Below are 72,089 nucleotides of genomic sequence, written 5' to 3'. Positions count from 1 at the left end.
CGAGTTGTTTTTCGGCTTTCGCTGCCCGCTTGCGCACATACTTCGGCCACATGGGGACCCTGTCGATCTATTTTCGTCCATGAGGGCAGTTAGAAGAGCGTGCTGGTATAGGTTGGTTTTTAATTCGTTGTACGTAGCATAGCCGCAACAACACAAGCACAGCAGGCCGATGAGACAGAACACACTGCGGCGTGCTGAGTGTTGTTGGAGCTCAGTTGCTGCTCCCCGGTTCAGTAACGAAATGAAACATAATTATGTGTCTAACAAAGAAATTTAGTTTCGAAATGTGCAGATGCATCATCGAAGGCTTGTAAAAGGAGACGCACTTTCGATATTGGCGCCATTGCTCGTCGCCATTGCTAATGGCGCCATTGCTCGTCGCCGGAAGTGACGCATTGCTCTTTGCCTACTAAGGACATCACTTTTTTTGTCCTTTTTTTTTTCTGACAGCGTGAAGGTGCTGGTTTAATTCAAGAATGCGACGTCAAAAGTGGGTTTGCCTTTTGTCCGACTAGCCCAACTTCGAGCTCCTAACGGTAGTCCGAGTTATAGTGCAGAAGTTGTAGACTTACCTTCCATGAGTGGCATGCCAAGAGGACACAGCAAACGATGTTTGTGGCAGTTATCAAAAAACAGCTTAGAAGCGATTCTTTGCTCAATACGTGACGAACAGTGCTGCGACGAAGCTGCAACAATTCAGACCACTGAGCACGCAAGTCCGTAAATACGCATACAAAACCCCAACTTAAACATAAGCAGACACGAAATGGGAAAAATGAAACGCAGCATAGACATGTAGAAGCTGCACTCGGGATGTAATTGCGATTTTAACAGCCAAGTTGTTTAAGCGGGTCGTAAAGTCTCGACCCTGCCGAAAAACTATCATCATCATGAACGGGTATGTGCCACAGAATTTGGGCAAATCCCACTATTCACCGCTACGGTATGGCCTGTAATAATCCTGAGGACGAGTACAGAGAGAGAGAGAGAGAGAAAGGAAGAAAGAAAGCAAAAGACAGAGAGACGGAAAGAAATATATAAAGCAAGGCAAAGAGGCAAATTCTTGCCGAAAAATAAATTATTCACGAGGCGGGCTTCGAACCCGCGATCCAAAGGCGAGCGTCCTAACCAATCGATTACCCAGTCAAGCTAGCAGAGCATGGTGTAACCTTGTATAGTATAGTGTAGCAAGGGGGTGGGAAAAGGAAAATGAGCTTGAGGAGGAGTGATGTGATGGTAAGGAAGTGGGAAAGGAGGAGGGGATAGAGTAAAGCGTTGCACAGAAAGAATGAGAAAGAGAGAGAGAAAGAAACGCAGAAAGAGAAAGAAAGAGAGTGAGAGAAAGGAATGAAACAGGGAGATAGATAGAAAGAACAGGAAAGAGAAAGAAATTGAGAAAGAGAGGGGTAGAGGGGGGATAAATAAATAAAAATAAAAAGAGAAAAAAAAGACGTAGAAAAAACAGAGAGAAGAGAGGAAGAAAGAAATAGAGGACTAAACAAAGAGAAAACTTGCAAAACTTAGCAAAACAGCAAAAGGCGTGATTACATAGGTGCCCATCAGCTTCGCTATCTCTTTAGCATTACGCCTCCAGTGCAATGATCATCATGAATCAACTTTTATTGAGCCCAAACTATTATGGTAGCGCACGCAGGCACCAGACGAGGTGGTTGCCTTGTTACGGGACCCATATGTGCAAGACACGCTAATGTTTTTTTTTTTTTGTTCGGTCGTGTATATTTATTTTTATTTATTGTCGCACACAAACACGTTCTCCATATTTCATTTCGGCCACTTTGTTATAACACGCCTGCAGGTGCATATCAGTCGTGCTATTCTGTGTATACTTAGTTATTTAGGGTAAGTTTGGGGCCTTTCCCATATAATTTTAGCGTGTTGATGGAGTGTGTATATACAGGGCCGCGATAACGTAACGAGTTTATTTCGATCATATCCCTCATCGTTATTTGTCAGTGCTGCGAGCGGCTCTAAAGCATCGTTATCACGGTTACTCGCTCGCCCGTTAAAGATGGGCGAGAATAATACAATATAATTCTGAAATCAGGATCCGATGCAGATAGCCTGCTTATTCCTTATTTCTTATCTCGCAGTCCTCATTCTTTTCCCATGAGTGTTCACCTCTTTCTCTCTTGCTTGGGACAGTACGATAATCAATCGAAAACATACTTTTGAAATAAGTGAGCCCAGGTATGGCTGTTTACTTCTTCCGTTTTCCTTTTTGTAGTCATTCTCATGCCACGGTTATCATCGTCATGTTATCGCAGTCATGAAGGAAGGAAGCAAACTATGGCGGAAGTATTACCTCCTACACTCAGATTCCGCAGTACAACTCTCCGTTAAGTCATCTGTGTTGCTGTTCTTCACCTGCGGTTCATCTGCGGTGTTCTTCACCAGCATGTGATTCACCTTAGCGCTCACCTTGATCTCCTGCGGCTTTATTTCATTGTGTTACACATTTGCAACATTGCATTACACGGTGTTACACATTTGCAAACCGAAATTTTTCAGTGTGGGGGTGTATAAACACACACACGCACACACACATACAAGCGCTCTCGGCTGCATACATGTAGAGAGTTCTGAAACCCCGCTATTCTCCCCCACCCTTCCCCCGAAATAAATTTCCGGCTGTTTATTCTACCGTTTCACGTTTGCACTTCTTTTACTGGCAACGTATAAAAGTGTAAGCGCTTGAGCGTTTCGTCGGCCCTGCTGCCTTTTCCCAAGGGTTCACGCGTAAGTTAGGGGCAGTATAAATGATGCGCCGAAGGGGTGTCAAATTACAGCAACTCTCTTGAATTCAGTTGTGTAGCTCTGTGCTCCCTCCCTGTTTTTTTCTTCCTTCATGGTCGTAAAATCGCCTAATAGTTCGCACTTCCAACCGCGTCACGAATCGTGCTACAATGTAACCGAACCCTTATAGCCACCGATAGGAATCGAACCTGCACCCTTGTGGTATGATCTATACAGTTGCAAGCTCCCACGTTCCCATGCGCGAAGACATCGCGCAAAACTCGCATTTGACAACTTAGGCGACGTTTGCTACTCAACACACACTCTAATAATCGATGCCATTTTATGCGATCGTATTTCGGAGGCGCACGGCGAGCAAGTTTAATAATAATATCTGGGATTTAACATCCCAAACCCTCGATATGATTATGAGGGACGCCGTAGTGGCGGGCTCCGGAAATTTCGACCACCTGGTGTTCTTTAACGTGCACCTAAATCACGTACACGGGCCTGAAACATTTTCGCCTTCATCGAAGATGCAGCCGCCGCGGCCGGGATTCGATCCCGCGACCTTCGAGTGAGCAGTCGAGCGCCATAACCAATAGACCACCGTGGCGGGGCACGGCGAGCCAAGTTTGTAGCGGGCTGAGGTGACTCCGGGCTCATGCTAAAGACATCTTTTCGTTTTCTTTTTTTTCGTAGTGCCATTATTAGCGGAACGAGCAATATGGTGATGTCTTTGGACAGAGGTTGTTGCTGCTCGCGCAATAAAGGAATTGAGGCAGGAAAATTTCTTAAAATCTGCTTGCTGACGAAATGTAAACAGCTCACGTAAAAACAGAATTAGAGTCCGGAAGCTTTGTATTTGAACAAAGCGCGCCCTTCGCCCGAATTCTTGATTCAGCCTGCTCAATTTTCTCCTCTGTTTCATTCATCGACCATAGCGCTTTCAAATCTTTTTAAAAGAAAAGCACGAGCACGGTAAACCGCGGCATAAACTGCCGCTTCCCTCAAACCTCTAATTAGGAAAGCACCCGCATCATTTCTTTTTTTTTTCTTTTTTTTGCCGAATGAAAATAACTTGATTTCTTTGTCAGGTGCGAACGAGCATGATGGTGAGCTCATTTTGAGCAGTGGTCGCAGTTCTGCGTAAAATATATTAAATGCGAAGCATTTCTTAGCGAACCTCAGGCACTTTGGCCGTTTCTATCTACGTATCTATCTATCTATCTATCTATCTATCTATCTAGCCGCCTACATCTGGACGCTCTCCTGGTCGTCTCCATAACTTGTAATATACCAAAATTGGCCTAGCAGGGGATCAGTGTATGACGAACACGATTCACTGGTCATGACATGAATAACGCAAAATACCTGTCGCGTACGTCATGAAACCCTTTCTCTCAGTCACGTGTGGCACATACCCGCATACCAGAGTTCATGTTATATGGGTATGTGTCACAGGTGATACAGAATCTCAACCAACAGGGTAACGGCGAACACACGCATTGAAACGCAAGAAAAGTGATAATAATAATAATAATAATAACTGTTGGCATTTTATGTCCCAAAACCACGATATGATTATGAGAGACGCGAGCAAAGGGCTTCGGAAATTTCGACCATGTGGTGCTCTTTAACGTGCACCGAGACCGCACAGTACACGAGCATCTAGCATTCTGCCTCCATCGAAATGCGACCGCCGCGGCCGGAATCGAACCCGCGGTCTTCGGATTGGCAGCTGAGCACCGTAACCGCTACACCACAGCGGCCGACGCAAGGTAAGCGAGGGAGCTGAAGACAGAGCACCCCTGGAAGGCGCTCAACTACCATCCACTCGTCCACGTGGACCGCAACATGGACTACGTGGATTAGAAAAAACCGGGGCGAATGCTTTCCTACAATAAATCCGCCGAGAGAACCAGGGCTCTCATCATTACCGGTGACTTCAACATTGACTTATCAAGACCCAACAACGCCTGGTCCTTATACTGTGTGAAAGACGGCTTGTATGTGGACAGGACATCAAAATACCTCGCTGCCACGTCCAGGGCAGGAGGCATCATAGCTCATTTCATCGTAAGAGGCATCCAGGATTTCCATCAGCTGTGTTTTACCTCGCACTACACTGCACCTAGACCTCTCGTAGCCGCTATCGCGAACGGATCCGATAACAAGTCTGGCCCAGCTGCTGGTGCTCACTGATCACGGGGATGATGACCTTGTTCAAAAGCTGTCAAGAACCCCTCCTACACATAAACACAGGTTTGTGAAACGTGCGTGCGTTCTCTGTCATAACGGAAAGTATAAGCATAACAACTGTAACGCAACTGCAACAACTGCAACTGGGTTTGTAACGTACGTGCAGTGCGCCTGCGCGTGCCACTCGACTGCGTACCATATATCTAGGGAAACTTTCCTGAACGAAGCTTAGTTGCGAGTAACGCGTGTCCTGTGCATCTGTGTTCATTATTTGTCCTGTTCGGATTCGCACTATCTAGTATTGAAGTATACAAGCACTACATATCAGCTTACCGCGTCTGGCGTTGGTAAGACCCATGTTGCTGTTGGCATCGTTACGCAACTGTAAAGAATTGGTTATATAATACATATGCGACTATTCAACGTATGAGGGTGCGTATACCACTTCCACATTTCTCTAGCGTCATTCCGTAACGTTTCGCTCAATATGAAAAATTACGCCGCAGTCACCATCCCGCGCATGCTTCGCATAACATCGATTCCCACGGTACGTGGGATCTGCCGAATTTTCTTGCGTAGTAATTAAGCTACAGAAGAACGCGTCGTGTACTTAATCTTCAAACTTCACATTTGGACGGACAAACGTTGCATGTAAGTGCGAGACGTGACAAGAAAATACCATGCATAGCTTTAAAACAATCAGCTCCATCGTTTACTGTAAGAACGCCAGTTTTGAAAATGGGAGCCGATTTCCAGCAGAAAACAATTACAGCAGAAACCATCTCTAGACCCTTGTCGCACTTATTGATGAAGAAGTGTTTGTTGAAATGCTTATCTGCGCCCGCATTCGATTGAACGACGACCCAACGGCACTCCGCCGCCGTTGTGAAGACGCGCCAAGCGTCTCCACCCGCAAAGCATACGCAAAGAAAATTCTTCGGGGAAACATCAGTATCGTGGAAAGTGTGCAGTGAAAGTACGCGCTTGCTTGCACGCCGGACATTCTGAGAAGGAGCATACGCCACTGACGTGATGAATACAAATAGCACGAAAAAACGTACAGGACAAGCGCACATACGCTTGTCCTGTAGCTGTCTAGTCCCACGTTCTTTCGCGCTATTTGTATTCATCACGGATTACCAACTCGCCCAACAGTCTATTCCGCTGACGTAGTGAGATTATTGGGCTTCGATATTAGAGAGGTCCGATTTTATCTTGACGGCGTAGGTTTGTTTCGTGCATGTGACCAATTAAACACTGAACAAGGGCCCCTAATATGCTCTTCTATTGTCAGAATGCGGCCGCTGCAGTCGAGAAACGTTATTGTTATTTTTTAAATGCGAAGCATTTCTTAGCGAACCTCTGGCACTTTGAGCGTTTCTATCTACGTATCTATCTATCTATCTATCTATCTAGCCGCCTACGTCTGGGTGCTCTCATGATCGCCTCCTTAACTTGGTGTAGACCAAAATTGGCATGGGAGGGTAAGAGGATTTGACGAATATGATTGTCGGGACGTGACATGAATAACGTGAAAATCCTGTCGCGTACGTCGTCAAACCCTTTCCACTAGACACGTGTGGCACATACCCGTTTACCACGGGCCGAGGTGTACGGGTATGCGCCACAGGTGATTGACAGTTTATATCTACCCAGGAACGGCGAGAACAGACAATGGTAACTTAAATGCTAGAGCGTTAAGGAAAACGAACATCGGCAGCGTTGACTCAACGAATGGAAAGAATGAAAATTAGGATCCCAGCAGGAATCGAACCCAAGCATTCTGCGTGGCAATCAGGCATTCTACCACTGAGCCACGCCATGTCTACCAACTGGTTTGGAAAAACAGCCTACGCAGGCGTAATATCCGTGCAATGTCAATCGTGGTTGTGGTGCTTGCTATCTAATTTTACAAGAAAGCAATAAACACCACATGATACTCCTACGATGTGTACTCCTACGATACAGGTGTCATATCAGATAAACGTCTGTGGTTCCAGTGTTGGCTCCACTTTTATAGCTGTCTAATAAACATTACGTTTGTATTCCTGATTCAGCAAGCTATATTGAAGCATTGCTCGACCCCGGAGGAATATGTTAGCGAAAGTTGCATATGACATCCACATCACCGCACCGTAAAGTGCACTTCGTCCGCTTGAACGACGCAGTGTCCTCTTCATTTCTTACGAGGCTGGGCGATGGCCTCATGCTGACGGAGGATGATGCCAGATTGATGGACAGCCGCTTTGTAGACTAGGCTACGTAGGCCACATACGCCCAGGTAGTCTACGAATACGACAAGCACCATCCACTGATGTTGGTCTACGTAGCACTCTCCTGGCCTACCAGCCTCGACGGCCTATACCTCACCAACGCGAAGGGTGGCTTCAGGTTCCGACATGTCGCCGGCTCTATCGACAGGCAATTTGTCGACGAAATGACCGAGGCATCCACGATTTCCAACAGCTCTACTATACCACTTACTTCACTACACATGGACCCCTCGTCACCATGGTCACGACCGGATCCTATAACAAGTCATGACCAGCTGCTGGTGCTCATTGATCTTGGTGATGACGCCCTTGTTCAACAACTGTCAAGAACTTCCTCCACACATGCTCACGGGTTCGTGAAACGTGCGTGCGTTCTCGGGACAAGTATAAGCACTACATATCAGCTTACCGCTTCTGGTGTTGGTAATACCCACGTTGCCATTGGCAGCGTTACCCATCCGTACACATCTGGTTATATAACACATATGAGGCTTTTCAACATATATGAGTGCGTATAAAATTTATACAAATCATTAGCGTCATTTTGTGACGTGTCGCTTAGTAAAAACAAATTACGCCACAGTCCCCTTGCCGCCGCATGCTTCGCATAACATGGACTCCCGCGGTACGTGGGATCTGCCCAGTTTTTAAACCTACGATATTTATAATGCACGCACAATACTACTAATAAACTGATCCTTCGGCGCTGCTATTAGTCTATCAGCCTTAATACCTACAGTATCAACGGCCCAGCAGACTTTTTGTATATAAATATTGTTAAACCTCTAAGTCACGAAATGCAGATCCCGGAAATATTTCTCGTCCGTTGACAGAAAACGCACTCAGATGCGATGATACGTGGGCAAACAAAGCCGAATCGGCAGCGGACACGTGACGCCCTTCTCACGGTATGAGCGGTGACGTAGAGCTCCCCGCTGCGCGGCCACTTGCGCACCTGCCGCTTTTGAAAAAGCGCGCATTCCGTTCAGTCTTTCGAAAGTGTACCATGGCTAGGAGACGCATGGTGAGGACAGCCGACGAGCAGAGTGCGTACTACGAGCGGCGACGGGATCATCCAACACTACCTAGAAAAAAGAGGTCTTCTACATGTGGTGTTGGATTATTGCCGGCGAACAACGCGCAGAACATAGCGTTCGCCACTTGCGTTAGCTATGCAACGAACGCTAAGCATTAGTAAACGCGTACGGTAAAGACCATGCACCGCAAATTATCTATCTATCTATCTATCTATCTATCTATCTATCTATCTATCTATCTATCTATCTATCTATCTATCTATCTATCTATCTATCTATCTATCTATCTATCTATCTATCTATCTATCTATCTATTGCGTGTGTGCGTGCGCGCGTGCGCGCGTGCGTGTGTGTGTGTGTGTGTGTGTGTGTGTGTGTGTGTGTGTGTGTGTGTGTGTGTGTGTGTGTGTGTGTGTGTGTGTGTGTGTGTGTGTGTGTGCGTGTGTGTGTGTGTGTGTGTGTGTGTGGAAAATAACTAAAAAGAAAGAAGCCCGCACCACCAGGAGGTACAATAGGCTTGAGCCAATTAAAATACACGAATAGGGCAAATATCCCATACGGATTTCTGAAAAAAAAAAGAATTTGTTCGCAAAAAAAGCATCGGCAGGAAAATCTAGTGTGCGTATTTTTTTTTTTTTTTGGTGGGGGGGGGGGGGGGACAAAATCGACGGCACATAACGTTCAACGAGACGAAGCTACGGCCTCGAACCTCTGCGCTTCAAAGCCCATCTTAACGTCATGCTTGACTTGCTTCATATGCTCTGGTGCGCAGTCTCCGTGGTGATGTTCACGCTTTGTTAGCCTTTGTGCTTCATCGAGAGTTCCTATGCGTCTAGTCGGGCGTTTTCCATTAGTTCCACCTCCGTAGATATTTTCTCAGCTAGCGTTTTAGCAGCGACCTTCTTCATTCTCTATACGTCTTTGTTCATTAACATCGTAGTGTATTCGTTTTGTTTAAGTACGCAAACTGTATTCGTTTCATTCGTTTTCTCAACCGATTCCTTAAGAACGCTTTGTTGCCCGGATTTACAGCTAAAAAAAATATTCGTCCCCGTTGCATAAAAATACGGTAATGACTATGCAATTCTATACCGCACACTATGAAAGAGAAACACGGTAAACTTCTTTTAAAATGTTAATTCCTCAATTTTGCGGGCCAGACGGACGATAGGATTATCAGGCGCACAACCATTCAAAGTGAAAAAGCCCAGAAAACGCTTTGATCATCCTGGCATCTTTTGACGTGCACTTGAATAAAAGCGCTCTGGCGTTTTTTACATTTCTCCCCAGTCGAAATGCGGCCATCTTGGTGAGATGTCGAACCCACGACTAAATATATATCAGCGAAACGTCAGACGACTTCGTGCTGCTATATACGACTAATATAGTCGCTAGGCTATCGCGGCTTGTGTGAAAATATGTCGTTGTCCTCTGCCACGGCGCTTTTTCGTTAGCCTGGTCAACGTATCATACATCCATCAGTCAACAAGATACTTACTGCCACAGCTGCAAGCCCACGACGAGTGAATGTAAAAGTCCTCGCGTGCGAATCTATGCCTGTAGCTTCAAGAACAATACTGCCACAATTTACATGATGAATTCACACTCTGTTAATTCCGAAGGCTGAACTATTATGCGGGCGTTTTCGTTAAATTATTGCTTCCCACTATACGGTAAGCAGCACACCACTCGTGAAAGTTGACAGTGGTCCGCGTGAATTACACTGGAGGTGGACCAGTGACGAGCATCCCATGTCTAAAGGTCACAAAAAAAGATTGGGAGCCGCTTACGCTTTGCCTTTAAGAGTTGAACGCGATAGCGATATCCTGCCCCTAGTGCGCACTTCGAACAATACGAGTGTTTAACAGAATGCGCGCACTAAGGTGTGTGCCTTATGTAATGGGTAGCATGCTTTAAACCAGAAACTTTTTCGAAGTTGCGATGCACCCACTACGTTGTCTTAAGGGAATACGCGCAGTAATGTGTGTGCCTTTTGTAATGGGTGGCTGTCTTTAAACCACCACGTCGTTAGGATATTGACATGGTGTGACGCCCGATGGCAATATACGCTTGTACCAAGCAATATTACTGCGATATTAAATCTCGTACTGTGACCCCTGTATACAGGACGCGTATTTTTGGGAAGCATGAAAGTTACTTTCAGTGCAGCTCCAAGCAGAGGCGTGGCTGTGTTAGCTGACTACATCTTAAAACTTTGGCATGTGTAACTGATGGTGTATCACTGTACTTTTCCCTGGTTTACGATTAGTGTATGAAAATTCTTTGTGAGGCAATAAAGAAAAAAAAAAAAACAGAGGCGTGGCTGTGTGGTAGAACACCTGCTTGCCACGCAGACGGCCTGGGTTCGATTCTCACTCGGACGCAACATTTTTATTATTTATTTTATTTGCAGCTTTTTCGATTTTTCGGTCACGGTCAAGATGATGATTTTTCGCTCACAACCAACGGTGCCGACACCGACACCGACGGCGGAATTTCTGCGATACGAGCTCTTTAATGGATGGAAACAACCTTATTGAACGAGCTCTTTAACGCTATCGCGTTAAAAAGCAGATCAGGAGTTCTTGCCCTACAAAGAAAATGGGAGCAATCGAAGCTTGGTGTGTGCGTGCCTGACGTGTTACTTTTATTTATTTATTTATTTATTTATTTATTTATTTATTTATTTATTTATTTATGTGTTCCGCTTTGCGCAATGATCCCTTCAAAGTTTATGCTTCCTACATGCTGGGAATCGAACCTTCACCCATGTGCTTAGCAGCGAGACACTTCAGAACGGCGCTCATGTCTTCCTATCCAGGTAACGTGGAATGGCAAGTCACCTCGATAAAAGATCACATTGCCGTGTCACAAAACGCTGATCGCTGACACGCCCACGATCAAAAAAGCATCAATTACCGGAAAACGGCGCATGGCAGTACGCATGTGACCGGCGCATCTTCGAGGGCCGCACTTCTGTACGCTCGCCGGCGCCGGGTTTTAGCGCACAACGCCGCCGCAGCCGCCACCTAAATCTGTATCTCATGATAAGATTCGCTTGAAAAATTGTCCGGTGGAGCATATGCGTCGAGCATTTCTTGATACGCTTTTTTACCCGAGGCAGGGGCGTAGCCAAGGGGGGGTGGGTTGGGGGGGTTCAAACCCTCCCCAAAATTTTTCAGTTTTGCTTGCGTGTATATACACGCACACATACAAACGCACGCAAAAACATACATAAAGTATAGTTGAACCCCCCCCCCCCCCCGAAAACAATTTCTGGCTACGCCCCTGACCCTAGGTACTCCCTCGGTTTACTAGTCCGTGACGTAACGCAGCGTCGTCTGCCTCACCGAATAGGAGCACTCGCTTATGTGATGAAAATTGACCTCTCCGATGGCCCGTTTCGAGAACACTTTCGTGCATAGAAGCCGACCGAAACTGTGTTCCCATTAACAACAAACAGCAACCTTGCTCGCAATTTTCCGCCTTTAGGTGCCCTAAAGAGAAACTTACGCAGAATCTTAACAAGTTGTACAAGTTGTCTAACCCCCGTATTCAGGAACGCTCCTTGACTTGAACTTGACTTGCCACCGCCTCAAGGCAGCGCGTTTGAAACGCGTTTGTACTGCCTTGGCACCGCCTAAAGGCAACGCGTTCGAAACGCGTTGAAGGTGGTGGCAAGTCAAGTTCAAGTCAAGGAGCGTTTCTGCATACAGGGGTAAGTGATGCAAAAGCGTCGAGCTTTATTGTAAGAACCTCTATTGTTTCTCCCTTCCTTGGAACGTTGTTTTATGGCGGCCATCGGCAGTAAGTCTGAAAACGGAAAAATCTTAGCGATAATTGCGCAGGTTTGTGCCGTAGAAATTGGAAAAACTCCACTGCCCACCATACGTACACTAAATATGACGCGAACAAAAGGGCGGCAAACAACAACGTATGTACCATGCATATTGGACAAACCCCACAATACTAACCACTGGTCCACTAAATAATCGCGAAACGGAGAATGCGGCAAAAAGAGGCATGCTGCTCAAGTGGATCCAAGATTGTGCATGAAACGCCAAGCGCATGCGGCAGACCAGACCAGACAAGACGACGCATGTCGAGGAAAAACTACTCATGCTGCTCCAACGGAAAACTTTAAGCCAGGAGTTCTTTGTGAGGCTACGGCTCGTTAAGCTACGGCGAGGGCCAACGACACTCAACCCTGGAACGAGCGCCAAAGAGCTGCGCATTAAAACGGAACCCCTTGATTACTTTTCCGACAGAATGTTGAGATACAAGCTTGACTATTCGAGGAGTAACATCTACGTTGCACTTGTAAGACCGAACAGCCAGCGTTGCCGAAGATACCTCAGAAAAATGACGTTGCTCTATCTTGCGATATATACGATCAACCATCCTATTTCTTATCGGGTAACCAGGGTCGACTGTCTTTTGAGACGCACAGTGCTAGCGAGCATGTACCGCTCTAAGCGATTTGCTTGAAGTCGAATGACATATAACAGCCAGGCCTTCTTAACACGTGCATAGCGTTTATTCTTGATGCGAGAGATGTTTTAACTGCTACTCGCTCTACAGTGAATGCGGTGCATATAACGGAAGTGAAACAACATCTTTTGCATTAAAAACTCTGAATGAGCCGAAATAGTAAAGTTCTTGAAAAATACAGCGGCGTTGTTTAAAGCCGCATTGTCTATAAACACAAGCTTCCTGAACACCATATACGAAGAAGACTGCTACAGCTTCTACTGGGCCCTCGTTTTTTTTTTTTTTTTGTGGCATGGCTATCCCTGCGAGGGCACGCCACACAAGCCGCCGACCAAATAGAGCGCCCTTAAGGTGGGGACGTGTCGAGTGGTGCTTCCGCGAACTGGTCCGGCAGCGCGGTGCACTCTATGGTGTCCGGCAGGCACATGGCCAGGTAGGCTGCAGTCACACACATTATCGACACCACGCCCAGTGGCACCGAAGAGACTGGCAGAAGTCCCAAGTAGGCGGCCAGAGGCGTAGCGACACTCGCGACAGCCGAGAAGGACTTGCACAGTGCAAGGCCCGTGCACCGCACCACCGTAGGGTACATCTCGGCCGTGTACAAGGTGCCCACGGTCTGCGACGCATCTACGCTCACACTCGCCACCAACAGAAGAGCCGCGCTGGGAACTACGCTGTCGTCGCCGAGGGTGGCGGCCACGAAGCAGGCGAGGGCGGCAAGGCCCAGCGCCCAGCACTGCGATGCCCGGCGTCCCATACGTGCAGCAGACACGATGGCGACACACTCCGTCGGGAAAGCCAGCAGCGAGGAGAGCGCCAGCAGTGCCGCAGGGTACCAGTCCAGGTAGTGAATCTTCAGCGAGGCTGCTTCCGACGCGACCGTGGTCACCGTCCACAGGTAGTACAGGATTACGCTGTTGTGCCTGCAGCATCGCGCACGTTGCGCGTCGCAGTGAGCATCCTGGGCAGCTGCATCCAAACGACCCGGCTCGAAGTCCCGCCGCGTGCGCGCCCACTGCTGACGCACTTCGAAGAGGCTCTGGCCGTTCAGCGTGGCCGCCTGCAAGATGACTGCCTCTGCCTCTTCTACGTTGCCCCGGGCAAGCAGCCAGCGAGGTGACTCTAGTATGACCGAAAATATGTTGAGCATGAGAAGGCAGGGGAGCATGCTGGTCACCTGCAGCGTGTACCAGCTGAACTTCGCCCACATCATAACGGAGGCTATGAACGCGCCGAACACCTTGCCCATCATCGCCGCTATCGAGTACAGCGTGCGATGCTCCGGGGACAGGACTTCTACCAGTAGCACGAAGCTGGTGTTGAACAGCGTGCTGGCGGCTGCTCCCTGTAAGAGGCGCATGGCGATAAAGTTGTTCATGATGGTGGAGAACACGATTACTACGCCGGACGCTTGGAGCACTACCGTGGAGAACTGTATCACCGGCTTCCGGCCCAAACGGTCGGCGACTTGCCCCGACACAATCAAAGTGAAGATGGCACCTACTGCAAAGGCGGAACAGCTGAGTGGCAGGTACCATGCACGCTCGCACACCAGATTGAAATCCTGGACTATGGAAAACCCGTAGGTGGACTGCGCGTACTCCCACTTCTGACAGGGCACCGTGGCGATGTTTGTCGTGTTCCACTCTGCGTTCATTCGGCACCTGCTGTAACGGTCATCCTCGGATCGTGGAATCATTACCTCCTTCCACATTGCCGTCGATATGTTGCGAAGATGCGAAGGTCTGGCACACCAATAGTCGACGTCGTGGTTGACGATCCGCAATGGCAACGTGTGGAACGGTAGCACAAAGGCGACCAGCAGGACAAAGTAGAACACGGTGGTTTGGAAAGCCCCATGCTTCCCTACTAGCTGTGAAGCCTCTTCGCATTGCGAGCAGCCGGCCGCCTTAAGAGCGGGAGAGTGTCGTGAGCTCTGAACTGGATCAGCTGGCAGGCTACCCGAAGTTCGCGACGAGGATGGTATATTCTGACCAACGCATGGTGCGGAATCGTGGTGGTCGTGCTGCTCGTCATACCAACGCAGCTTGGATCGATGCCGCTGCGGCTGTTCGGCGAGTCTGGTACGCTCGTCTGATGCTCCACTTCCCGCCGCAACTTGGACGTTGGCTGGCTGCTGCATCTGCGCTGACTGTTGAGGCCACTGTGGAGAGCCACCAGAAGAGGAGGAGCGTAGGCGAGACAGCAGGGGAGTAAGAAGCATCTGTCCCCTGTTGACCCATTCGCCGGAGAGGCTCCGCAAGCGCATAGATCGAACGGCTGCCAGCTCGCGGAGCGACGTGCGGCGCCTCACTACCGCCCCGTACGAAGCACCCAGCAGCAAAGGCCGGTTGGCATCGCGTTGCTTCGCGGGCTGTACCTCAGGATGTGACGGTACCTGGGTTGGTAGGTGAAGGGGCGCCGTCGTTGAGTTGGGAACGGCGCATGCGCCAGGTTGCGAAGCAGGGGGCTCCGCGGGCGTTGCGAGAACCGTTGGTGACAATCCGGGGCCTGCGCTAGAGACCATCGATGGTGGAAGCAGAGGTGACAGTCCGTCGGCGTTCGTGGATGCCGAAGAGAGAGACAACACCGGCAATGGCACAGTGGGCGGGGATGCAGCGACGCCTGCAGTTTCCTGCGAAAATGCTGACGGTAGCGATAGTGGAGGCACGGCGGCTTCTGTCAGCAACGGCACTTCCATGTTGGGCTGTCGCGACTCCTTTCTCTTCGTAAGGCTGGTGCTCCTAATGTCTTGAAACTCCTGCGCTGACGCCGTCTCTCCTGGCATAGAAGATGGCGGCGTCTGGAAGTCTGTCATCTTCCGCTCTCGCTTATGGCGTCGTGGCTTCGGCATCTTCGGCATGATGTGGCCGTATTGCGGAGCGGCTGCGATTCAGTGATATTCCACAGGCAGCGATCTTTCGTAATGACGGACGGGGAGCGGCTTCTCGGTGGTGTTGCTCATCCAGCGTTCGATCTTCTGGCACCTCGCGGGCCGAAGAAATCTCGCGGCTGATGATGATGATGATGATGATGATGATGTGCCTCTACACATGGCTCATACCCACACTGCGGGATTGGCCAAGAATTGTTAATGCTTGTCGCCCACCGTTTTCCTCGGACGCTCACAGTTTCGCTATCGTGACTTGGCTGCAATGTCCTATTTTGGTCACTTACATTTTCTCTTCATTCGCAGAAAACAACCCCGTAGCTTCTATATGAAAGAATTGTCACCATCTCTATGAGTATCTGTTGCAGGCGCCTGTTGTTGACGTTGAGGTGCCACCTGTGTTCTGCCAGCTGTCTGGTGGCGCCGCCTGTGTCGGGGGCTGAGATGGGCGTGTCAGAATAAATTACTTCATGTTTCGACGCGGACCGGTGCGGACGTGTTTCTGTTTCAAACATGCGTAGCGTCCGAGCCAACTCAAAACAAAACAGTGGACACAGGCGTTTTCTCTATTTTAAGTTTTAATAAAGCATCCCCAAATAGATGTGACGATGATGATGATTCTACACCACATCGCGCGCACCTACAAGGGGAATAGGACAAAAATCGGGTAGCTAAACGTTCAGTCAACAGCGTAAAAAAACAACATAACGGTAACAATGACAAATTTTAACCTTTAAATAGAGGAATGCATCACTTCCGCTTGTCACTGTATAGTCGATAGATTATTCTGGAAAAAACTACTTTTCAATGCAATACAGACCCAACGCAGCAAACAAGTAGATGTTTCTACGCAAAACACCAAGCATGACGAGGAACCATATTTCCGTGTTTGTCCCTTCGGATTCATTATCATCACTAGTATTATGACATATCTTTAGCCGCTATTGCCGTCCTCGACGTTACCTGGTCGGTTATATATACCGCTGAAATGCGTAACGCCTAATTCCAATCATATCTTCAGTAGAATGCGGGCCTCAACGAAGTTAGCATGGCATATTCTGCTGCGCGCATCGTTTATGTATTTCAAATAAGATTGGAAAAAAAAGAGAAGCGAACATAAAAGCAGAAGCTCGGAGGCGTTGATTCTGGTCTCTTTCAGATGCTCTGCAGTGTACTTGGCGGCCACACTATCTTGCGTAAAGAGTGTATATGGTCTGCATCGCACATCCGAGGCCCCGTCACATGTGTGAAATACTACATATCCTGACAGTGTATCCTACTCCTACACTCCTTAGGCAGTTTCGCATGGGCATACTTAAGGCAAGATAACGCGCGCCGCGATTATCAATGCACATCTGAAAAGAAAACCTAGTTTAACATAGTTTCACTCAGAACACAACCTTGAGACTAATAGTATATTATGCTAAATTCGTTCGGCTTTAAATATTTTATTACTGATACTTGGCCCTTCAAATCAGTAGGTTAATTAACTATGGCACCTAAGAATGATACACTGCAGTACATAATGGCAAAATCGACCCACCAGTTGGTCAATCCCCTGCATATGGTATGAGCCACGCTCAGAGGACAACAACAACACATTGAGAGGCACACTACGTACTATCGGCGTCAAATGAAACCCGAACAGCGGCAAGCATTCGCAGTGGCATAGTGCACGCCCTCCAGTCATCACCATTGACGGGCGAGCGCATCCGGTTTGACAGCACTGCGCATATGCGCGCCAGTCCATGGTGACAACCGGACGGCGCGCACTTGCCGCTGTTCGGGTTTTGTTTGACGCCGATAGTACGTTGGGGTGCTTCTTCACCACGACAGGATCGCCAGGGGGTGATTTCATACGTGACATCGCCCGCTTGAAGCAACCAGCGATAAGGGCCGGTGTAGCGCGATAGTGACTTCTCCAAAAAGCCAACGCACAGCAACGAAGACTATATAAGAACCAGGCTACCTGGCATGTAACGTACTGCATCACGACTGTCCAGCGAGTCCCCTAGTTGAGGTTGGGCAATATGGCGCCTCTGCTGCTCCTTAAGTGCCGCTTCACAGGCGTACTACGACGAAGAATTTAGTCCCGCCGGCAGGAGTGCCTTAAAAGGTAGTGTATGGTCGTGGCCGGGCGGGCAGAAATAGATGGAGTAAACTCATCGGTACCATGACGAGAAGAATTGTTTGCAAATGTGATGAGTGGTAAAGCAGCGTACCAGTCGTGACGGTCATACTATATAGCATGTCAGTGGGATTTGGTTGAGACCCTCGGTTAGACCATTCGTACGCGTATGTGGGTGGTAAGCAGTAGCGATTTGGCGCTTAGTCAGACACCAGTCTAGATGGTCATTGATCAGTTTAGATAGAAAGCTTTGGTCGTTGAAGAGCGGGTGAGATGAACACAACTCGGTGCATTTTGGGATCGAAGTGCGCCACTTTGTTGCTGAGGTCACATATATTACCAAAATTTGACAGCAGCTTATGGGAAGAGCAGGTGTACCATAGCATAGAGAACATGAAACTTACCTTAAACCAGGTCATCAGGGACTATGGGCGTTTATGTATACGGGTTAGACTTAATAAAAGTGATACAAAAGAGGCTGAATTCGATTCAGGAGTTTCAATAAGCTTCCTCGTGGAGAATCCTATCAGCAAAGTTTCTTGAACTCGAAATTGAATTTCCTCGCAATCTTCAGCTAGGAGGCGCCCATAAATTTGTTACGTTGCATAACTCTATTTCGTTTCACCTCATGAGGCAGTTGTGAGGTTTATTTTTCGGTCCTTGGCGGAAAAGCAGTGAAAACTTATTGCCAAAAGCTCTCGGCTTACACTGCTGCGGCAAGGGCAAATAATGAATGTTGTACCACAAAAAGCGCGCTCCAACTTGTCACTTAGCATAATAAAAAGGCGTTTAAGTGGAAACAAAATTAAGGCTGATTATACCATTAGGGTATTTTTAATCTCCAGTGCGCAGCGAAGTTCTTTTTCTTTTTTTTTAACAGGAATCTTTTCGTCCAAATGTGTGCTACTATCTGCTATAGTGTCCACCAACTTGCTTAAATTATGAGCACAAGGAAAACTGAGCAGGGGCAATTTGCCCAAAAAGATGTGAAGACTTTGTGTACTGCGTTGGAGCTAAAATACTTTAGTTCGGTAAGTACTACGTGAGACTTTCCGTGACTGTACACATAGGAATTTACGAGGTTTATTCACGCCAGGCTGGAAAAGACGGTGCCTGGTTCCCGAAGCAGTGCCGTCGCAAAAACTTCCTGTCCGGCTCTTGGACCGTCCAAAACACGCCGAGCGTCGCCGGAAGGCGCTCGGCACAAGGGCGGCAAGAGTGACTTTGTTTCAATGTTGCTCTTTTATGCTGCATATTCGGACGTGGCCGGCCTCATAGACTGCCTCTCCTTCCGTTAGCAGCCGCGATGTGCTGAACTGCTGGTCAACGAACTCGTTGATACCAGAGACCGGCAGAGTCACTGAAAACGAGATACGGTAATTGTAATTAGTAGTCGAACAAGCGATTCACAGGTGTTGGCATGATATCACATCAGTCAAGGTACCCCTCGCAGAGAAGCACACGAAGCGGAAGCGTGGATAAAGGAGACAAAAATATATGCGGTTGAACTTCTACTTATTAAAAAAATTCTGCAGATCCCCCGTACCGTGGGACTCGACCTTATGCGAAGCATGCGGCGGGTAGGTGACTGTGGCGTAACTTTTTTTACTTAGCGACACGTTACAAAATGACGCTAAAGATTTGTATAAATTTTATACGCACAGATATATATGTTGAAGAGACGCACATGTGTTATATAACCAGTTGTTTACGGTTGAGTAACGCTGCCAATGGCAACGTGGGTATTACCAACACCAGAAGCGGTAAGCTGATATGTAGTGCTTATACGTGTCCGAGAACGCACGCACGTTTCACGAACCCGTGTGCATGTGTGCAAGAAGTTCTTGACAGTTCTTGAACAAGGGCATCGTCACCGTGATCTGTGCGCACCAGCAGCTGGTCATGACATGTTATATGATCCGGTCGTGATTGTGGTGACGATGCGTCCATGTGTAGGGAAGTATGTGGTATAGTAGAGCTGTTGGAATTCGTGGATGCCTCGGTCATTTCGTCGACAAATTGTCTGTCGACAGAGCCGGCGAAATGCCAGAACCTGAAGCCACCCTTCGCGTTGGTGAGGTATAGGCCGTGGAGGCTGGTAGGCCTAGATAGTGCTACATAGACCAACATCAGTGCATGGTATTTGTCGTATTCGTAGACTACATGGGCGTATGTGGCCTACGTAGACTAGTCTACAAAGCGGCTGTCAATCAATCTGGCATCATCCTCAGTCAGCATGAGGCTATCGCCCAGCCTCGTAAGAAATGGAGAGGACACTGCGTCTTTTGGTGGACGAAGTGCGCTTTACGGTGTGGTGATGTGAATATCATATGTAATTTTCGTTAATGTATTCCTCCGGAGTCGAGTAATGCTTCAATATAGCTTGCTGAATCATAGGAATACAAACGTAATGTTTATTAGACTGCTATAAAAGCGAAGCCAACACTGGAACTACAGATGTTAATCTGAAATGACGCCTGTATCGTAGGAGTACACATCGTAGGAGTATCACGTAGTATTTATTGCTTTCTTGTAAAATTAGGTAACCAGCACCACAACCAGAATTGACGTTGCACCGATTTTACGCTTGCGTAGGCTGTTTTTCCAAACCAGTTTAGAGACCTGGCATGACTCAGTGGTAGAATACCTGATTGCAACGCAGAATGCTTGGGTTCGATTCCTGCTGGGATCTTAATTTTCGTTTTTTCCATTCGTTGAGTCCGCGCTGCCGATGTTGGTTTTCCTTAACGCTCTAGCATTTAAGTTACCAATGTCTGTTCTCGCCGTTCTTGGGTAGATATAAACTGTCAATCACCTGTGGCGCATACCCGTACACCGCGGGCCGTGGTAAACGGGTATGTGCCACACGTGTCTAGTGGAAAGGGTTTGACGACGTACGCGACAGGATTTTAACGTTATTCATGTCATGACCCGGCAATCATATTCGTCAAATGCTCGTACCCTCTCATGCAAATTTTGGTCTACACCAAGTTAAGGAGGCGATCATGAAAGCACCCAGACGTAGGCGGCTAGATAGATAGATAGATAGATAGATAGATAGATAGATAGATAGATAGATAGATAGATAGATAGATAGATAGATAGATAGATAGATAGATAGATAGATAGATAGATAGATAGATAGAAACGCTCAAAGTGCCAGAGGTTCGCTAAGAAATGCTTCGCGTTTAATATATCTGTTATAAATCATCGTCCGGCAACAGTTCTGGCTAAAGGTGTAAGCCGCACTCACCACGAGCGTTGTGGACATTGCTGTTCTTGCGGCAAAATAACTTATGGCTACCTTTACGAAAGACCTCGCGAACGTAATAACCCATGTCGAAGCATCGTTTGCACTCGGCCATTTGATTACGCGCTGAAAACTAGGGCAAGGTGGCAAGGTGTTGCCGTGAATTTTGCGCGGCACTCCGCGCCGATCGAAACGGTACCTCTCGGCCGCGCAACTTCCACGCAAAAGCACGAGATAGGTGCGCGATTTCGCGCTTGCCTCAGTAAACATAAATGTACACGAGATGCGCGAATGCTTCGAGTTACAGATTATTAGGTAAATTACATAACTCACCTTTTAGAAGAGTGGCCTCTTCACGTTCGGTATCCATGGCTCCACGCGCACTCGCTCCGTCCAGAGTGAGCGACGCGACGATGACAGCGCGTTGGCTCACGAAAAACCTTTGCTGACAAACACACTGATTGCTTCACAGCTAATACAAGTGCATTCAACGCTTGTAAAACGAGAAAAACCGTGGCTGAACACTGGCGACGTCGAGCACTCCACGCACTCGGTACCACTTGATGCCGTTTTATACGTCACAGAGAGATTCCGGCAGATGGCGCCACGGTATGTTCTCGCCGTCAATAGCTACGCGTCATAATAGCGAGTGTCGTGTCTTTCTTGTGCCCTTTTGTCTCGTCAAAATGCGCTACTTCCCCTATACGGTATGATTATCAATCACTAACTAACCAAGCTTTCAACCTTATTGAACCTCTGAGTACGCAACAGCGACTAAAATACATTGCTCGGTAAATCTTCCTGCTCCTGCAGCAGCAGGAAGGTCACATTTTGAAGGTCATTTTTCTGTATTACGTTTCTTAACTGTGTTTCTTCCGCAAAGGCGACACTGAAGGAGCTATTTTCAGGCTAACGCCTTAGAAAAAAAAAGGGGGGGGGGGGCTACAAACCGACAAGCAGCATCGACACTGCCCAATCGAGTGGCTGAGCTTGTAAGAGCTGCGCCGGACGGGTGCTCGATCCAACAGCAACAAAAATAAGTACTCAGGACCGGGTGCAAAGAACAAATGCCTGCCCACATAGTGCAGAATATCAACTAAAAAATAAACAGCCCACCTCTTGGCACATAGCGTCTGTCACTATAGTGACGTCATAATCCGGGAGGGCTTTTCTGCCTTGCTCGATTGCGTCAGAGTAATATAAGCAGAGTGCGACAACGGCTTTTTTTTTTTCGCCCTCGAACGGACCTGCCATGATTGGGTGCACGCGTGTAATCTGCTCAGTGGCGTCAGCGTCCAGGATGAATAAAGGACACTACAGGGCACCGGCCGTGCACGTACCGGGGCCCGATAATAGAATTCTTCGGCAGCGAAGACTCCCAAGCCTCGGATCAAGGATTGGCCCGAAGGAACAACACAGTACGCGGCTCCTGCATTGGGAAAAGAAATAAATTCCGCAGCTCAGGAAAAAAAAACATACAATGGCCGTCAAGGAGGAGCCAGCCGAAAGATAGGGTCTACCAGCCGGCGTAAGAAGAAACCATTTGTTTCACCGCCCACCCCTTCTTTTTTCTTCTTGCGTCGTGTCCTAGTGAGAAAAGTTTGTCCTCTGCAACCTCTTCCCTCTTGTCCTCTGGGTGCCGAACCTGCTTTACTTCTCATTTATTTCTCATGAGCTCTTCCTTCGTTTTTTTTTCTACTTCGACTGTGGCATTACTGAGCCCCTGCTATTTCTGAGAAGGGCTTTACGGGCGGGCAGCCTCATTAGCGCGGTGGTTCGACGCCACCGTCGCCACCGTGGGCCGGATTCGGCGCATGAGCAGAACCCCGTTATGGCAGGCGGTTACGGTTCCTTCATTGTTGTGTGGCAACTATTAAGATAAATGCCGCCGCACGTGTCGATCTTTTTTAATCGCGCGAGTGCGGTCCGGTGCCCTGCGTTTGGATACATTTGCCATGCATGCGCTCCCTTTCGGTGTCTGTAATTGCTGCCCTTCTGCTCAAAAGAGGATTCCGCAAAGATGAAGAAGCATGTAATTTTCTTTCTCTGTATTGAACAGTTTATTTTAAAGGGGTCATGAACCACTTTTCCAAGTAATGATCTAATGGCCTCAGTATCGGAGTGTACTGCCTCCCGAATCGATTGCCGCAAAAATTTCTCGAATCCGTCAAGAATCAGCGGAGTTACGGGGGTTTGGCGCACGCTCCCAGCGCCTTCTCTCTTTTCTCGTGCCGGCGAGCGCACTGGAAGCTAGACAGGGAGGGATGGCATGGGGGAAAGAAGTTACGCCAGCGCGCGTCATGAAACGCGATCGCTCTCCCGCTGTGATTCGCTTGCGCGAGTGCGGCTACCGTGTACTGAGGAGTGCGGCGCCGGCAAGTGGCGGCACCCCGCGGCAAGAAGCGCATCTGATCCGAACGCCGCTCTCGATTTACGTCGGCTATCGGCCAATAAGCATGCTATGTCTCTTGCGACGTACAGCGGACAGACGCCCCGCCCACCGACGAGAGTGAGGACCGGCCTCTGTTTGAAAAGAGGGTGCCTGGGGAAACGACAACTTCGCGCTCCGCTTGTGGCCATTACGCGGCGCGCACGACTGTAATATTTGGCAGAGCAGTTCATAGCCGTGTCAGCTTTCCGCAGGATGTGTTTTTTCAATCAGCCCAAGGGGTGCTTCATGACCCCTTTAACACGAAAGTGTTTTATGCCAGGGTTCACCTAGACTTCATTGACGTATTTCTGTCACGGATATGACGTTGTGAAATGTGCACTAACAGATGGCAATTAAGAAACAAGAAGAAAAAGTTCCGTCGTTGGGAATCGAACCCGCGACCCCTCGCTCTGCACCGCGCGGCGCGAAACGACTCGGCTACTAAGCCACGTTCTTCAGCACGCTAACGGCGAGCTTTTTATATGCACCATTTACCGCTGGCGGTGCGCAGAGCTCGAAGGCACTTGTTTTCGTTATCACCAGCGAGATGACACGATGAGTGCGCTTTAAAGGTCGTCGTCCCGCTCGCTGCGATGCGCCCCCCCCCCCCCCCGACCTGTACTTGGCCCTACAGGGCGTGGTCGCCCGTGCGCGCGCGCGCTTATCTCGTCATGGAGGTAGTTTGTACGTCTTGCGCTTTCACCGAAATTTTCCGCTGAAGTTACAGAACGCACAAAGGTCACTTCGCTCGCTGCAGCGGCCGCGTTTGCGGAAGGAGCGCGCTGCTCAAGTACACAGAAGTAACAACCGTGACAGTTCGTGCTCGTCCTGTGTGTGTGTTTTTTTTTTTTTCGTGCGTCCTTTGTGCTTGAACAGCACGCTGAAAGTTTCGAGCTGCTTACCGTTCTTCGCGTGACATCCCAATTTGTTGCTATCGGGCTCATTGCTTCGCCCTTGCGGCGAAACAATGCGCAATAAACGCTCAACTACCTCTGCGAAGACACGTTTCACTTTCGTGTTATACCGATTCCTGTGACGGAGGGATCAGCCATGTTTTTTTTTCTTTCCACCTACTGATATAATGGTCACGTGGTTAGAACAACTCTAAACTTCTAAACTGCCTAAGGAGAGACTTCAAAGGCCCTATGTTGCAAATAAGGCGAACACTAAGCGGTAATGTTGTTTCCTTGTTACATTCACAACATTAGGTCGTTTGTTCGGGCTTGAAGTCTTTTGCCTATCTATCGTTATGTAGTCATTAAACGGAACCGACTATACTGTTAGTGTTAGATAGCCAAAAGCGATTTCTTTTTCAATCAATGACAAAACCTATGTGCCGCATGTACCTGTTCAAGATAAAACGCCGATCAAAACTATTATACTGTTCATTGGCATGCTACCGTAGTCGCCCAGCCCACTAAATGTCGGCGCCAAGGTACACTCAATGAATGCAAACACATATACTTGGACTCGGGAGGGGACGCGCGCTACATGTTGCTGAATGCATGATAAAAAAGATTTACGTGATTGGTTACTATATGTATATGCATTAACTCTATGTCTAGTTGCCAAGTGAAGGCCGATGTTTATTATATTCAACACCTGCCTTTGTCTGAGAAGCAGACACGAAGTTGACACGTTGATACAGAGAGCAGTGCTGAAAAGCGAGTTTGTTCTGCATAGCGCACTACCTGATTTCATTTCTTTTTTACCTGCTCTAACGAAAAAAAAAATCAAAGCACTGTAAACTTGGCTTCTAATAGCTTCAATTTTCTCATTCATTAATACATCGCTGTAAAAGTCTGTAAATATACTTCGGAACCTAACTATCGGCCAGTAGTGCCTTCGTGTGGGACATTCGCTATTTGCTATAAATTGAGCTAATGCAATTGCGAGTCATTTGGCTGCTGCCAAATGAGGCCATTACTGCGTTACAGGTGCGCTTAAACAGGCCCACCGGAGTTGGCCCGTATCTAATGCTTGCTCTGCATGTTCGTGTCCCCTTGGATCGCCTATCTAATTCACGGCTCGTTAAGACTGAGGCAGGTGAACATCAGCTTCCCATCCGAGTAGAAGCAGAAAGCACCGCTCAGTTGCTTTCTTATTCATGACGCTATTTCTTTTCCCTCGGCCAGCCGACAGCATTCTTCCTTTACTGCGCTCTTAAAACAACGCCCTCAAGAGCGGCGACATTGCTGTGCGCATTTTCATTTAGCTAATGAGAAGACATTCTTACTGACATGTTCCTTGTGATTTTAGCTTGATCTTACAACGCAGCTACTCAAACCGCCATCCGACGAAGTGGAGCTATCAAGCATATTTAGAACGTTTATTTGGATAAAGATGATATGAATATAAGTTTACTACCGCGCAGGGCGAGAAGTTCGTTTTAACTGCGCGAAAACATTTTACAAGAACTAGATATTCTCGACATTTCTTTTCTCATGCTTGATTAAGTTTAATGGAGGCCTCAACATCGTCAGTCTATAGTTGTTGGAAGTAGCGATGACTGTATATAAGAGATAACATAGGTAAAGAAATGGATACACTGGTAAATCAAAACACTGCTCGAACTCAGGTTTCGAATACCGGAGCCGAAAAGAACTGCTGCTCGTTTTCAGATTTATTTCAGCTGATCTACTAGCGGTGGTACTCTGCCAACTAATGATATAAACGCATCATTTAATCTACCACCAAAGCATTGGCTGTAATGTGAGTACGATGGTCGGCAGGTGGAAAACGGAAACCACTACTGTAGTACTAAAAGCGATAACTCTGATCTCCGGCTCGCAACGCCGGAGCGCAAAAAGCGCGACCAACAGCGCGTCTCTGATGAATTACATCAGAAAATCCACGCTCTGACGCAGACCCTTGAAACCACCACCTCCTCTCTTACCTCCCGACTCACGGAGCTAAAGAGGCAACTTGCAACGCTCGCCACCTCGACCTCCGACTTCCATGTAACCAAACAGGCTGACACGGTCGAAGCCACCACCACCGCGCACCACACTCGCTTGGTTCAACTGGAAACTTCGATTGTCCGGATTCTCACCACCCTCGAAAGCCAATCCAAGCAATCGCAATCCTTCACTTCTATGCTGAACACTCTGCAAGAGTCGCTCCCTCCGGAAAAAAAGAAAGAGAAGGAACGTGCTCACGCAAACGCCTCCGCCCCTACACTGAGATGGCGTGTGGAAAGGATCTCTAGATTTTGCTGTGAAACTGCCGCAACCTTCGCCACAATAGGAACCCCCTCCACTTATATCTTTTCACCCGCCTCTCCTGGCCCCATTTTCTCCTTCTTCAGGAGAATCGGACGGCCCGCACCGTCTCAGGTCACCGCGGAATATATGATAAGCCACGTATAAATATGCGAATCACTTGATCCGCACATTAGAGTTCGACGGTGGTAGGTGCATTAACACACGACTGCGCGAGCGTAACTATAACTGTAAGCAGAGTCACCCTCGAAACGTAGACTTCGTTGTAGCCTGGCAAATGAAACGGACACCAGAAAGAAACGTACGACGACACACAGCGCTAACAACAAGCCCACGTATTTACCCTTATTGGAGACATAGGCGTGCACATGAAGGGGCAGAGGGAGGAGGGGGGGGAGCATCCGCTCCCCTTAATTATCTAAAGGGGGCGCCAATTCTGTCCCAAACCTTTACTCAAGTCGCACCTTTCACGTCATTTTTTAATGCTCAGTTTTATGGCTACGCGCGTATTTTGACGATAATAGAAAGCAAGGAGCCCTGGTGTTGCATGCAATGATCTGTTTACTTCCCACCTTCACCTTTGAATGCCGGGGACCAATGGCAGGCCGTTGTTAGAACCACGTCATCGCTTCATTTTCATTCTTGTACCCATTAAGGAGCCTGTTTTCTTTCGGACTCGACCAACGGGGGACGGGGGGGTGGGGGGCTACAATGAAACTTGTCCCCGTTCCCCCTAATAGAGAACCCTGCGCACACCCATGCGTGGAAACAACGATACTCATTGCAGCAGGTGTCATTGTCCGCCGATATTCCACTGTACCACGATTGTATCGCGATCTACAGGTCACATACAAAAAGAAATAATCGAAGCCTTCACGATGGGCCGAACTGGCGTTAATGCGTGTGTTAGTGCACCGTCAGTTTCACTAAAAGACGACGAAGCGTCATTCACTGAAAGCCTCGTAGATAGGAGACCTCTGGACACGTGAGTGCCAGCTGCAGCTTCTCGCCTGAGGTGTACCTCGCGCATGCGTGATATTTGTTTTCCCGCCATTCCTTGTGCACATATTCGTCATGATTTCGTCAAAAAAAAAAGACGCAACAGTTCTTAATTGCCGCTTGTCCTCTTCACTTGTGCTTCTACCTGCGTCGTTTTAAGGCGAAAGCCTTAATTGCCTCATCAAACGCGAAAATTGATCGATGGTGAAAGCGGCGTCAAAACGAGTGATGAAAAAAAATTATCGTCACGTGAGGACACATGATGGCGTCACATGACGGCGTCATCACATGACACCGTCGCTTGCTCAAAGGCGGGCCAATCACAGAGGCAGTGCGAAACCACGTTAGGTGCAGAAAGCGCTCGGATGAGGGCGAGGGAGGATCAATACATCGACTGAGAAGAAAAAGAAGACGAGGAGGATGGATTAGGAACCTTGTAATTTTCATTTGTGTGTGTCTTAGTTGCACTCTGCGAAATTCAACTATCCACAACCAACTGGGCCCTACCCTGGCTCTTCCCGGAAGGAATCTCGCTCCATGAACACCGCAGAGACGTCTTACGCAATCTGAGAGAATCGAACACACCTTTTTATTTCCGGCCTCGACGCTGAAAACAACGGAGACAGGAGGAATCACAGAACAAAATTTCTCGAAAGTGAGAAAGACGAACGAAAGGTAAGTACGCCAGTTCAGCATGCTGCCTCGAACTATGGCAAATCAAGTTACGTGGTGAAGCACGCCCGGGATCAGTTTTCTTCTTTCAATCCTGTCATTGTTTGCGATCCACCTCTGATTCAATCATCTTTGCTACATTTTTCAAATAATTCGTTTCTACATTGCTTTTTTTTTAATTACTGACCGCGCGCTTTAGCCTAGGTCATATTTCAGCAGTCGATTCGTAGAAATTCCAGCCGCGGCCTTTTTTTAGTAGCCTATTTTTTTTTTTCACTTTGGACACTTACATGTTCTCTAAAATTCAATAATTCCATCACATGTTCTTTTTTGACATTTGTTTCGGTGTTCCAGTATTTCGAAGCTTTACCCACCTTTCAAAGCCACGTTTTCTTCTTGGATTCTGTAAACTCAGAGCAGTTTATCTGCGAGGAACAGGACAACAGAAGCACAACACGCTAGCGAGATGAACGTCGAACGCAGTATGTTCGCTTTCCAAGACGCTGTCTCGTCGTCTCGTCTTGCCTTTCTGTGGCTTTCGAATGAAAAGGACACCGTGGGATGAACTGCTACTGAGTTTCACTGCGGCCTTATTCAGTATGTTCTACTGGTTAAGAAATCCGAAAAGCAGGCTTCGATCTTGAAATTGAATGTTGAAATCAATATTAAAATTGTGCAACGTAAAAACAGCTAACGCGGTCAATGCGCCGCAGTGGCTTCTTTGCTTTCTTACGCGAAGCTTGCCGTCTTCTTGCATCTCTTGCTCTCCGTAGCAGTGCTTCAAAACGTAAAAAACATTTTCGGCTTCATCTTTATACACCGATATTTCGTAGCCCCACTGATAAATACTTAAGAACTTAAACATATCAAGTCGACGAAGTGGTTGAGCAAGCCTTCTTAGAGTATACGTTGGCTAAGAAGCGTGCTGTGCGCTGTAAAATAGAGAAAATCTACAACAAGAAGTTGAAAACGTTTGAAAGCGTAGTGTACACAGCTTAAAGGCCGTTCATCTTATTTGGGTTTAAAAGCAAATCACTGTCATAGAGCTTCATGAAGACTGATTCTCCTTCTGTCTTCTGTTTGGTCTTCTTTTTTTTTTATTCGCGCTCCGCTTTCATCTGTTGTCGTCTCCTGATTCACTGTATTGATTATTTTCGCCGGCTTCTGCTAGTGCATTGCAGCGCTTTGGGCCGCTTGGTGCAAGTAGTAGCGACCTGTCGCTGTTTCGTTTCTATTGTACTTCAGTTCTGCAGCGACTAAATGTTTCTTCTTGCGCATGTCAAAAGCAACAAATGCCTCTCCAACTTCACCTTGGAAACTTCAAAGCATTTTCGATGACGTATGACGACGCTGCTTTAACACAGACCCCGCCGTTCAATTACAACGCATTCGAAGAGCCCTTGTGTTTCTTGAGCAGCGCCCTGTGCAGACATCTTTGACTGAATGGCGTTACGTTAGTGCCGTCACTCCTTACTTTCTCGCTTTTTTCTATTCCCAGGCAATATTGTCGAGACGTGGGGTACGATGACAGGTAATCTTAAAGAGGCGCGAGCCGGGAGCGAGATAAGAGGCGACCAGCCAGTTCGAGACCAGAACCGAATACTAACATTATTTACATAACGCTGACGTGTCGGAAAGGCAGATGGCGCCACCATTAAGTCACGCACTGCGGCTCACTAGTACCGACCACGACAACTCCCTCCTTTCTGAGTGAAGAGCACGCCACACACGCTACAAGTTCAACTAGTCCGGTGGCACAACTTGAAGACCGCTTCTCGTGCGACCCACAGTATCGCTACCGTCAGCATCTCGTTGCCGCTGGTCTGTTCGTCAGTACGGCAGCTTGGGAGCAAGCACTATTTTCAGTCTCCTGCGCGGTTAGGCGTTCGGTCACACTCGGAGCATTCGTACTGTCGAATGGCACGAGGTGACGGTGATAGATGACGATCATTGAAATCCGTTTCATGGCGCTTTTTGTTCACTGCGCCTCGTTTGACTACTTGCTCTGGCACCGGCCACACAGGTTGAAGCAATTCTTCTGTCTTCGCTAGCCGTATCCCCAACAGCCTTCGTATGAGTATCGGGTATTTATCATTACACAGTTTCTTACTGATGAACGTATTGCTACAAAATCAATGAATACATGAATAGAGTCTTGAAGGAATGCCCTACCACTCTAAACTGATTTGCTGTTTTTTTTTATGTATCGCCATATTTATTCAAGCCAGACAGCAAGAAAACCGTGCTTTTTCCAGCGAAGATCTGTTATCTGGTGTAGGCCCACGCGCGCGCATTCACCACGTCTCTTTTTTTTTTTCTCACCCCTCTATTCAACAGAATAATTAAACAGTGTGCGAGATAACCTTTATCTTAAAATTGTAGGTGAGTATGTTTCAAAGCAAAAAAACAAAATTCAGTCTACGGCGGAAGCTGCTTTGCTGGTAAAGCACGTGAGTATCACCGGCCTTTGAGTGCCGCTAAAAACGGCTATGATACTCCCCTTTGATTCTGAATAAGAAAAAGAAAACGGAAAGAAATGCTATGGGAAATGCCGAATACACTTCGTAAACTGCGGATAATGGAGTGGAAACTTTCGACGAATCCACTGCGCTACTTCGATGTGGTCCCGTCTTTTCATATAACAATCGCCCGTCATCGATCACTGGAACGCAGTGAGACGATCAAGATGTCACTTGATAGCATGCGAAGTGGGCGTTAAACGCTAGAGCGCCGGTGGTTTACAATAGCCTCACTTCCCTTTCCTTTGCATATCGTTTTTTAAATGATCGGTATGTATTCTGGATACACGTGGGGCATTTTGTTCAAGTGCGAAGCACGATCCCGTTTTTTAGAGTTCTACCCTTAGTCAAACACACTATTTCGCACCATTATCACGCACATCATACCGAGCCAGCCAGCCGCATCAGGTCGAGGAACCATGTGCAAGAACGTCAACATCTCTTACTTAACTTTTTTTTTAAACAGCCGGAGCTGTTCTAGGGCTGAGCCTGACGACAGATGAGTGTCCGCGTCGCATGTCACGCTCCGGTTCCCAGATACACCCACAGATGGCGCAACTGCCTCGGTGGAGGCAGTTTGGTGCTGCTAGAGGACGGACGTGTTTTTCGTGGGCTCCGGAATGACAGCGTCAGATAAGTGTTTTTTTTTTTTTTGCATGATTCGAGCTTGTTTTTTTAGTTAATCCACTAGATTGCAGCTTAATAGAGCTTACAACTTTGTACTGTTGGTACAAAGTGGTGTGACAGTCGCCTCGGGTGTTCGCCTCGGGTGTTTTTTTTTTTTAAATATTTGTTTGTTCGGCCACCACGTGGCTGAAAGGTGCACAGGTGCTTTGACGTATAACGTACTTGCGGAGTTTTGTGATATCATTTGGCTTTAAGTGTATCTAATCCACCGTGTGAACGATCTATAGCCATGGTCAAAAAGACCGTAAAGTGTTCAGGATGCGGAATGGGGCGGAAAATAGAGGTTTGTGAGGATGAGACGACAGAGACAGCTGACGCCAAGTGTAAGCAATGCGAGTTAGAGGCGAAAATGGAAATAATGATGGCCGCCCAGAATGAGCTCATGGTGAGAATCTCCGAGCTGGAGAAAGCGGTAGCGACAGAGCGGGAAAAAACGATGGCTATGGCGGAAAGGCTTAAGTCAGCCGAGGAGGGATTAGCAAAGGTAGCCATGCCAGCAAAGGTAGCAAGCGACAGCGGCAACAATGGGGCATCGACCCCGACAGTGGTAGGCGCGAAGGGGGAAACAGGTTTGGAAAAGACAGGTGCAAGGGTCACAGGACCCACTTTCCGCGAAGTAGTCTTGGGAACGAGAGGGGACAAAACAACAGCAGTAGCACGCGCTAGTAACGGGGGCAGTGGCCAGGTGCGGGAGAGTCCAGCAGAAAAGTCGGATCACGTGATAATCGCCGGGGACTCGAATTTAGCTACATGCGCAGAAGCAATCGAGGAAAGGGTGAGAGGCGACAAACGAGTTTTAATAGGGAAGTTCCCGGGACATAGGCTGGGATCAGTGATGAGACAAGCTAGCGCAGAACTCGCAACTAAGTCTAATGGACGTAACCTCGTGATAATCGCGGGAGGTCTAAACGACGTCTTGAGTAAAGAATCAGCCGAACTAGCGACCACATTGGCGAAAGGGGTCGATGACATGCGCGCCATTTCCCCTCAGGTGCAGATAGTGGTATGCACAATACCGGAAGTACCAGTGCGAAATATCAGCTTGCAAAGAGCGGTTGTCGTCGCAAACAAAGAGATATGGCGAATTAGTCGAGAGAAAGGCATCGAGGTAGTGGAAATAAACAGAGAGGTGCACAGGTGGGGTGGTTTTCGAAGAGACGGAATACACTTCGATAGGAGGCTTGGCCATGAGGTGGGCTGGCGTCTTGCAGGACGCGCAGTAGCTTTTTTGGGGGGCACGCGGGCCCTTCGGTGCCCAAGGTAGCTTGTAATGAGGAAAACAACCAGGGGGACTCTTTGACAGGTAGTATAGCGAAAAAAACAGAGAAAAGGTAAAAGAAGGGAGAAGGCGCGTGTTGCAATTAGTTACATTAACATGCAGGGTGGCAGAAAAAAGGCAAAATGGTTAGAGATTGAGAGACAGTTAAACAAGGAACAGATAGGTGTTTATGCGGTTACAGAAACACACCTTAGAGACTTGGAAGAGCCACCACATATTGAAAATTATGTTTGGGAAGGATGTAACAGGATCACATCAGAAAGGAGAGGTGGGGGGGTTGGAATGCTAATTCATAGCAGAACAAAATGGGAGAGAGTGAAACAAACGTGTTCAGAGCACATATGGGTTTCGGGCACAGTAGGTGGAAAGAAAACGTGGCTAGGTGTAGCTTACTTGTGGACGGGGAATAACTGCAAAGAAAAGAATCTGGAGATAGTGAAATGCATAAGCACCGATATTAAAGAATTTGGTCATGATGCCGAAATAATCCTTCTAGGGGACATGAACGCTCACATTCATGACCTTGACGGATATTCAGACACCAATGGCAAGTTATTGCTAGATCTCTGCGAGCAACATAGTCTTGAGATAGTTAACGTGGGGCCTAAGTGTGAGGGGCAGATCACGTGGGAAGTCGGAAACAGGCAATCGAGCATTGATTACTGTCTCATGACAGAAGGAATATATGACAAACTTAGAGACATGAGAATAGACGAAGAAGGCATTAACAGCTTGGGTAGTGATCATAAACGCATAATATTACAAATGGGACATAAAACTGAAAATAAGAACATAGAATCAAAGTTTGGCAGCTCGTATCTAAATGACAAACAAATAACAAATATAGCCGCAAGAGTCGAGGAAAAAGTAGACGAACTACCAGGCAAAGACTGGAAGTATAGTGAGCTGCTACATGTAATCACGAAAGAAATGGAAATAGAGAAGAAAACTATTTGTTGGAAAGGAAAGAAAAAGCCAAAAAGTTGGTGGAACAAAGAAATCCGGGAAGCGATCGAGATGCGACGTCAGGCATCACGGGAGCACAGACAGGCAAAAAAGGAGAAGCGGCCACAGGACGAAGTTAACCAAATATGGGAAATATATTTAGAGCAAAAATCCATTGTGCAGAAATTAGTCGAGGCAAAAATTAAAGGTGAAAGTGAACGCTGGATGACAGAGATTCGCGAAATGAAGAAGGCCGCGCCTAGGATATTTTGGAGCCACCTAAAAGCGCTGGGTAGGAAGTCTGTCACAATGCAACAACATATGGTAGATGAAGGAGGAAATAAATTCGAAGGATATGAAGCGCTAGGTTACATTCGAAAGATAACAGCCGATTCGTTTAAAAAGGTCCCCCAGGGGATTCCCCCGGTGAGTAAAAGTACGCAAAGGAGAGCAACCGACGAAGATGTAGTACTAGAGAATTTCAATTGGAAGAAGGCCGAAGGAAAAATTCCTAAGCGCACTACTCCGGGCTTAGATGGGGTTCCCGTCAGCCTCATTAACGAACTCGGACATAACACTAAAGAAGCACTGCTGAAAGCCGTAGAAAAGTGCTTACAGGAGAGGGAAATACCAGACAGTTGGCGAAAAAGTAGAATGAACTTAATCTATAAATGCAAGGGAGAAAAAGATAACATTCGCTCGTATAGACCCCTAACAATTATATCGGTGCTATACAGGTTGGCGATGCAGGCAGTAAAATTAAAAATAGAAGCGTGGGTAGAACAAAATGATATTTTGGGAGAACTTCAGAATGGATTTCGAATCGACAGACGGTTAGACGATAATCTGTTTGTTCTTACCCAGTGTATAGAAATATCTAAAATAGAAAACAGGCCCTTATACGTAGCTTATCTAGATATCACCGGGGCGTATGACAACGTTAATCAGGAAATTTTGTGGGATATATTGAAGGAAGTGGGCATAGGTGACGACTGTGTACAGCTTTTGAGAGAAATATACCGAGAAAATACAGTTTGTATAGAATGGGAAGGAATAAGTAGCAAGGACAGCGTTGAAATTAGCAAGGGGCTGAGACAGGGATGCCCTTTGTCCCCGCTGTTATTCATGCTGTACATGGTGAGGATGGAAAAAGCGCTAGAAGATAGCAACATTGGATTTAATTTGTCACACAAACAGGTCGGAGCGATGGTTGAGCAGAAGCTTCCAGGTCTATTTTATGCTGATGATATTGTCTTATTTGCGGACAGTCAAGATGATATACAGCGACTGGCAGATATATGCGGAAGGGAGTGTGAGGCTCTAGGACTAGGATTTAGTGCAACAAAATGTGGATTGATGATATTCAATGATCACGGAGACCATACGGTCTTAATACAGGGCCAAAAAATACCGAGGGTAAGCGAGTACAAGTACCTCGGAGTATGGGCAAATGAGGGGGATAGATATATGGAGGTACAAGAGAAAGCATCGGTAGCAAAGGGAAAGAGGAATGCTGCAATTATGAAGCACAGAGCTTTATGGGGATACAATAGGTACGAGGTGCTTCGAGGGCTGTGGAAGGGTGTGATGGTTCCGGGGCTTACATTTGGGAACTCAGTGGTGTGCATGAAGTCAGAGGTGCAATCAGGAATGGATGTAAATCAAAGGACGGTGGGCCGCCTCGCCTTGGGCGCTCACGGGAAGACGACAAATGAGGCGGTGAAGGGTGATATGGGATGGACAGGCTTTGAAGTGAGGGAAGCGCAGAGCAAAATGAGATTCGAAGAGAGGCTGAGGAAAATGAAGAGTAGATGGGCAGAGAAGGTTTTCAGGTATTTGTATAGAAAAAGCGTTGACACGCAGTGGAGAAAAAGAACTAGGAGGCTCACCAGTAAATATACGGCTAGCAGTGCGGGCGATATGGCAACAAGGAGCATTAAGCGGAAGGTCAGAGAGGCGGAGAAGACTTATTGGATGACAGCGATGGAAAAGAAGCCGGCTCTGAGTAACTACCGAAAAGGAAAAAACGAAATAAGGAGGGAAAGGTTTTATGATAATTCAAGCGGAAGCGCTTTACTGTTTGAAGCAAGGTCGGGCTGCCTGAGAACGCGTAGTTATAAAGCGAGATTCAGTAACGAAGAAGAACAATGTACATGCTGCGGGGGAACTAAGGAAACGATGGAACATGTACTGATTGAATGTGGCGATATTCACCCAGGTATACGTGTGGGCACGAGTCTACATGAAGCCTTGGGTTTTAGGGACAACAATGGAAAGCTGAACACGCCCGCTATAGAAATAAGTAAGAGACGGTTAGAGTATTGGTGGCAGAAAAGTAGAGATAAAGTACAAAAATAAATAATTGGGGGAAAAAAGGTTATTCTGCCTTAAGAGGCAGAGAGATGGACTGTGAATTTATATTTTTTGTTATAATAACATAGATTTAATCAATGTAGATAAGGCATTAGGACAACATGAAACAAGGAAGTTTTTTTTTCTTTTTTTTCTTTTTTATCCTTCGAGCCTGGTGGCAGCCATGTCACCGCCCCGTTATAAAGGGGACGCTCATAGCATCCAGGTAGAGTGCCTCGATGTCCTCCTCCCCCACCGCTCCGTAGGGAGTGGAGACAACCGCGTCGTCTGCTACGGCGTCCGCCATTTTCACGCCGGCTCCGATCTATGGGCGCATTGACGGCGCGCGTGTGAGCTGTTTGCAGGCTGTACGGAGGCTTTGCGTCGACTATAATACTCCAGAAATGCATTAATATGTTATCATGGTTTATTAAATCTTATTTTTGATAGTTTACTGTCTAACAGCACTATGAAATTCGCCGCTTCACGCGATGATATGCTGCTGCCTGAAACCACCTTTAAACGCCCTGTGACTGCTTGTTGGCGTGATAGTTTATTTATTTTAAAACACAAACGGCGTCGTTTAACACCGGTTGGTCTTGCTCTGCCGGTGTAAGATAACGCGTCGCTTAGGCTTTAGTGTAAAGCAATGGGTAATTGCGGTTCGAATCACCATATTACTTGGCATTTCCGCTCTTCAGGAAGATTTGCTCGGCGAAGCTGTGCTGGTTCAAAACAGTCATTATGCAGCAATGATGATAAAGTTACTTGAGGAAATGTCTACAGTAAAGGTAACCAATTAATAAATGACCAATGAATACGTGATTGCTGTCACTATTTTGATCCAATTGCATATCTGTGTTATCTATTATCATTTAATTGTCACACGTATTTGGTAGAACTCCTGAGGCAAAAAATAACAAGCTAGCAAAATGACAATTTAATAAATTTCAACACGTAAAATAGCCATATCCCTCTCCGGCTCTACTTGACAAGCGAAGAAAAGAAAAACAGAATATACATCACAAAGAGAAACGAAAATGTCTCAGTTGTGCCTAATACACCAACACACGATTTCAATGTTCACTGCAGGCTCACTCCTACACATGTCTTGCTTGCATGCCTATTAGCTCCCTTCGCCGCGACTTGACGCAGGTGCACGCGCAGCCTCAGCCTCGCGGAGTTTGAAATTAGCAGCTTTTCCACAGCTTCTTTGTGTTGCCGACAGCATTTTGCCAACTTCGGCCGCGGAACCTTGTTTAAGTATGCAGTCACAACCTTCCGGGGTGATTTCATCGAAAATATGCTCTCGGTCCAACCGGTAACGCATTAATATAACTAGAGAAGACAGCCCGCAGCATGCCGTCCCAGCCTCTTGGCGTACGAAAAGAAACAGCTTCGGTAATCTTCCACGTCACGTGCAAGGTTGCGTGCGCTGAGTGCGAATTAGGATTCCAAACTCTACTTCTAAAACTGGTATAGACACGCGCAGAACTTTACAATGGGATTTGTTTTCTGAATGCTTTACACTCACAGCTAAGAGCGTAACTTGTAAATTACTTCGTACGCTGTCTCTCATCAAGAAACATCCTCCCTAACGCGATGTATAAGGGAAGATCTTTCAGTCACCACCCTCGTGCTACAAAAATATTCCAGAACAAACAAATATTTTGAGGGAATTGCGTAATACTCACAATTCACAGGGACGAGGTGTTTGTAGGCTGCCGATTGTCGCGCTTGATTTTAGCCACCGAGACAGTTCTCCTTTATGGGTGCCTCGGAAAGTAGTGGTTTGAGCACAGTGGCACCCAGCCAGTGACGTAGGCAGGCAAAAATGTTTTTCGGGGGGGGGGGGGGGGGCACTTTTTTGATGCGGTATTGGGTCTGTGCAGATAAGTGGGGTAGAGTTTCATATTGTGTTGTGTATCGCAAGGGGAAAATATTCTTGGGGGGGGGGGGGGGCACGAGCCCGGTGTGCCCCCTCCCCTCTGGCTACGCCACTGCACAAGGGAGCCAGGCATTTCGCGTGAAAGCGCTCAAAGAACACCGTAGTTAAATCCGCATCAAATTCCTGCCGACTGCCGCCACGTTGTAGCCGCGTCTCGACACGCACGCTCGGCGTGAAAATGGCGGACAGCACTACGAAAACTGGTTTTGACGACAGGAGCTCAGTCAAAGGATGTCTCCACTCTATACGGAGGGGCGGGCGAGGAGGACATCGAGGCACTCTAGGTGGAGGATGAAGCGGTAGCCGCACAGTGATACCTCTGTCACACGGCCACCACCAAACTCCATTTCACTCCGTTCGGCATTTAACTCCCTGATGGAGCATTACGAGAATGGAGTTGTGGCCGTGCTACACGGCTCGGTGCAAGCTTTCGACGGTTGCCGCATGGGCAGAAACAGCGCTGCTGCGCTCGTCGAAACGTCCAATTTTTTGCCTGTGCAGTCGCCTTTAAAGCAACAAAAACGTGTTTTTGTGTGTTGATGAAGTGCTCGGAATCACCATTGCTGTCACAGTGCTTGTGCGTGCGCCTCACACGTGCAGAAACAAATATGGCGTGACGCTTCACAGCGGCGGCTTGGCAATGCGTTGGTGTGGAGAGTACAAGCGCTGATGTCCGAAAAAATACAACTAAAACTTACACTACGAGGCGTGAAATGCTACGCAAAAGAGAGCATAGCTTTTTTAAATTATAATTGAGCTCATTAGGACGATTTTGCTAGTGCGGTTTTCAGCGTAGCAGTAGCTGGCTGGGAACGAGAGTACTCCATCAAGCCGAAATGGGCATAACCGAACTCCCTCCATCAAAAGCTCCATTTAACTTCCTCAGCGAAATGGTGACCGTGTGACATGAACCCCATCTCCCTCGAGGAAAAGACGAGGGAGTTAAACGGAGTTCACGAGCGTCCGTGTGACACGGGTAGAGCGTGAATAGGGCCTAAGGTCACTGTAGCAGGGGTGGGTATGGCAGCGGCTGCCACAAGTTCTTTCCCGTGCATCTCCACTTTAAAAGTAACGTAATAACAAAACACCCACAGAAAATCAGAAAACATCATAGAAAATCGCAAGGAAAACACAGTAGAATCACAGCTCCGCGGTTTCTGCAAATTTCACACTGGGTGGACGTGGGGTTAGTTTTTTTTTTTTTTTCTTCCCGTGGCAATAAACGGAAACATTGCTGGCACAATTTTCACATTGATTTCCACGTTTTATGAACTATGTCTAACCCAGTGGTGGTTAAATATTTATTACATGAGTTATGCTTGTTTATGCCGTATACACAAGGACAAGCCTGTGCGCCTGCTTATTTGCTTGCACGTTTCATATTCTCCTTTTATATTATTATTGTTCTTCCCTGCCGGCGGCAAGTTGTCCCTTCATCCACTCTACTTTCTTCACATCTATATCATATTTACTTCAATACACTTAAAGCCGTACAATTAACGTCTCCTATACCTTTCTTGGTTTGATTATCTGCTTGTTTTCATTTAGGTTGTATAAAACCCGCCACGGTGGTCTAATGGTTATGGTGCTCGGCTGCTCACCCGAAGGTTGCGGGACCGAATCCCAGCCCAGGTGGTTCTTTAGCGTGCACCTAACTCTAAGCACACGGGCTCCAAGCATTTTCGCCTGCATCGAAAATCGATGGAAGCGAAAATGCTTGTGGCCGGTGTACTTAGATTAAGGTGCACGTTAAAGAGCCCCAGGTGGCCGAAATTCCTGGAGCTCTCCACTACTGCGTCCTCATAACCATATTATGGTTTTGGGACGTTAAACCTCAACACTTAAGGTTGTATAAAACAATAGAACGAGCCCTAAAAAATTCCCTTCTTTCGTTCGTTCTACAGTGTAATGTATCATGTATAAGGTCCGTCAAAAGTTCCCAGGCCGCTATTCCATCTATTCCTATGGCAGCGTCGTTTGGGAGCATTTCAACGACCCTGCACCACCCCTTATATAGCACCCCCAACTTGAGAGAACCCTGAAGAAAATATAGTGAGTAAACTGAAAGATGTGAAGCAGGGCTAACACATTCTTTAAAGCGATGCTTTGTATGGCTCGGCGAAAGGCATATCAGGCGGTTCATTGTACGGAAAAAGCTATCATCATCAGAAGAAGACGCGAAAGGCGGGCTAGTTATAATTCATAAAAGAAAAATGGTGTTGGGCGCACTCTCGCTACTCATTGTGCCAAGCGTGTATGCACCCCCAGCTTGTTTGACGTCACGCTCCTATAACGCTGTCGTGATAGCCCTTGGATAGGCGCGACAGAGGGATCTTTGAGGCCATTGTTATCAGCCAAAGGCGCGAGCAATGTGTAAGCGTGCCGTCTGTGTAACTATTAGACAAGCAGATCCGCTACCTGACGTCACGTATCTGACTGAAATCTCACCTAATCTTTGTTCGTGTTTGTCATATTTTGAATTGAATTGAATTGAATTGAATTGAATTTATTGACATCAAAATAGTGTACAGTATACAACAGTGTAAAAAATGCATCTGAATCCCTAGCCAAAGGCTAGTTGGGATTCATTCAAAAAAGTAATTTAGAAAAGGGCATGCACAAAAGAAAGTTTACAAATACAAATTTTTACACATGGAAAAGTGAACATAACGTAATGTATTTACAGTGCTTGGCGAATAATCATGGATGCAGGCAGAAAAAAAAAAGAGAGAGAAAAAAAAAAAAAAAGAAAGGTATGCAAGGCATTGTTTGAGAAGAGCATATCAAACTTCACAACAATAAATGAGCGCATCAAAAAGTGTTAATGACATTGGGATACTATGAAACTAATCATGACATATATATCTGGACAGCATAACAATACCGAGTAAGTACTGAATGGAACTAGATTCTAATGCATACATACATATTATATAATTGCAGATGAGCGTGCACATAAGTAATGCAATAGCATGTTCCATAACTTTCTTTGAAAATGTATTTAATATAGCTATTTCTAACATTGTAACATTTGGGCGTCTATATTTTATTTAATAAATATTTTTTGAGTGCAAGAGAGAAATTCTTATTCTGTTTTATTTCTAGTGGAAGGGTATTCCACACGGCGATTCCATTAGCTGTAAGTTTTCTGTTACCGTATACATTCTTTGTTTGCTGAGTAAGATAGTTTCCTTTTACTTTGTTACGGCTTGCATAACTGGAACATGAAAAATTTGATGAGAAACTGGATAGTTAGTGTTTATACTAGAATGGACCATGAGAGCTGTTTTATAATCTATTAGTGTGCTGAACGGCATGATATTTAGGTTTCGGAAGAGTGGTAGCGTGTGTGCCGTATAGTCTGAATTCGTTATAAATCGTATTGCTCTTTTTTGAAGTTTTATGACCGGTTCTAGGTACGTGCGGTAAGTGTGACCCCAGGTAACAACACAGTAGTTTAATTGACTATGGAATACGCTGAAGTAAATTATGCGTAAAGTCGGTAAATCAAAAAGGTCTCGACACTTATATAGAAGAAAACAAGCTTTACTCAATTTTTTGCAGACTTCGGCAATGTGTGGTTTCCAGTTAAAATTTCATCAAGGATAACGCCTAGGTATTTTATCGAATGTACTCTTTGCAGCGCTGAATTGTTTAGTGTGAGTGTGCATGTGTGTTCCTCAAGGGTTTTGCGTGGTGAAGTAAACACAATGTACTTGGTTTTCTGTGTATTTAATGTTAGTCTATTTGAAGAGAACCACTGGTGGATATCAACAAGCTCCGAGTTCACGGATGCTATGGTATGGTTAAAAGAATCTTGAGCGCATATGAGAGCTGTATCATCAGCATACATAAATATGGAAAAGTTTTGTACCACGCTAGGCAAATCGTTAATAAACAGCGAGAAAAATATTGGTCCAAGAACAGAACCTTGGGGTACTCCTATAGTTGTATTAAGAAACTCTGATTGGGTATTGGCTAATTGTACTGTTTGTTTACGGTTTTCCAGATAGCTTTTAAAGAACTCAAGACACATTCCACGAAAGCCATAGCATTCTAGTTTATTTAATAATATGTTGTGGTTGACAGTATCAAAGGCTTTTTTTATATCGAGAAATATACCTACCACTGTTCTATTGTTATCTAAGTGAAAATTGATAAGTTCAGAAAGTGACAAAACAGCTGTGTCGGTTGACCTGCCCTTTCTAAACCCATGTTGACAGGTTGTAAGAATACTTTCGTGTTCTAGGAAAGACATGATTCGTTTAACTATTAATTTTTCAAACACAATATTTATGATACTTAAAATGGAAATGGGACGGTAGTTTTCTGGTATGTTTTTGTCACCGGCCTTGTAAATCGGGATAATCTTTGACAACTTAAGAAGTTCGGGGTACGTAGACGTATAAAATGATAAATTAAAGATTTTTTCTAGAGGCACACAAAGGATGTCAATGCATTCCTTTAGCGCTAAAGAAGGTATATTGTCGCATCCGACTGAAAACTTAACTGGCATACCACAAACTACAGCCACAATTTCACCAGCCGTTATATCAGTAAACTTAAATGTGTTAGGGTTACGAGGAGGGTATTTAATGTATTCTTCGCTGATCGCCGTAGCCGCCAGTCGAGAACTGAAGGTGCAAAAGTAAGTGTTAAACGTCAAAACTAGGGTACTTAATGATATTCCGAGAACCTCAATGTCTGGCATGGTCATATAGCTTGCAGACGGTTTAAGAACCGAATTTATAATACGCCATGTTGTTCGTGAATCACCTGAATTTTTCGTTATCAAGTTCGTGTAATATTCTTTTTTTCTTTTTCGAATCAGCGCTGTTACTTTATTACGGGCAACTCTGAATTGCTGTAAGTAATAATCATTGTTCTTGTGCATTTTTACCTTTGAATGCCAAAAATCTTTCTTTTTTATTTGTTCTAAAATGGGCCGATTCATCCATGGGCAAATTGGTGTTCTATAATACTTTTTGTCCTTAGTAGTTGTTGATTCATTAAGGCCTCACTTAAGCATTTACTTAGCTTGGAATAGGAAGCATTAACGTCTGGAGTAGATACTTCGACAGATAGCAAAGATTCTGGTGAATAAATGCATTCAGTACTTTGTAGACATGCCCGAAGGGCTGGGAAAGAAATACGACTATGGGTGTCTCGTGATTTAATGCGGGGAACCTGTGTGACTGGGAATAATATAGTCGTAGGGGAGTGATCACTTATAGTTGCGTCATAAGTAGCACACCATGCTTCTCCAGTGTCGAAGTTGCACAAAATGTGATCAATACAAGACGATGATTTTGGCGTGACACGTGTTGGTGCAAATATAACGTTATGAAACCCGTATGACAATATCATGTTGTAATACTCTGAATGGTAGTCCTTTAGGGTATCTATGTTGAAGTCACCGCATATTACTGTTTTTTGCTTGAGCGTATTTACATGTTGTAGTAACCTTTCAAAATGTTGCATGAAGTCTGATAATTTTTCCCTGGGGGCGCGATAAACCACTATGATTACTTCATCTTGACATCTAACAGCAATAATTTCAAGCTCAGATGAATACGATTTTGAGTAATCAGCAAGAACACTGCAAGGTATACCAGATTTTACAAATAAGGCTACACCACCACCTCTGTGGGAGGCGTGTCGCGCAGTGGAAAAGAAATTGTAACCAGGTATGCTGTAAGTTTCACTCTGTTTTAGCCAAGTTTCGGAAACAGCTATGTAGTCAAAATCAAAAGCGTGCAATGAAAGTAAAGTACAGAAATGATCCATGTTTTTCTGTATGCTACGTATATTACAATGGATGAGGCTATGGCAAGAATTCACTTCTGCAAAATGGCTTGCAGATTGTATCTCGACGTCCATTTCAGACAAGCTTTTTTGATTCAGATTATTAGAGAGATATCGTTTTCACATCGGATATGAACGACATTGGAATTTTCAGCTTTTCTTGCCAGAACTTTTCCATTGGAAAACCAAACAAATTTCCAATTTTTTTCACGCTTCCTCGATATTGCCTTTCCCAATAGAATCTTATTCTCCGCACACAGATGTTCATTTACATATACAGGTCCATCGCCTTCGTAACCGAAATCTGCTGGGGTAATTTTCTTCTTTTTCACCGCTTGAAGGATTCGGTTGCGGGTTGAGCGTGACCGACATCTCACGACCACATTTTGTTTTGTTTTGTCTTTTGAGGGCACTCGATGAACCACATCAAGTTCCTCCGAAGTTATTGGTACTGCAACCTTTCAGCAAATGATATAATGCTACTAGCCAGGTCTTCATCTTTTTTATTGGTAGCCCTTTAATTTCAAGATTCTGTTGTCTGCTGTACTGCTTTAGATCTCTTATTTCACAGCGTGCTGCATCAAGGCCCTCACGCAGTGCAGCATTATCTTTCTTTAAGGCTGTATTATCTCTTTTTAGCGTCTCAAGCGTTTTCTTTAGATCCTCAAAATGGCTATCCATGAACTGAATTGTTTGTTTGAGCTCTTGCACCTCAGATTTCAAATCACTGTTGTGCGTGTCTACCTTAGCCGAAAGTTCGGCAATGAGTTTAGCTACCTCTTTTATTGTCGTCGGCACCTTGTCACCCATGTTTCATCTGTTCACAAGTACACTAAGGGTTAGTACAACTGTAGTACAGAGCAGTCCAGGAGCTACATAAAAGCTAGAAGTCCTAGTGACTAAGAAATGTGTTCTGCACACATACCTGCGTAGGATAGAATGGGTGATTATTCCAGCCCCGTGTTTCAGCTGCCTGGACTGCTCTGCAATGAGTGACAGTGAGCCGAAGCTGCCGTCTTTTATAGCTTGTAGGCCATGACGTCAGTTGCTCCAGCGCATGCGCAGTATCGGCGATTCCAGGGTAGACCAAGGGGCGGTGATAGCACAGCAGCTATTCCAGCGACGAAAGGCCACGCGCCTTCGACGTTCGCGGCCGAGCGAAGCAGGATTTCCACTGCGTAGGATAGAATGGGTGATTATTCCAGCCCCGTGTTTCAGCTGCCTGGACTGCTCTGCAATGAGTATGCGTATGCGTGTTTACTTGGTTGCTTCCAGTAAATAATCACTCGGCAGTCGGCGCCCGTCCTCGTGTTTTCTCTTCTTCGTCCCGTTGTTGCTCCCTTCTTTGAATCGTCGTCGTGAACGCGTATGTGCAACAGAAATTGGGCAAGTCCCGCTACCCACCACGGTGCCACTGAAAACGCAGAAAAGAACAGACGGGCGGCAAACACCAGTTAACACTCCTGGACAGCCGTAACCAATATTTGAGAAAATCTTTCATGAGCCGTCGGGATTAAACGCGCGATAAACACTGGGGCCACACGTTTCAGCATCGCTAGTTATAACTACCTGTATGGAGTGCTACGGCGGTGTATTTTTAGAAGCGTATTTTGGAGAAATATCCCGGAGTCGAATGGGAGGCTGATGGCAGGGAAGTACCAACATCTACAATCTGAAATCCTAAACAAATAAAGAGACAAGGCTAGGAGAACGGTGGCGAAAGCGTAGGGAAATAAAACCTGTCACCAGCGTATATAAGCACCGCACTCGGTATTCCTTGGAAATCGTAAAAGGTTTTCGAGCGCATTGCAATACGTTGAGCTCCGGCAGCGCGGGAAAAACTTCAGTAAAGACTCGTTCGCGTCGAGCAGATGGGCGCCATGTGTTTTGTCCTGCCTGCGTCACCGCGATATACATTTTCGGAGAAGCATTTCTGCGAGTTTCTCCCGCAACACCGTTTCGTAAGCGCAACACCCTGCATTTCTCGCTTATCGGTCGCAACGCAGGGTGGTTTGTTTTTTTTTCTGTTGCACGAAGCGAATCCATTTGAAGACGCGCCGAATCGGAATCTCGTTGCGCTCAGCGTATTGCCCCTTTGTGTCTCAATAAACGTTATATATAGCGCGTGCTTTCGTTGCATCCGCAAAGGATTGACTCCTTCTCAAGAATGTGAAGTAAGGACAAAGAAGGAGCTTAGGTATACAGAAGTGTCGAGAGTGATAGCGCTAGCGAATCGTGTATCTCTCTCTCTCTCTCTTTCTCGCTTTATTTCTCATAACAATAAAGGCAAGTAAATTTTGCTTGCCTTCACATTCTCCTTTTTTTAGGTTAATTTCTGGTTTCAATATTATTATTGAAACGTTGTTTTCTATTACGGCTTAGACATTACAACTACCCGAATCGTTATTTTAAGCCTTTTAAACCTTTTCTTACCTCTCATTATTCTCGCAAGTTTGACGATGAGCTCGCATTCGCTGTCCTACAAATATTTTGAGGAAGATGACACCGGTGCTGGGGCACACTGAGACATGTGCTCCAGTGTCCCCGTAAAGCAGAGCGTTAAGATGTGAGCTATATAGAATAGTCTCGCGTATAGGATGTGCGTATTTATGCATAATTAAAGTTCCGGGCAAATGTTTTGCATCTGTTCTGTCGAGCAATCATACTGAAGTCGAATTTCAGAGCTTAAAGCACGCTCACGTCACGCCTGTATTCCTTCCCCTTTATACCGATATCGTGGTGATATTACGTGTGCATATATCTCTGCATTGCTGTTAAACACGCGCTACCACTTTGCTCGACGTAAAATATCAAATATTTTACATAAAATGAGGACAATACAAACGTTTTGACATGCGCGCAAGAAGTTAAAATGAAAAAAGAAATGTTTTGTTATTGCTTTGTGACCTTCATGCGATATTTCAAAAGGAGTTCACAAAGTGAACTGAAACGAGTACAAATTAAGGTTAAAGATAAAAAAATTGCGCAGCTTGCACTAAGTTGCGCAAGGCTGGGTCACAGCAGAGCTGCTGCTTCTTCTTGGTGGTTCAGGAGGAAAGGAAAAAAGGCACCTAATTTCTGTCTGCCTATAGGCGACACGGCGCAGTGCCTTATAGAGGTGGGGGTAAGGGGGGATAAAAGAAATGTAGAAAGAAATAGGAAAGGAAGTGATAGGACGTCGACAGGCGCGACGAAGAGAGAAGAAGACAGGAAAGATGGGGGAGCCGGTCACAGGAGTTCAAGGACGGGACCACGATCAGCTAGGGGCACGATGCACGTCGGTGACGAGGCGGCGAAGGCCCCGTCGATGAGAGGCGCACGGCATGGCGGACGAGGCAACCGTCACGGAGCGTCGACGGCGAGAGGCACGAGTACGTCCTGAACGGGCGAACGGGGCATCACGGGCGACACGTCCGTCTCGCGTAAAATCCTCCGAGCGACTCCGCAGAGCTGCTGGGCACCTAGCTGGTCCTGGCTTGGCTAGGTTTTTACCCTCTCGCCTGTCTATCGTTCTTTCACCGTCCCGTAATGTAATAATATGTGGGATTTAACGTTCCAAAACCGCGATATGATTATGAGGGACGCCGTAGTGGAGGGTTCCGGAAAATTCGACCACCTGGGGTTCTTTAACGTGCACCTAAAGCTAAGTACACGGGCATCGAACATTTTCGCCTCCATCGAAAATGCAGCCGCCTCGGCCTGGATTCGATCCCGCGACCTTCGGGTAAGCAGTCGAACGTCATAGCCAATATACCATCGTGGCAGGGCTTTCACCGTCCCCTGTCCAGCGCTGTTCGTTCCCAGTTTTGATAACCTCTCTCTTACCCAGCTCTTGCTATACTATACGATACACGGCTATGCTTGCCCTCTTTTTCTTTTTGTCTCTGTTTATTTCTCTTTCTTTCGTTCCCTCTTTCTATATCTTTTTCTTCCTCGCTCTTTCGATCTTTCTTTCTCATGTTTCTCTCTATATCTATATTTCTCGCTTTCTCTTTTTTTCTATCTCTTTCTCTCTCTATATTTCTTTCTCTCTCTTTCTTTGATTGTCTCTCTTTCACTCCCTATTTCTCTTTCTGTCTTTCTTCCATTTCTTTCTCTCTATTTCTCTCTTTTCTTTCTATGAAATGCTTTACTCTCTCCCCTCCTCCTTACCCCCACATCTCCACTCCTCACCTTCAATTCCCTTTTCCCCCACCTTGCTATATACTATACTATACTATACTATACTATACTATACTATACTATACTATACTATACTATACTATACTATACGAGGCTATGCTATGCTCTGCTTGGATGCCTGGATAGCCGAGTGGTTACGACGCTCGCTTTCGGGTCAGGGCTTCGAATCTCGCCTCGCCAAGAAATGTTTTTTCACCAAGAATTTCTCTCTTTCTATATCTTTATCTCTCTCTTTCTGTCTTTCTCGCGCTCTGTACTCGTTCTCTTGCCCATCAGAGTTGTTGCATCCCACGCCGGATAAATAGCGCGCGTGTTCTGGGAGCCAAGCAGAAGATGAAGGAGAGGACGAAGAGAACGCGTATTATATGGTGATGATAATTTTCTGTCTACGACACACGTCAAACCTCGAGCATAACGGTCCTGCTGTAAAACACTTGTTATTTATTATTGTACATTATTGCATTATCTTCCCTCCGTACCGATGTAACTTAAGCATTGCCTAGCTGTCCGTTTTGTTAAGCCCTGTAGGGACAGCGTATATGTCTATGTTTGTTTCACTGCAGTCCCCTCAACCAGTACATCACTGCCTAGTCACTGCGACCGCTATCAGCACATCTGCAGCATGTTCGTTATTCTTTCTTTCTTTCTTTCTTTCTTTCTTTCTTTCTTTCTTTCTTTCTTTCTTTCTTTCTTTCTTTCTTTCTTTCTTTCTTCTTTCTGAGGGCAAGCCGAGCACCTACAGATGTGTGGTGGCCTCTCTCGGCGATGTTCGAAGCCATCTGCACATTTTTTTTTTCTAATATGATCGGCAGTCTCGGATTCCTTTCCGCGCGCTCTACAATTGGTGCACGGACAAGGATGCTCCCGCCGCCTCTTGACAATATTGTGTACTTGTGAGCGAGCGCGAATTTTGAACTATGACCATAAAATCAATATATACGATACAAGGCGACTATGTTGCTTTATCAGGCCTTAAAAACGAGCTTCCAAATCATTGAGTCCCGTTATTTCCTATCAGTAGGCGATCGACATTCTATATAACTTTTGAATGGATTGCTCTGGTAAGTGTTCTTGTGCGAATTAGGACCATCAACTTATTAAAAGTTGGTCTATTAGTTATGTATATGTGCTTGCATCGCTGTTCAGTGCAGCAACGACCATTTGAAACGAAATACAAAAGAAAGCCATGAAAACCATAAGTCCATTGAACTTGTTATGTGTGTGTGGGTTTTTTTAGGATAGTTTAAATGATGCTGTTGTCTGCACGTACTTCGTAAAGCAACGCAAACTTTGCAAGTAACAGCAACAGGACGTAGAAAGAAAGTTGAAGATGTTTTCCTTGCGGAATATATATAACATCTGTAGTTAGAAATGATGTTACTGTAATTATGTGTGTTTTGCTTCTAGTGTAGTCACGAGTATTCTACACTGATCTTAGGCTGTATTTTATAGTTTGCTCTTACCATGTTTTATACTCGCAGTTTTTACTGCCATGGATTGCCAGTCTATATTACTATATGGACAGGCAACTACTGTATGGTGTTACTATACTATATAGACTACTATATAACCCGGATTACTGTAGTGTTACTTGCGGCGTTACAGGTTAACGTATTTTATTACATTTGTAACATTTCCCTGTCTGCATTAAACGTCTCCGTATTTTGTACGTTTCGCAACATATTTGTCTTGAGAAGCGACTGTTGTTGTCAACTAACGCTCAAGCATTCAGCGATGTCGCCTGAGACAATTCGAAAAAAAAATTGCCTCTGCAAAATGAAAAATTAAGTTAAATAAATTTTGGAGAAGAGGTTAATATTCTGGATCGCTTGGAAAATACATGACATATTTGTTGTAGTATCGTGATATGTACGTGTGTGTGCGCGCATGTGTGAGAGTGTGCGTGTGTGTGTCTGCTCAATAGCTTGAACAGAAATCAGCCTATCGGCGCAACAATTCTGCTGCGAGTTCGAGCTGAATTAGGCAGAAATAACAAAATAAGACCCGAATGACATTATACCAGCCGAAGGAACCTGCAAAGTTTATAAATGATTGCCTGCCTGGAATGAGTTGTTCTGAACAGAACAGAATAACGGTTCCGCTATACAGATAACTATACATTTAACTATACAGATTGGTTACGTACGCCGTATCGCTGACATTGTTTGGGCGTCAGCGATTGGAGTGTTACCGAGCCGGTTAATAGCTGAACAGTTCTTAGCTAGCCAACTGAGCACGGAAGATGCTTTAGCTAAAGCAGACATCTTCATGGCCACGGTTGATAGCTTTATTACTGCAACCTTTAAAGTAATGTAGAACATTGTGATTGGAACGCATGGTCTGTTTATTTTAGGACCTTAGGGCTATCGTAATAGAAACGCTATCACATCAGACATACGTTCTTTAGTTGTTTTCTTAGAAAGAGCTGAATATCTTGGTCTGTTTACTACAATGCATGGTCCAATTTTATTATTTATGCATACGTGTCGAGCGTCATTACACACCTGGACATACAACGTCCCAAAAGTGACATACCTCACTACCGGTCTTCGCAACCAAAGAATGAATTAACGTTATTTTTATTTCATATAAAATCAAAGCAACGTGCTCGATGACTCTATCAGTTCATTGAACAATCCTTTCAAAGTGTCTTTGTGGCTATCCCTGCAAATAAAAGGAGACAAACATGCAAGTAAACGTCAGTTAAACGGCCGTTTTAATTGAAATCAGCAACGACACATGTTGCAGTGAAAATTAAGCGGAAAGTGATGAGAAGCCGTTGCAGACGGCTTTCGTGTCTTCTTGTGAACTGTCGCGAAGTGTTTCCTACGATGCTGCACCAGCCGGTGTGAAAAATATCCGGCGCACAGGACAACAGAATCAACAATTTTAAATTCTCGCTTGCACCTAATTCGGTTTACTTCATTTGCCTTCGTTCATTTTATGCTGCTGCTACAATATACGTCGCAGTCACCTGCGTCACAAGAGACTATAATATTCAGGCGCTCAGCAAAGTGCCGTGGTTTCACTTCCCCGCGTAGTTGCGTCGAAACTGCAATCAGTAGGTGACGAGGCACTTGACAGCCTCTCAAAACTTCAAATAACCTGTTCAATTTAAAAAAAAACGACAAAGCTGGTGTGCTGAATAACGAGCGCTAAAGGGAATATCTGGAGCGGTTCTGAAGGCAACCTTTTCTGCTTTTCTTCATAAGCTATTTCACTTGAAGACATGAAGCTCCAACCGCGCCTTCCGATGGGAGATCAAGAGCATCTCCTGAAAGGAGACCACTTGATGAAGAAGTGAACTGCTCTAGCCAAGTCTTCAGAATAGACCAGAAGTGCAGAATCAGCTAGGGATGGTGCCAGAGGCGACGGGTGCGTGTATGCGTGTGGGGGAGGGGGAGGAGGGGAAAGGTGCCTCCTTTAAGATTTAACGCGTGAGCTATTTTCATGGCACACAACATTTGTTTGTAATACGAAAAATATGACACCCGGTATGGTGTCAAAGTTACATTCCCTTAGCGATCTCTGCTATGGTTTCTTGCTAAGGTAGCGTAACAATGACTGCAGCATTCTCTTCAGTCCGGCGCATACCTTCTTTTACAGCCAACGTCTACTTCGATGGGGCGTAAAAAGAAGCGCCGGCTTTGTCACACTTGGACCGCCTGAACGTTACAGCAAGGTGTTTCAATTGTTTCCTTTTGCTTCTTGTTGTTCCTGGACAATAAGACAAGCTAGCTCCAGCTGAGCCATGAAGCAGATGTTTCTTGTGCGCTTCGAGGAATCTCGATTTATATTTGGGAGTGAGTTCAGCTTTATTCTTCATTTTTCTAGAAAGAGAAGTGATCCATTAATACTTTAAAAACTGAATGCAATGTAAAAATTCGCCTGGCCCGCTATTCGTAGTCCTGCAGAAATGTGCTTTAGCATTTTCATAACTGTACGCATTGCAGGAGGTGTTCTATTCTTTTAACATTCAGAAAGACGTTTTAGTACAGATACAAAAAAGCGCATGCTTTTTTTACAAAATACACTCGCCACTTCACAGATATGCATAACATTATATCCAAGCATCATAATGCGGATGAGGGTGAGGACGGGTGGGAGTAACAAGAGAGGCAGTTCCGTTACCATGGTCACTCATGTAAGCTCGAAACCTGTTAGTACTTCAAATTGAGCATTGTGGACGTACATTATATCCTTTAAACAAGCACGGCAGAAATGAAGCCAGGCTTATTAGTAACTTCTAATTTCGTTCTGCTCAAGCTTTGCGAAATAAAATGACACTTCCGTTTATGCAGTGGTTGAAAGTCAACAGTCGTGTATATTGATGATCAAGTTCGTCAACGCTTTCTCAGATAATCACTGAAGTGTACGCCGTATATAGTCTCAATTGGTCCTTACACCTACATACTTTATGTTTCCCTGAGGCTTGTTTCCGCAAGCCAATTGTTAGTCCAGCGGTTGCTCCCGTATATTTACCCTCGCTGTCAATTCTGGTTGCTGAGCCCGTGCACGTCATCACGAAAGACTTAAGGAAAGAAGCACGCGTAATTTCCGTGATACATTTGTTTCGATGAAAAAATTTAACTGTATCTAAATCAAAATCAGACACACCCAATTTCTTAACATGCATCAATTTAAGCGTTAGCTACAGCCCCGAACCTTGCCCTTTCTTGCTCTTCCACATACTATATTGTGATCGCAAAGCATTCTTCTAGAACCTGTATATAGCCCAGGTGTCTTTATGTCTCGTTTGGTCTGGCCAAGTCTCGCGATGTCCCGCTTTGTATCGTCACTTTTTCGGTTCATCACGCCCAAGAAACCTAATACAACGCACGAAGTGGTTTTCATGTAGCCTCAACCGAGCTACCACCACAGAAATCTTGGTGGCTGTCTCTTTTCTCTGCACGACTACGTGGTAAAACTATAAGCCGTACCTAAAAGTCTTAACCGCAACAAATATGCGCATGATAAAGAGGACAATTTCTGAGACAAAGGAAACATCTTTATGCCTGCTTTCTCGAGGCTTGTAGTTTGGTGCATCTACTTGGCAGGTACCTCATTAGTAAAGTGTACAATCTATTACTGCACCGCACAGCCTAGTACTGCACAATCGGCACAGTCCAGTAAGGCACAATCTCTAGGAGAGGCCCACACATGTGACAGCCTCAAATTACTGTATGAAGATCTGGCCGCGATCTGACAAAGGTCTATCTACGATATCCCATATATTAATTGCCTTATTTTTTACTTCGTATATGTATACCTGCGTTGTGTGTTGACTTGGTCGACCACTTTGCCAAACAATACTACGAATTAAAATACCCCAGGCATGGTGTACGTCACGTCGAGCACTGATGACTCACCCTTTGTTGTAAGCGGTGTACGGCTACGGCCAAATGCGAGCATCGCAAGCTACTCGGTCTGGGGCTAACCTGTGGGAAGACAACGAAGAATTTTTTTAAAGCGTTTGGCATATTTCTGCAGCTCAGGGAAACTGCAACTGAAAAACAATGAAAGTTCCCTTTGCCTAATTTGAGTCACTGTCATAGCATTCATCCTTATGTCACCGTTTAATTGTCACTTGTCCGAAATACTAAGTCAGTTCTCTTAACGCGTAAAAATTACGCTAAAGCACAGCGAGCAGCAGCATTTTACAACCCTGGTTCGCATAATGTTAGGTCCACTGATGTCTGTATCACATTAGTTTGTCTTGATGAGTACAACCATGGTTGCAGAAGGAATGTCCCAGGCTGGAGACATGTCGACTGGAAGACTTGTGTTCGTTAGGCCCTGACGAAGACACGTCATTTTATAGAAACTTCTGCTCCGTCAGCATGCATTCCTTGTTCAACGACACTTGATCACTTTGATTCTACAGTTTCCCATGAACCTCTTCTTTTGTTTAGATTACGTTGTCTTCAGATTCTCGATTATGCACTGCTGGTTGTGCCTCTCGTTTTTCTATACTTCAAGTTAAAGTGATAAATCCTAAGTAGCCTTAATGAGGCATCAAAGTCAAATATTCAATCACTTTAGAATGATAAATTATTATTTTTGAAATTTATCGTCGTTAACTTCGCGATAGTCAGTTCTTCACTGCAACAGAAAATGAAGGTCATTTTTTTATTTTTGAATTTCACACCGATGTCCATCACGTCGATGGTGGTGATAGATTTCGAAGTTTTTGTCTTTCTGTACTTTGGTCTGTCTGGCTCTATAAAATTTTTCGAACCCTGCCATGTTAAATCTATGACGCTCTTATAATGCACTTGTTCTTTATCGATAAATAACTATGTAAGCCTTAGTAGACGCCATCAAAATCCACGATGTTATGGCGAGTTGGTGCACAAACGTAGAAGCTGCGTCGCCACCTGCATTTTCTTTTTGTGCTTTTCCTAGCTTAGCAAGAGTCTCCCCTCGGCACGAGTTGTGTTTTAGGTGTTGAATGGTAATTTACAAATAGGTTTCTACAAAAGAAATCATTTTCTATTCCGCGTCCTCTTAGTCGCAGCTGCAGCACGCAGAAAAATATTGTTTGCGAAAATTTCTCTAACCTCTGTAAGCGTAACCGCCGAATCCTGGGTACACGTTGTAGTTGCTGTGTCCAAGTCCGTAGCCAGAGCCATATCCAGAGCCGTAGCCAGAGCCGTAGCCGGAGCCATAGCCAGATCCGTAGCCAGATCCGTAGCCAGTGCCGTAGCCGCCATTCTGGTGCCCCTCGTAGCCGTAGCCAATAAAAGGATGGAAAATATTTTGGAAATAACCGAAACCACCCGGAGGGTAGGAACCGTGGAAAGTGTAGTGAAATCCACCGCTTGGTGGCCAGTTGCTCTGGGAAGCAGTCGCAGTGGAGAAACCCGAACTGGGCGCCCCCAAGGGGCCCCCCCAGGTGAGTAAGAAGCTTCCTGTGCGATGCGGACCAAAGGGCGATTGGTAGGTTGTCTCTGTTCTTCGCAGTGTAGCGCCGGCCGGACTGCCAGGAACGCCGGCGCCACCGACGATGGAAGTCGTATGAGTGGTGCGCCTCACTCTGCCGTCGCCGCTTACTTGGGTGTACGCGTGCGTCCGCACGTGGGGAGCTCCAAACCTATTGAGGAGAAGATCACCCACCAATCCTCCACCCATAGGGACGCCCACGTCGTTACTGCGCACCGTGGTTTCCACCGGAGCGTCATTGAGCAAGCTGCCTCCCTGAAGCACCCTGCCGCCTGAAGGAGCTATTTCGTTGAGGGAGCTGTCGATCCTCGTTATGGTTGACATCGCGTGCGTTAACGAAGCTGTAAGGACATAAGAGAAACATTTAGCGTCAGTAGACGCTAGTGTTAAAAGCAGCAGCTACAAAGGGGCTTGCTTTAGTCCTGATTCCCACGCATTGTCCCAGCCCGTCAAGGCACCAGTGCCCAACATGACACAATTTTTGTCTGAACGGTTTTGCCCCAAATGTGTTCTTAAGGACGCCGGTGACATTAGGAGCATCGGGCAACGTCAGCGACGTGCCATTTTTTTAGCAGAAATTTGCAGCGGTATTCAGTAAGTGTCCACCAAATATACTGTCCATTTCAGCACGTTCTGATTGGGTAAATCTAGAGAGTGAGTGAGCTGGCACCATAGGTCGGCAAAAATATTGGAACTCACTCAGACTCACTCAAGAAATATATTTTGCTCTGAGAGCTCACTCGTACTCAGGCTCACCGAAATATTCCTCAACCAGACTCACTCGGACTCGGACTCACTCAACTTTTGCTCGACCGAACTCACTCGGACTCAAGCTCACCAACATATTGCTCAGCCGGAATCACTCAGGCTCAGACTCACGGTTTGACCTGAGTCTGGGTGAGACTGAGTGAGTCGACTCATGAGTCCGCTGGCGTAAAATTAGCTTTTCCGATCATGGTGTAAATGCTTTTTAATGCCGATATCTCACATAATCGGTGTTCTACGGTACGCCTTTTGATCTTGTACCTGCAGATACAAGTTGTCAGTGGTTGCAATACAGTAAGGTCGATTTTATGAAATATGCGACGAGATATTCCTATCAAGAATGTCTCGTGAAAGGGTTCGTGGGGAGAGGTCATGGCACCCTCCCCCCCCCCCCCCCCCCCAACTCAGTCCTCTTATCAATAAACATTGAGGTGGAGCATGAACGCTAGTGCGTTGAGGCATGTGTGAATAGATTAGAGTATAAACGTACGATGGTAATGCTTATAGGTGAGTAGAAAGGACCATAGGTCGGAAGTAAAAGGTAGAGCTCCCTCGGACTCACTCAATAAATATATTTTGCGCTATGGGCTCACTTCGGCTCAGACTCACCAATATTTTCCTCAACCGGGCTCACTCGGACTCAGACTCACTAAAATTTTCCTCAGCCAGACTCACTCAGACTCATACTCAAGGCTCGAACTTAATCTGAGTGAGTCGACTCATGGGTGAGTTTGCCGACCTATGGCTGGCACCAATAGTTAACCCCGACTATCCAATCAGTGCACGCTGAAACGGACAGTTGATTTATTGGACACTTACAGAGTACCACTCCAGCGAGAGAACAATGTTTTAGCTGAAGGCGGAGACGTAATGGTGTGGTTGCGGAACCAGAGAGGCGGAGTCTGACAGCAGGGTTGCCATTGGGGGCATTTGAAAAGGAGCCACATCTCAATCTAAAAGTAGCCAAAGTAACCATACCATTTAATTTTATCGCCAAATTCGTAGCCAAGCAGAAGAGAAGCGATATTATGAAGTAGCGTTTTTATTATTGAACCGTTAATAGTGCCACTTTAACGAAAAAATACCATAAAAATAAGACTACAATGAGCTAGCGGCAGCGTGCTAGCCACGCGATTACCAAAATGCACTCAACTTCGCCACTCCGTATTTACAGGTGCACCGCGTGCTACGTTGGGATGTCTCGATGAGCACCAGCCTGGTGGTGGTGGGAGGACGTGTACATCGGCTGACACGACGAGAATCTCGGAAACAGCGCATTTTACGTGCAAATAAAAGGAAACTGGTTGCTCAATGCTCGAAACCAGAGGAACAAAAGTATCCTGAAAGTTACCATGGAACCAACCTGAAATTCTCATTGCCAGACGGGGTATTAGAGTAGCCAATTTGGCGCAAAGTAGCTGCCAATGCTAACCCAGTCTGACAGTTGTGTAAATTAGGTTAACGAAGAAATAGTGGAGAGAAGGAGAAGGGGGGGGGGCGTTTTAACAAAGGACTTGTCTTGGTGTCCTGATAAAAGGCGATATACGGTGCTGAGAATTGTAGTCATGAGTTTTGGTGATTACTGACCCTGGTCCCTAATTCACAAAAACGACTTGCGCTAGTATTGTTCTTAAGACAACATTCTGACCAATCTCGATTCTGGCCTTATCATAAGCGAAGCCTTCTGGCAATGGCGATGGATACCTATGAAAGAAAGGCTTTGTGTATTGGGCTCCTGCTGGGACCCTAATCACAAAAATTTTGTACTCTACAATAGTTCGTAAGAGAAAGTTTCAGCCTCTAATGATGCAGGGCATATAATTAGTGAAGCCGACTAGCCAATGGCAAACAAAAAATACGTCTTTAACACTTGGGTTCACCCATAACGTCGCTGTAGCCTCTTGCCCCAAGAGCGCCATATGACTATTGCACCTGTAGCGACAAAAGCCACGAATACCAGGGATCGCTTCGCCTTCAATGCGAGTCCTGTGCTACTCATCACTTGGGCCGCTTTTTGTAATGATGTTATAGCTGTAGTTTATGTTGCAGTGCGTTGGAGGACGTCATATGCTTGCGCACGTCCTGGCATGAGCCAGTGTTCTGTTTGTGCAGAGTACGAGGCAGAAGAAACGTTGGAGCGTCTCTTGTGTCCCTGCCCCGCTCTACGCTAGCAGTGAGCAACTGTGGTCGCCACACTTCGCCGCCACAGACAACCAGGGACAGCCGAAAAGGAGTTTTCGTTCCTTACCTGCCAACAAAGCCAAGTTTTCAAGGCTGTGCTGAGCTACCTTGGGGACATCGGCCTGGACTGAGGTTGTAGAGAATTGCTGCCCCTCACCTGGATTAGGCTATGTACGCTGTTCTTCCTTCTTTCCTTTTATCTACCTCTTTCAACCTTTTCGTCCATCATTCCTGTCCCCGTAGACACTGCGCTGTGCCCTCTTCAAGGGTTGCTAAAATAGCGTCCTTGCCTCACCTTATTCACCCCCTATCTTCCCCTAGGCTCTGTTGCTGAGGAGTCAGCGAGGCGAAGATAGCAAGCTGCCATATCCACCGCATTGTCTCGGAATCACTACAGCACATCAGCTTCAACGGGCTGTCATGGTTCTCATGACAGAAAGACGTTAAAAAGCGAGCTCTATACATGATGACATCCGTCACCGCCGCCTCGCGGTCGTGATCATTACCCCAGGCCTGCGGGGCTGCTCATATTCCGGCATAAAAGAAATAACCGAATTGACCGAAGCTTTGAAGGTCCTAAAGGGCAGTTTCCTCCTCGTCAATTGCGTTAATGACAAACACTCTTTAAGGCAGGGTATGTTAAGGGCAATGTGCTCCCAGAGATAAAGACTTCTAAAAGCGCTATTTGCAACGTTCTTGATAGAACTGTTGGGGCCAATCAGGGGACCATATGTACTCGAAGAAGGACAAAGTGGTCGTAAAATAAACGCAAGGAAGTTGGCGAGGCTGGGCCCGGTCGACTACCCTATGATAAAGGGGGACTGAAAGACGAGGAAAAGAGTTAATTTCACATTTTGCTGGAAACCCGCCGCTGTCATTGGTTCATTTTGCAATGCCATCGTGTACAAATTTTCTATCTTATTTTACTGCAATAGCAATTATATGGACACTCGTGGCGCATATTCGCCATCGTCGTGATGTTTCATATAAAGTTCAAATTGATAACATCGTCCCGCATGTCGTATGTTCTATGCGCGAGCGTAAGCTTGCGAAGTCTGCAGACGGGCGCGACTCAAGTCTCCATCGGGCGAAGGAGCTTGAAGGGGTGCCAGTGGGTGGGTTGCGTCGCTCGGGCAGAAACTGCGAACTTTGATCAAAAGGGCGCGGTCGCGCGTTCTATCTCGACTGAGATCAATAGACGGCTCATATACTTGTGCGGGCTGTGCTCTCGCAGCTTACTTCGCGTTCAAGCGACAAACAGCATGAAAACCGATTCGCTCCCTGGAGCGGCCGTATTCTGGTGTTCCAGCATTTTGTAGTTACGCCAAATGGGATCCTAATGGAGTTAGCTGCTAGCCTCACTTCGCATAACATTCCAATTAGTGGCGTTCGCATCCATTGCTTTGCCCCCTGAGGGAAACAGACTTTTTTATAATGGTCTAAATGTTATGCACATATTGCGCAAATTAATGCATCAATGACCTCACCTGTGCACAGCAAAGCGATAGCAAAGAAAGCTGTCATGATTGCTTCTTCACGCGTAGCAACTCGCTTGAACAACTCGCTGCGGCGCGTAAGGTGCAAGGCGCGAGCTCAGGCGTACAGTAAGCGATGACCCCCGCCTGCGTTGCACAAGGCTCCCGTGTTCTGTGCAAGATGTGCGTGCAATTGTTCGATCACGCCATGAAATAAGCAAAGCAAAAATGAGGCGGTTAGCTTTCTTTACAAAATGCTCGTTCCAACGAGAGCCGCCGTGCAGTGCGCTCTTCTCTATGCCCTCTTCTCCAGGTTTCTTCCAACAGCAAAAGGCAGTACGTTCTGCTACAGCAAAACCGCAGCATAACCGAAACAATGGTTCACCGAGAATATGTACTTTGACAGATGAGCGCGCAATTGTGCCCGCGCACAGCAAATATTGCTTGGGCACAATGGCTTCTTTCCAGCGCGACGCGCACATCTTTTCTACAAACTGCGTGAAACTGTTTCACGGCTTTTCTTCTTGATTCTTAGGCGTTTATGACTGTTAGACTACGTTTATTGTATAGCCTATTGAGTTGTTTCAGAAATTCTTAGCAGGTAGTCAAAATTGCGCACAGCAAATGCTAATGCAAACGATATCATCGGGGGAGCTAGAAATACGCAGCATGCACATTTTTTTCACTGTGATTAATACCGCGTTCACCTCTCGAAAGGTGACTTCTTTACAGCATTTTGCGGTGAAAAAGTGGGATCGAGGACTCTTGTTATATTGTTATATATTTTAATCTTTCTTTTTAATTCTGCTTATGGGTCTGCTGCATGCTTTTCAGCCTGAGCTTAAAAAGTTTGCCAGCCAGCCATGCCACCATTAACGTAATAATAATTTCAGGAATTTTAGGTGCTGAAACCGGGAAATGATTATGAGGCATTCCGAAGTAAGGGACTCCGGATTAGTTTCGACCACGTGGAGTTCTTTAACGCTCACCTAAATGTAAGTACACGGGTGCTGTTGCATCTCGCCCCCTATCTAAAGCGGCCACCGTGACCGGTAATCTACCCTGCGACCTCGAGTTTAGTAGCGCATTACCCCAGATGTCACTGTCAAAGTACATACATACATACATACATACATACATACATACATACATACATACATACATACATACATACATACATACATACATACATACATGCATGCATGCATACACACACATACATACATACATACATACATACATACATACATACATACATACATACATACATACATACATACATACATACATACATACATACATACATACATACATACATACATACATACACCTGAGTGAACAGCCAGCTGCTTAAAGGGCCCCTCACCAGGTTTGACAATTTTGAGCTGACGAGCGCAATCCATGCACTAGGCGTTCACGAATACGTCTGCCAAAATTTGCAACGCTACGCGCCGCGTAAATGGGTCAAATTTCAAGCTGAACGCTGCTTGCCCTTCTTCTCGCGGCCGCGCGCCCAGAGAATGAGGGGATGACGTACATGAGAGAATGGCCCTACGTAGATAGTAGTGTTGTGACGTCGCTCCTCTACGTAGACCAGTGTGCTCTGACGTCGCCAACAGTAGCACGTGACACTGCGATAATTATTTGACACGACGCGTAGTTTTTGTAATTTGTTGCTTGAATGGATGAATAAAACTTAGAGCAATAATAAAACACACAAACGGAATGTGTGCATTTTCTTTTTTTAATTTTTACTACGAATCGCAGCGAGATTCGAGACTAATCTACCCCCGTTTCGCACGCGTTCGTGTTCTCGCGCTTTGCGCATCGTGCAGACGCCACCCTTTGCAAAGAAACTAATTTTCTACCACGTTCCAGCGCTCATTAGGCTCATTTATCCTCCCGCGTCTAACTGGATGTTCATGCGGCACACCGCTAGTCTCGCGTCCGTACAAATGTTGCAGCTTTCGTGCTCAGTAATAGGTTGAAAGCCAAGTGATCGGCGACGGCGCATTCGGCATAACTTGCAGAGATGAAGCGCAAAGAACGCCGCCACAACACCGCTCGCGTCTCGGGGGCTCGGGCTGGTTCGGGCGCGTCATGCGCTCGTGACATTTTGTGCGCATGACGTGTTCATGCGTATGCGTTATTTGATCCTTCCACTCGCGTGCCGAAGAGGGTAGGGAAGGGATTTGGCTTGCAAAGGCTACGCGGGGCGAGCGGCGAGGGTTTGCAGCTCGCCTCCTCGCATCATGGTTTCGCGCCGCTACAAATTATTGTTTTTCTCAGCTTCTAATCGGCCGATTAGAAAAATTCTTGCGGCATAATGCTCTTTATTGGGCTCGCAACAACTTGCAATGTGTAACTAAAATTCGTTAGGTCACCTGGTGAGGGGCCCTTTAACGAAGAACCTTCCGACTCGAATTCGCATAAAAATATTTGTCAAGGAATACTGTTTCCTCAACCCTTGGCAAAATTTGCGGAAATCATGAATGGTTCAATATCAGGCATATTTTACAAGTTCTCGCATGATGAAGTCAATAAGTTGAGAAGGTCCATAAGTTCCCGGGAAATAAACACTACTTAGGTAATATCGTAATGCGAGTTAGAAATTTCATGTCTGCGCGATTATTGCCTCCAAAAAGATATTCAAATCGTTCAAAGCGGGATTCGCGTGACAATCGTTCGTCAATTTCTTCCACACGCGCAATTAGGTCCTTGTTTCAAATCATTCATTCATCATTCATTTCATCATTCATTCATTCATTCATTCATTCATTCATTCATAGGTTTTTCTTCGATGACGGCACACCAGTATACTGCGGTGTCATCTGTTGCTGCAGCCTGGAGTCAATGTGTTGTTGAAGCCTGGAGATTCAGGGCCTCCGGGTTCCAAGATTGCAGCTGCTGTGTTAGTTGTACGTGTCCGCGCAGAACTCGTCGATTGCATCACATGACATCACATGAACCTCATTTGAGTCCCGATGAACTGAAATCTAGGGGAGCCGGAGCCTCCCCCCCCCTCCCCAGTTCAAGTCGGTGGCTCCGTACCAGAAGTCGAATTGTCGCCGCCATGTCGTGGGCCCTCGGGACGGCCTGCAGTTATGTGTGAAGATTGCAAGTCTGCTGTTTTATTGTGATAACAATTGTATGAGCACTCCAGGCGTATTTTCGCTTTCACCTGTCGCCGTCGCCGTGAGGTTCTGTAAAAAATACAAGGGCGATAACATCGTTTCACGCGTCGCGTGTTCTACGTGAACGTGTTAAGGCGCGCGAGGGCAGGCGACAATCGCGGCTCAAGCCGAGATGAAACGCGCCGGCCGTAGTTCGTCGCACGAGGGGCCCAAGGGCTGCATGATTCCGGCAGAAACTGTGGACTTTAACGTGCCGCGCACGGTCGCGCGCGCCCTATCTTGTCATAGATTAGCAGGTGGCTCATGCATTTGTACGTGCTGTTCACCCTGTTTGCGTTTGAGCGATAGATATCAAGAAGGTCGCTTCGCTCTCTGCAGCAGTAGCGTTTACTTACGCCGGTGTTTTGTTGAGTTACACGGTGAGCCATAGACAGTCAGGCAGCGAACAAACTTTATTAAGGTCCTAAGAACTACAAAGTCGTAGTTTCGGGCCGCGCCCACGCTGGCGCCGGAAGACCATAGTCCTCCGCCCGTTCGCGGGTCCTTTTGACAGCCCTTAGTTGGTCCTGGGAATCGCCGCTTTTAAGGGCTTCCTCCCAGCACTCTTGTTTATTGAAAGAGGCATTTTGTAACGCAGATTATTGCAAAGGTGTGTGTGATAACGTGCAGTACTCTTCATTGCACTCAGGGCAGTGCGAAGCAAACATTCCGAGAGCCCTCCTGTCAAGCATGGCTTGAGGAGGAGAAGGAAAAAACTTTATTACAGGTATATACAGGGAGTAAGTGCGAGGTGGCCCCGAGGGGGCCACCCCTCACAACCACTAGGTAGGCTCCTCATTACAGGAGCCCATTGGCGATCGCCGCGACTCGAGCTCGGTCGACCAGGGCCTTCTGGCTCGCCAGGTCGGAACAGCCGAGCAGGGCTGCCTCCCAGTCCTCCCGGGCGGGGGTTGGTATTGGGGCGAGGTTTGGGGTTGACTGGCATGCCCACACCATGTGGAAGATGTCCGAAGACTTCTCCGCACAGTGCGGACATCTTCCTGTACAGGCAGGATCAAAATGTTTTAAAACTGCCAGGCACAGCAGTGCTTTGGTGTAAAGGCGGAGGAGTGTGCGTTCCTCCACCTTTGTAAGGCCCTTACTGGTTTTAGGATAAATTATGTGGCCGAATTGATAGAATTGAGTAATTTCTCGAAACGTTAAGGCCGGATTGGGTTCGGGATTCATTTGAAAGCGCGCGAACTGAGCGTTCACTTCGTCTTTCCAGCGTTCGCGTGACTAAAAAATTTGGCAGATCCCACGTACCGTGGGAGTCGATGTTATGCGAAGCATGTGGCGGGTAGGTGACTGTGGCGTAACTTTTTTTACTGAGCGACACGTTACAAAATGACGCTAAAGATTTGTATATATTTTACACGCACACAAATATATGTTGAAGAGCCGCATATGTGTTATATAACCAGTTGTTTACGGTTAGGTAACGCAGCCAATGGCAACGTGGGTATTACCAAAATCAGAAGCAGTAAGCTGATATGTAGTGCTTACACGTGTCCCGAAAACGCCACTCACGTTTTCACGAACCCCGTGTGCAGTGTGTGCCAAGAAGTTCTTGACAGTTCTTGAACAAGGGCATCATCACCATGACCAGTGAGCACCAGCAGCTGGTCATGACTTGTTATAGGATCTGGTCGTGATCGTGGTGACGAGGGGTCAATGTGTAGTGAAGTATGTGGTATAGTAGAGCTGTTGGAATTCGTGGATGCGTCGGTCATTTCGTCGACAAATTATCTGTCGACAGAGCCGGCGACATGTCCGAACCTGAAGCCACCCTTCGTGTTGGTGAGGTATAGGCCGTCGAGGCTGGTAGGCCTGAATGCTACGTAGACCAACTTCAGTGGATGGTGTTTGTCGTATTCGTAGACTACATGGGCGTATGTGGCCTACGTAGCCTAGTCTACAAAGCGGCTGTCAATTAATCTGGCATCATCCTCGGTCAGCATGAGGCCATCGCCCAGCCTCGTAAGAAATGAAGAGGACACTGCGTCGTTCTGGTGGACGAAGTGCACTTTACGGTGCTGTGATGTGGATACCTGCAACTTCTTAATATACCTGCAAACTTCTTAATCTCATCTACCCAGAAAATTAGGTGGGTAGATGAGATTAAGAAGTTTGCAGGTATAACGTGGCAACAGAAAGCACAGGACCGGGTTGATTGGCGGAACATGGGAGAGGCCTTTGCCCTGCAGTGGGCGTAGACAGGCTGATGATGATGATGATGATGATGATGTGGATATCATATGTAACATTCGTTAATGTATTCCTCCGGGGTCGAGCAATGCTCCAATATAGCTTCCTGAATCATAGGAATACGAATGTAATGTTTATTAGACTGCTATAAAAGAGGAGCCAACACTGGAACTACAGACGTTCATCTGATATGACGCCTGTATCGTATAGAGTACACATCGTAGTAGTATCATGTAGTGTTTATTGCTGTCTTGTAAAATTAGATAGCCAGCACCACAACCACAATTGACGTTGCACCGATAGTACGCCTGCGTAGGCTGTTTTTCCAAGCCGGTTTATAGACCTGGCATGGCTCAGTGGTAGAATACCTGATTGCCACGCAGAATGCTTGGGCTCGATTCCTGCTGGGATCCTAATTTTTATTATTTCAATTCGCTGAGTCAACGGTGCCGATGTTGGTTTTCCTTAACGCTCTAGCATTTAAGTTACCAACGTCTGTTCTTGCCGTTCCTGGGTAGATATAAACTGTCAATCACCTGTGGCGCATACCCGTACACCGCGGCCCGTGGTACACGGGTATGTGCCACACGTGTCTAGTGGAAAGGGTTTGACGACGTACGCGACGGGATTTTAACGTTATTCATGTCATGACCCGGCAATCATATTCGTCAAATCCTCTTACCCTCTCATGCAAATTTTGGTCTACACCAACTTAAGGAGGCGATCATGAGAGCACCCAGACGTAGGCGGCTAGATAGATAGATAGATAGATAGATAGATAGATAGATAGATAGAAACACTCAAAGTGCCAGAGGTTCGCTAAGAAATGCTTCGCATTTAAAAATTGGCCGCGTATCTGCGTGCTTCGCTGCAAATGTCGTCTAAAGACGATAGAAGAGGCGCTGCGTGAGATATGAACGCCATCTGGCAATACGTCGGGAAACGTGAATGCTGTGTTGCGGGCTGGTAGTCCCGGCGCAGCAGCAGGCGAAAACCGGCGGTGACCAACGCGACCGGCGGGGACGCCAACCAACCCGAACACGCGGTTTGGCGCGAGGCGCCGAAGCAGAAGAAACGTCCGCACTCAACGAGTAGTATCCACACACTCTTTTATATTCACGTCGCCTGGGTAAAGCAGGAATGCCAGAGCGGCGCCCCATGGCACTCGTACAGTGCAATACTGAACCGAAACCGAAACACAACAATGAGCTCGTGCAGAGGGCACGGAGGAAGCCAAGTTTCGGCGCAGTCGCATTTTCAGCGTAGCTTAAGAAACTAGGGTCTCTAGAATTACGTATTCTATGTATTTTCTATTAAAGGAACACACCACCTAATACTTACCTAGTGATGTTGCGCCTCATATATGCGTAATGTTTGCTTTTTGATCAACAATGTACACAAGTATGAACCTAGTCAGCCGTTCACGATGGCTGGCCCTTGGGCAAGTGGTTCAACTTTGGCCGAGTGGCTGAATCGAGGGACGTGCCGACAAACAGAAAGACAGACCAAAATTTCTGCGTTTAAGTTCCCCAAGAAAGACTATCGTCTTTAAAACAACATAAAGGCAGCGTTCATGTATAAATATAAAGAGCACGATTCAATAGTCACACTAGATGGTACAGGAACCATCGCACCGTCGTTTCCACCCAAAAGATAAGCTCATAGCCTTTGGACATCTCGTACTTTACGATTTTGAATGTTTTAAAGCATTTTAATGAAATTGATTTTTGCTGCATTATTCACCCAAAGGGTGAGCCTTTCAAAATCTTGTACATGACGATTTTTGAAGGTTTCAACGCATTTTAATGACACTTATTGTGGGCTGTATTTTTCACAGAAATGGTAAGCCTATAGTATTTGGAAATCTTGTACTTTACAATTTTTTAGGGTTTCAACGCATTTTAATGAAACTGGGTGTGGTTGCATTTTTCACCCAAATGCGGAGCTATATCCTTTGGAAACCTTGTACTTTACAATTTTTAAGGCTTCAACGCATTCTAATAGAGCTGATTGTGACTGTACTTTTCACCCAAATGGTAAGCCTATAGCCCTTGGGAATCTTGTACATGACTATTTTTGAAAGTTTGAATGCATTTTAATAAAACTGGTTGTGGCTGCATTTTTCACTCAAATGGTATCGCACTTGTAAATCTTGTACATTACATTTTTTGAAGGTTTCAACGTATTTTATTAAAATCCATTGTGGCTGCATTTTTCACCCAAATGGTAAGCCTATAATCGCCTTTGGAAATCTTTGACTGTTTTTAAAGGTTTCAACGCAATTTAATAAAAATGGTTGTGGCTGCATTTTTCACCCAAATGGTAAGCCTTTGGAAATCTTGTGCATGGCAATTTTTGAAGGTTTGAATGCATTATAATAGAACTGATTGTTGCTGCATGTTTCATTTGTAAATCTGCTGCATTTGTAAATCTTGTACTTTACAATTTTTGAAGGTTGAAAGTTTCAACGTATTTTAATGCAATTGAGTGTGGCTGCATTTTTCACCCAAATCAGTAGCCTATAGCCTCTGTAAATCTTCTACTTTACGATTTTTGAAGGTTTCAACGCATTAAAATAAGCTCATGTTGGCTGCATTTTCACCCATATGGTAAGCCTCTAATATCCTTTGGAAATCTCAACACGTGCAGGCGATCGTCGTCCCCAGGTCCAGATGGAGTGACCTATGCTGCCTTACGTCCCCTGGGCCCGAAGGCACAACGCTGTCTCCTGGATATTTTGAATCAGTCTTGGCATGATGGCGCAAGTCCCCGACGAGTGGAAGTGCATCCGCCTGGTACCTGTGCTGAAGCGCGAAGGTCTCCGTGGACCTGGCGCCATATCGGCCCATCGCATTGGCAAGTTGCGTTGGCAAGGTCGTGGAGAGGATGCTGCTGACACGCATGGAATGGTACCTAGAACATTATGACATCTTATCCTGATGCTATGGCTGGCTTTCGACGGGGTTGGTCTTCGCTCGATAGCGTCATTGACTTAGTGACCTCCGTTCAGCAGCAGAAAACTAAGAAGCGGCTGTCGATAGCCCCGTTCTTAGACGTAAAAGCTGCCTATAACGTGGTCTATGAAGCCATTCTCAATGCTCTCGAGGTAGCAGAACTTGGAGGTCACGTCTTTCGACGTGTCCCAAGAGAAAGTCGGCCTACCAATAAGCATTTCATAAGCCGTGGTGTCCCTCAATGTGGCGTGTTCAGCTTGACTCTTTTCAACCTAGTTCTGCTGGGCCTCACCGAAACGCTGCCACAGACGGCTAATATTTCTCTCTACGCTGATGGTACCTGCATCTGGGCGTCCGGCGAGACACGGCCTCAAGTGCGCGCAAGAATACAGAAGGCGCAACCTTGACATCTGCATACCTTCGCCAGCAAGGTTTGACTATCGGTACAGAAAAATGCGCAGCAGTGACATTTACACGCAAAACGATGTCTTTCTACGCAGTGTGCATCGAAGGCCACTGAGTTGCTTATAAGAGCAGCCACAGATTCCTAGGTGTTATCGTGGATCGTGACCTCACCTGGAGTCCGCATGTCTCTTATCTGCAGAAAAAGCTCATTTGCATTGAGAACTTGTATTTAGGTTCGTTGCCGGAAGATCATGGGGCCCATCCGTGCGCTCAATGCTGCAGCTTTATACAGCCCTTTTTCTCGATTTTCTCCGATAAAGTCTTCCTGCCCTGTCCAACACGTACAAGACTAATATCCGCTGCAACAGCTGCAACTATTGCTATCGCACAAGAGCAGCAGGTCACAACTCATATCGTTGTTGAGACGCTGAGAGCGCACATCCGGCGCTTATCACGGCTACCGTCACATCTTTTAGCGTGTTTGCCAGCGCGGAGGCCACATGCTTCGTTCTGCGGTATTGTGACGAAACACCACGACATATTACCGTCTGGCCTCAAGCCCGTGATGAGCCCAGCATCTGCGTTGTGGTGTCTCCGTCAACCTGATGTGTGCTCATCGGTTCCTGGAATCGTTAAGGAGGCGCACATGCCCCCAGTAGCCTTGAAGCAGTTGTCTTTGCGTCTGTTAAATGAAACCTACTTTGACCGCATGCATGTTTACACCGATGGCTCCACTAATGCCAACAGCTCTACTGGAGCAGTGGTTGTTACATCTGGCGACGTATCATTGCAATTCAAGTTTCCCCACATCACGTCGACGACAGCAGCAGAACTCGCAGCGCTTCAAGGTGCGGTCAAATACATACTTCAGCAGCCACTTAATCAATGGGCCACCTTTTGCGACTCGAGGTCAGCCTTACAAAAACTGCGGTTTGCGTTACGGCACGAATTACATCAAAAAATTAGTGCATGAAATAAGGCACGACTACCGCCAAACGCTCGACAAGGACATGCGATTATATTTCAAAGGTTGCCGAGTCATTGCGGAATTGTCGACAATGACCGCGCCGATGAAGCTGCACGATCGGCTCATGAACAAGACCTGCGGATACCCATACCGCTCTTCAGAAAGGATGCCGCGCGGCATCTGAAATCACTTGCTCGTCGCATGACGCTTCTGCAGTGGAATACGCCAGGTTTTTCCAACTCGCGCTTGTGTTCTGTTGACCTTCATTTGCAACTTCGAATGCCATCCTGCTCTCACGACGCGATTAAACTTTGCTGTGTCGCATTTGGTTGGGTGCGGCATTTACAATGCGTATTCGTATCTCATCGGAATGGCCAGCAGTGCAGCATGCAACTTATGCGCCTGTGAGGAGACATGCACTTAAGCACATTATATGCCACAACCCATCGTACCGGACTCAAAGACGTGTGCCGGAAGCCAAGCTCCATCTTCTGGATGCAAGACCACTATCAGAAAAGAAGATCGTGGGACCTTGATCAACGGTTTCGTACATGCACAAGGCCACGAAAGCCCTGCTGTGTCCCCAAATCCAGGTCCTGGCAACGCATTTGAATAAAACTGATTAGGGCTGCATTTTCAGCCAAAATTGTGAGCTTGTAGCCTTCGGAAATCTTGTACGTCAAGAGTTTTGAAGGTCTCAACACATTTTAATAAAATTGATTCTGGGTGGATTTTCCATCCGAATGGTAAGCCTGTGAAAATTTTGGAATTTTCGATTTTCGAAAGCTTCACCCCAGTTCAATATAATTGACTCTAGCTGCAATTTTGACGAAAAGGCAAGCTTAAGGCATTTGGATATCTCCCATTTTTTTTAAGGTTTCTTCAAAGTTCGATAACTTTGGTGCTGCCTGCACATTGTGGCATAGACACATGCATGTCGCTGCACATATAGCCAATACGTAAAAATTAAACGCGTTGCATTGCGTGTCCATCCATGGCCAAATGCACAGCTTAAGTTCACAAGTAAACACGAGTGTCAATGCGAACACAAAGGTAAGAAGATAGCCTCCAGAAATTTCCATTTCTAGATTTTTACAAGTTTCATCGCATTCTGATGGAACACATCGTCTGAGAGTTTTGGCCTGAAAGGTAAGCTTAAAGCATTTGGAAATCTCTAGTTACTGGATTTTTTAACGTTTCATCGCATGTTGGAGAAATCTATTTTAGAGTAGAATTTTCTCGGAGTTCAATACTTGGTTCGTAACGAAGAAATTCTGCAGTGTGAACAAAGAAGCAACAAATCAAGCACTAGGAAACAGCACGAGCGCCGACTTTCTACTGAAAGTTTGATCACAAAATGCGAAATAAATGTACGTTGTAAAACACACGCCCTCACTGGCTGTCTTGATAGCACCACGCGATGCGCATTAGCAATGCGCTCGGCTTATCCTGCTTCTTAAAATGTAGCCGCTTTAGCGCCATCGACGGATAGGATCGTATAGCTTCAACAAGAACCATAGGCTGCCTGGAGTTGCTGATCGCCTGCTTCTCGCTACCTGCTTGCCCTATCTTGCGCGCCTTCGGTCGTCATGCTGAAGTGTGAGCTTTATTTAAATTGTTGTCCGTTGTTATGTGAATACTACTTGTTCCTTGGTTTAACTACGGACTGGATGCACCAAGCCCGATGCCCACAGTGTGTGCCGTGACAGTGATGGCGTACAAAACAACTACTTCCTTCCAGTTCAAGGAAATATCCCACAATTATTACGCGTCAGCTGGAACTTTTCATGAACCCGTTGAGAAAACGTCGCGGTATGGAAAAGAGCGGTGCATCCACACTGTTTACAATAAAAAAGAATTGCATAGAAGATTAGTTCCTAATACCAAGGGTGTGCTCGCGCGCGCGCTTCCCTTTTCCAAAACACCACGTCTTCTAATATCGGCGGCATGATAAGATTAACGTGAAATTATTCAAACGCGTTCAATTAAACATAAAGTATTGTCGGAACTCCCACAGCCAGTGTGATGCCCGAAGGCCCCACCCTACTCAAAATGCTGATGGAGGGGGTGTTTTAGCGAAAATAAGTATCAAAAATTTGCTTTTTCTTAGTAGCCAAGGTTATCACCAAGAGCCCCCCCCCCCCCTGAAAAAATTCCTGGCTAGGGGCGTGACTCTAATTACGCCACGACAATCGCAATTGAAGACGATGCGTATTGCTTGACAGGCTACATCTGAATTTTGGATGATGTGCGCATACATATATACGTCAAATTTTCTATAAAAAAGACAAAAAGCAATGTATTCAGTGTACTTACCGTTTTAATTGTCTGTTGTCATTCTTATTTTTTGATGCTAGACACATACTCTGCCAAATTTTGTCTATTTCGGACTAAATAGCACGCCTATAGCCTTTGGATATCTTGTATATCTGTTATTTTCCATACATCGTTCGTATTCTGATTCAATTGATTTTCGGACCACTTTCAACCGAAATGGCTAGCCTACAGACACTGGAACTCTTGTATTTTTCGATTTTTCATTGTTTGGTCGTATTCTGATGCGACTGATTATGGGACCATTTTCGACCTAAATGACAAGGGCACAGCGTTTAGAAACCTTGCATATTTCTACTTTTGATAGCTTTTTCGTGTTCTGATGCCATTGACTTGGGGACCATTTTAAACCTCAACGGCCTTTGGAACTCTTAATGAGAACTAACAGACAATGATGCCAAGGAAAGTATAGGGGATGTTTTTAGTAATAAATGTAAGGTAATTTGAAGAAAGAAAAGTGGACGAAAAGATAGCTTGCCGCGGGCAGGGACCGAACCTGCGACCTTGTTGGCGTCACGTGCTACGTGACGCCAACAAGGCACAAAAAGAGTGTTCCACACTCGCCGTCATGGCTACTGGCGGCGCTGACTGACGCTCCCACGTTTAAATACACACAT

General features: G+C 46.2%; 2 protein-coding genes across 2 annotated transcripts; both read right to left on the bottom strand.

The window, feature by feature from the left end:
• Positions 1-13,103: 13,103 nt before the first annotated feature.
• LOC119397468 (organic cation transporter protein) lies at positions 13,104-15,578 on the bottom strand. Its single transcript, XM_037664894.1, has one exon. It carries the CDS (start codon positions 15,576-15,578, stop codon positions 13,104-13,106), a length of 2,475 nt encoding a protein of 824 aa, XP_037520822.1.
• Positions 15,579-50,631: 35,053 nt separating this feature from the next.
• LOC119396160 (keratin-associated protein 6-2) lies at positions 50,632-59,646 on the bottom strand. Its single transcript, XM_037663250.2, has 4 exons — positions 59,444-59,646; positions 54,629-55,351; positions 53,438-53,506; positions 50,632-50,732 (listed from the first exon to the last, which is right to left on the bottom strand). The coding sequence occupies exons 1-3, from the start codon at positions 59,478-59,480 to the stop codon at positions 53,502-53,504; spliced, it is 765 nt and encodes a 254-aa protein (XP_037519178.1). The 5' UTR covers positions 59,481-59,646; the 3' UTR covers positions 50,632-50,732; positions 53,438-53,501.
• Positions 59,647-72,089: the final 12,443 nt, after the last annotated feature.

The sequence above is a fragment of the Rhipicephalus sanguineus genome, chromosome 6, assembly GCF_013339695.2.
Source record: "Rhipicephalus sanguineus isolate Rsan-2018 chromosome 6, BIME_Rsan_1.4, whole genome shotgun sequence".
Classification (NCBI taxonomy): Eukaryota; Metazoa; Arthropoda; class Arachnida; order Ixodida; family Ixodidae; genus Rhipicephalus; species Rhipicephalus sanguineus.
Note: the sequence above shows the minus strand (reverse complement) of the source record. Positions and strands in the feature narration are given on the sequence as shown.

What these genes read in the sequence shown, in the direction of transcription:
- LOC119397468 (XM_037664894.1), bottom strand. Translation starts at nt 15,578, where the DNA reads ATGACAGACTTCCAGACGCCGCCATCTTCTATGCCAGGAGAGACGGCG.
- LOC119396160 (XM_037663250.2), bottom strand. Translation starts at nt 59,480, where the DNA reads ATGACAGCTTTCTTTGCTATCGCTTTGCTGTGCACAG. An exon ending in TATCGCTTTGCTGTGCACAG is followed by an intron (nt 55,352 to 59,443) that starts GTGAGGTCATTG and finishes ATGTCCTTACAG; the next exon opens with CTTCGTTAACGCACGCGATG.